At 43.0% G+C, this 72,089-nt stretch overlaps 2 protein-coding genes and 1 pseudogene across 5 annotated transcripts; 1 reads left to right on the forward strand and 2 right to left on the reverse strand.

Annotated features, from left to right (window-relative positions):
* Positions 1 to 19,666: 19,666 nt before the first annotated feature.
* Positions 19,667 to 37,303, reverse strand: LOC139389581 (indoleamine 2,3-dioxygenase 2-like). 4 transcript variants are annotated; one of them, XM_071136408.1, is made up of 10 exons: positions 37,147 to 37,303; positions 36,084 to 36,179; positions 35,549 to 35,668; positions 22,978 to 23,096; positions 22,587 to 22,601; positions 22,278 to 22,377; positions 22,077 to 22,194; positions 21,941 to 21,992; positions 21,650 to 21,798; positions 19,667 to 21,344 (listed from the first exon to the last, which is right to left on the reverse strand). In XM_071136408.1, the coding sequence occupies exons 1-10, from the start codon at positions 37,237 to 37,239 to the stop codon at positions 20,881 to 20,883; spliced, it is 1,326 nt and encodes a 441-aa protein (XP_070992509.1). In that variant the 5' UTR covers positions 37,240 to 37,303; the 3' UTR covers positions 19,667 to 20,880. The 4 variants fall into 4 exon arrangements, with proteins under 4 accessions (XP_070992509.1, XP_070992510.1, XP_070992508.1 ...); XM_071136409.1 differs by having other exon boundaries at positions 36,084 to 36,175; positions 37,147 to 37,261; XM_071136407.1 differs by lacking the exon at positions 37,147 to 37,303 and adding an exon at positions 26,849 to 27,167 and having other exon boundaries at positions 36,084 to 36,174.
* Positions 37,304 to 51,903: 14,600 nt separating this feature from the next.
* Positions 51,904 to 53,834, reverse strand: LOC139389496 (general transcription factor II-I repeat domain-containing protein 2A-like; annotated as a pseudogene).
* A 2,447-nt stretch (positions 53,835 to 56,281) lies between these two features.
* LOC139389838 (Rho related BTB domain containing 2a) lies at positions 56,282 to 62,968 on the forward strand. Its single transcript, XM_071136812.1, has 10 exons — positions 56,282 to 56,393; positions 59,179 to 59,380; positions 59,735 to 59,838; positions 59,951 to 60,136; positions 60,372 to 61,315; positions 61,504 to 61,622; positions 61,824 to 61,974; positions 62,238 to 62,326; positions 62,498 to 62,603; positions 62,763 to 62,968. The coding sequence occupies exons 1-10, from the start codon at positions 56,329 to 56,331 to the stop codon at positions 62,966 to 62,968; spliced, it is 2,172 nt and encodes a 723-aa protein (XP_070992913.1). The 5' UTR covers positions 56,282 to 56,328.
* Positions 62,969 to 72,089: the final 9,121 nt, after the last annotated feature.

Genomic DNA, 72,089 nt, shown 5'->3' on the forward strand with positions numbered 1-72,089 from the left:
GTTAGTGGGATTGTGAGGTCTTGGATGTTGCTTCTTTAATCTTGGAGAATGCTTACTACTGAACGCTACTAACCTTTCTCTGTCTCATCATTCCACCCTGTTAATTCAGGTATCTATTGTGCAAAACTGCAATATGACTCACAAAATATTGGGATAACACAGTTAACTATATAATCCATGAGTTTGGTGATGTTTAAAGACAACTGAAGGGAGTTTTAACAGAGTGAAAAAACTGGTTGGAAAGTAATGGAGGTTCACTAGTGTCATGACTGTCCTGATCAGGTCAGGTTACAGGAGACCACAACCCTACAGATGATCTCTCAACCCCAACAGAGGAGGAGAGATCTAGGGGTCTGAAGATGTGGGGATTTTTTGACCCCTCATGCCCATGGTAAATTTTAGGCCGCAGACAAATTCCTTTTGTCCTGTTACTATGGAGAACCAGCCTCAGAACATTAAACATGAAATATAGGGACTTTGGAACAATGGTTTCTGTCAGCCACAATGGTGGTCATGGCGATAGATGGAATATGAAAATGTATGTCATTTATGTTTTGTATTTAAAGGTTAATAGATGACGTTATTACGAAAACATTGTAATGTCAACAGTTTACCTAGTATATGTTTGATGTTTATACATTGTACGTTGTATGGAAAATGTCCAAATCAAAGAGAATGTTTTGGTAAAGATGAAATGTGAAGTTAGTTGTCTAAAATTGGATTTGAGTCAAATCTAGACCTTGCCCATAACTTGGTACGCCCAGAGAATTGCCCTAAAGGCAGTTATGCCCACTTCTGACCCAAGGGTATGAAACCTGTGAGTGAAGAATTTACAGATAAGACTCTGTGACCCAAGCTGCAGCCGAGGTGTAAAAAAGTCAACGAACACAAAACGCAACACAAGTTTGAAGACAAAGAAATCTTTTTCTACCCAAGCTACGGATGAGTAGCTGTGTCTAAGCGGGTGAATTCAAGTTGAACCACCTAGCCTCCACTCCTCATTGAATCGGGGTATCTACACTGTTTCATTCTTACGCTGTGAGCTCTGAGCTACAGAGCTGTCTGTCCTCAGAAGAGCCCTTCCAGAACAAGTGAACAGACTACTAAGCCAAAAGGACACTGACATTGTGAGGACAACCAAAGAGTTGCGCCGGAGAAGTGCGTCATTGAGCAGCCTGAACGATCCACGCGGAGAACCCACGGAGACCCATTACATCATTATATTCTGACCCATAAGAGTGGCAGTTTGGGGCAAGGCTAGGGTTAAAATAAGCATAGTTGACAAATTCACCCAAATGTATATTTCTCTCATGTACTTTCTCTTTTTCTCTCTTTTAAATCCCCATTTTGGGTAACACGCACCATAGTGTGTTGGCCCGTTATACTAAGTTCTAATCAATAGCCTAGAATGTGTTTTTGTGTATGTATATCTTTTATCATCATTTTAGCTTTCTAGGAAAGAAATACTCAACTAAGATTGGTGAGACCCGGGTCCGTGCAGATTCCCGGATTATGCGACATTCAGAACGAGACTGTAGAGGTAACTGGTTAATTAGCGGCTGTTGTAAAATCGATATTCTGATATTCTTTGAGTTAATTTGGGAAATAGAAACTCAATAAAACAAATTTTCCCATGGTGCCCCAGGTTAATGAGTTAATAATTGCTTGATTCAGTTAATCACGCCATTAGAAACCTTTAATCATTCGATGAGCAACAGTCGTCACATTAACTAATACAACATCACGACACTAGGTTGCTAATGGTTTACATGTAACGGCCCATGTACACTAGACTAGCACAAGGTGCACAAGACTAGCACAAGGTGAAACACTGCTTCCCATTCATTTCAATGGAAGGAAAGAGGTGAGAAGGGGAGAGGGCGGGGGACCTTTGAGCGGTGCGAAGGTGGCATGGGAGGCGGTGAAAAATAAACTTTTCCCAAAGTTATGCAAATCACCAGCGGCGACCGCTGGGTGTTGACCAATCATATTGAATGGTTCCCATGACGACTTTGATGGCAAAGATGGCTGACAAAAATACTAGGATGGAAGCAAATGTAAGTGATTATAACATCGTAACGAATCATGCAAAAATTACAGTTGACAGGAATATGTTTCTTAACGTAGAGACAAATAATTATGTATATTTCTTTTATCAAAGTTAATTTACGAATTGTGATTTAGCAAGCTAGCTGCCTAGCTAACATTAGCCAGCTAGGTGGCTAGCTTTATGGGTGTTGTGACAGGAGTATGAAATTGTAATTCTAATTCTGGTTGTTTAATGTTTTAGGAACTCCTGAAACAACCAGCAAATCAGGCTGTCGTCTTGTGAAACAGTGGATGTAAATAATCTAGCTAGCTAAAGCATTTACTGCAAATTGAATAAACAATTTTGTAAGCTTGCCTTGCTGATATTTGCCATGTAAAGGCAGATAGATGAAATAACGTAGCTAGCTAGCTATGTTCTTGCTTATTGTGCAGTGGAGGATAAAAAATACCTATATGCCTATGGATGTGTAGCTAGCTATCTAGCCAATCTGTGTATGGACCCAAACGTTACTATACATACTAGATCAGAACCTAGCTATGAACCTCAGCTTTCATAGCCAGTTGTATCAACTTCAAAACAGTCTGAACGACATTAATGAAGCCTATGGATTGAGTAGAATATAATAACTAAGTGCCAAGGACGCAAGTTATTACCATGCATGAGAACCCCACATTGTAGCCTAGTGGTTAGAGCATTGGTAAGGTAAAACATCTGACGTTCTGCACCTGAACAAGGCAGTTAAACAACGGTAGGCCGTCAGTGTAAATAATAATTTGTTCTTAACTGACTTGCATAGTTAAATAGAGGTTAAATTAAAACAAATATATATACTGCATATACAGTTGAAGTCACACGTTTACATACACCTTAGCAAATACATTTAAACTCAGTTTTTCACAATTCCTGACATTTAATCCTAGTAAAAATTCCCTGTCTTAGGTCAGTTAGGATCACCACTTTTATTTTAAGAATGTGAAATGTCAGAATAATAGTAAAGAGAATGATTTATTTCAGCTTTTATTTCTTTCATCACATTCCCTGTGGGTCAGAGGTTTACATACACTCAATTAGTATTTGGTTGCATTGCTTTTAAATTGTTTAACTTGGGTCAAACATTTTGGGTAGCCTTCCACAAGCTTCCCACAATAAATTGGACAAATTCTAGCCCATTCCTCTTGACAGAGCTGGTGTAACTGGATCAGGTTTGTAGGCCTTCTTGCTCGCACATGCTTTTTCAGTTCTGCCAACACATTTTCTACAGGGTTGAGGTCAGGGCTTTGTGATGGCCACTCCAATACCTTGACTTTGTTGTCCTTAAGCCATTTTGCCACAACTTTGGAAGTATGCTTGGGGTCATTGTCCATTTGGAAGACCTATTTGCAACCAAGCTTTAACTTCCTGACTGATGTCTTGAGATGTTGCTTCAATATATCCACATAATTTCTCTTCCTCATCGTGCCATCTATTTTGTGAAGTGCAATCAGTCCCTCCTGCAGCAAGCACCCCCACAACATGATGCTGCCACACCGTGCTCCTCGGTTGGGATAGTGTTCTTCGGCTTGCAAGCCTCCCCCTTTTTCCTCCAAACATAACAATGGTCATTTCGGCCAAACGGTTCTATTTTTGTTTCATCAGACCAGAGGACACTTCTCCAAAAAGTACGATCTTTGTCCGCATGTGCAGTTGCAAACCGTTGTCTGTCTTTTTTTATGGCGGTTCTGTAGCAGTAGCTTCTTCCTTGCTGAGCGGCCTTTCAGGTTATGTCAATATAGGACTCGTTTTACTGTGGATATAGATACTTTTCTACCTGTTTCCTCCAGCATATTCACAAGGTTGATTTGCACTTTTCGCATCAAAGTACGTTCATTTCTAGGAGACAGAACGCGTAACCTTCCTGAGCGGTATGACAGCTGCGTGGTCCCATGGTGTTTATACTTGTACTATTGTTTGTATAGATTAACGTGGTACCTTCAGGCATTTGAACATTTCTTGGCTGATTTCTTTTGATTTTCCCATGATATCAAGGAAAGAGGCAATGAGTTTGTAGGCCTTGAAATACATCCACAGGTACACCTCCAATTGACTCAAATGATGTTAATCAGAATCTTTTAAAGCCATGATATAATTTTCTGTAATTTTCCAAGCTAATTTTCCAAGCTGTTACACAGTCAACTTAGTGTATGTAAACTTCTGACCCACTGGAATTGTGATACAGTTAATTCTAAGTGAAATAAACAATTGTAAACAATTGTTGGGAAACTTACTTGTGTCGTGCACAAAGTAGATGTCCTAACCGACTTGCCAAACTATAGTTTGTTAACAAGTAATTTGTGGAGTGGTTGAAAAACGAGTTTTAATGACTCCAACCTAAGTGTATGTAAACTTCCAACTTCAACTGTATGTGTGGGGTACAGAGATGAAGTAGTTAAAAAAATTGTTACTATTATTGCACACAAAGTGAGTCCATGCAATTTATTAGGTGAGTTGTTGAGCAGATATTTACTCCTGAATTTAACACAACAAAGGGGTTGAATACTTATTGACTGAAGACATTTCAGCTTTTCATTGATTTGTAAAAATGTCTAAACATAATTCTAGTTTCAAATTATGGGGTATTGTGTGTAGGCCAGTGACACATACACACACTACCCCATAATGAAGAAGCAACAACAGGTTTGAACTGTTTTCTGAAAATGTATTAAAATAAAAAACTGAAATACCACATTTACATAAGTAATCAGAACCTTTTCTCAGTACTTTGTTGAAGCACCTTTGGCAGTGATTACAGCCTTGAGTCTTCTTGGGTATTGCGCTACAAGCTTAGTCCAACTGTATTTGGGGAGTTTCTCCCATTCTTCTCTGCAGATCCTCTCAAGCTCTGTCAGGTTGGATGGGGAGCGTCGCTGGACAGCTATTTTCAGGTCTCTCCAGAGATGTTCGATCGGGTTCAAGTCCAGGCTCTGGCTGGGCCACTCAAGGACATTCATATACTTGTCCTAAAGCCACTCCTGTGTTGTCTTGGCTGTGTGCTTAGAGTCGTTGTCCTGTTGGAAGGTGAACCTTTACCCCAATCTGAGGTCCTGAGCGCTCTGGAGCAGGTTTTCATCAAGGATCTCTCTGTTCTTTGCTTCGTTCGTCTTTCCCTCAAAGCGTACCAAAAATGTCTGCAACATTGAAGGTCCCCAAGAAGCTTCCATAATTCTTAAATGGAAGAAGTTTGGAACCACCAAGTCTCCTCCTAGAGCTGGCCGCCAGGCCAAACTGAGCAATCGGAGGGGAAGGGCTTTGGTCAGGGAGGTACCCAAGAACCTGATGTTCACTCTGACAGAACATCAGAGTACCTCTGTAGAGATGGTAGAACCTTGCAGAAGGACAAACATCTCTGCAGTACTCCACCAATCAGGCATTTATTGTAGCGAGCGGCCAGACAAGAAGCCCCTCAGTAAAAGGCAAATAACAGCCCGTTTCGAGTTTGCCAAAAGGCACCTAAAGAACTCTCAGACCATGAGAAACAAGATTCTCTGGTCTGATGAAACCATGATTGAACTCTTTGGCCTGAAACAATGTAATCTATTTTAGAATAAAGCTGTAATGTAAAAAATGAGGAAAAAGTCAAGGGGCCTGAATACTTTACGAATGCACTGTGTATAGATATATATAATGCATATCAGGTCTGGGTGGCAAAGCCCCAGGTCAATTTCATAACGGGTCCAACTTTTTGGACCCTGAAGACCTTTAGTCATGATAACAGATAAAAACTCCCTTGGAGGTAGAAGGGTCGGCAAGACAGGGGAACAATGGGTCTAGATTTCCTAGAGTCTGCATACCATCTGTTGTATATGAATAGACATTCCCCTCCACTTTTGGATTTCCCTGAATCCGATGTCCTGTCCACTGAATGGAGAATCCATCGAGTTGGATAGCCATGGGAGGTATCTTGTCCAAAAGCCATGTTTCAGAAGAACAAAGAAGATTGCAATTACAAAAGGCCAATTGATAGCAATTCCGAGATTAGAGCTCATCCATATTATTGTCAAGTGACTGTAAATTGGCCAATAGAATGGAGGGAAGTGGTGGTTGGTTTTCCCTTCACCGTAGTCTCAACAGGATACTCTTTTGCTTCTTTTTCACAAGTGTTTTGTCTTGGGTAGCCCGAAGATTGGATCGGAGGTACATAAAGAGCCCAGGGCGAATAAGCTAGAATTTGTCATTTTCCTAGGTGGCTCCCATTTTGGCTGTGGTATTGTGGCTCGCATGGATGAGGGCGCGCACTTCGTTATTTATCTCCGGTAATGAACATACTATTCTCCGTCTTAAATTGTTTATTTACATAATAGGGTACCTGAGGATTGATTATAAACATTGTTTTACTTGTTTGGATGAATTTTCGTAGTAACTTTTGGAATTCCTTTATATGCATTTTGAACATTTTTGTGGATTACTGAGTCAAGCGTGCCTACTAATCAAACTTTTTTGAACAAAACTACCATTTGTTATGTAGCTGGGACCCTTGGGATTGCAAACAGCGGAGGATATTCAAAGGTAAGTGATTTATTTTATCGCTATTTCTGACTTTCTGCTTGTTTGGAAAATGTTTGTAATGCTTTTGTATGCGGGGCGCTGTCCTCGGATAATTGCATGGTATGGTTTCGCCGTAAAGCCTTTTTGAAATCTGATAAAGCGGCTGGATTAACAAGAAGTTAAGCTTTTAAACGATGTAAGACACTTGTATTTTCATGAATGTTTAATATTACGAATTTTGTATTTTGAAGTTTGCGTTCTGCAATTTCACTGGATGTTGTCGAGGTGAGGCACTAGCGGTACGCCTAGCCCAAAGAGGGTAATTACCTAGGTGGGTTTACAAAGCATGGCTTAGTCTAACCAACGTACCAAGCTGTTGTCACACTGTACCCATTAATATGTTCTTTGAATGTGTGTCCTTTAAGAGTTGGAGAAAAGTGCATCAACATACAGTGTTGTAACTTTAATGTGTTACAGAGTTAATGTTTAAGTTAATTCATTGAGCTGTATCTAAAGATATTTCTTTACAGTTATTTACATATGTCATTGTATTGGTTTGTATTGAATTACGCTTTTTGACTGCAAGTTCCAGAATGCCTTGCGACAGGAATGAGAGAGAACGCGCAAGTTATGTGCAGGTGCAAGTTGATTAAGCTGACTTTCCGATGGCATCTTACCTGCATTGCTCTGTAGAATCTAAAGTTGTTAAATGTAACGTGAACAAGTATTATTACTAAAAGAAGCTTTCATATCAAACCCGACGTCCCGAGTCATTACTTTGAAGTTAGTTAATCTAAAATACAGTGGGGAGAACAAGTGTTTGATACACTGCCGATTTTGCAGGTTTTCCTACTTACAAAGCATGTAGAGGTCTGTAATTTTTTAACATAGGTACACTTCAACTGTGAGAGACGGGATCCAAAACAAAAATCCAGAAAATCACATTGTATGATTTTTAAGTAATTAATTTGCATTTTATTGCATGACATAAGTATTTGATCACCTACTAGACAGTAAGAATTCCGGCTCTCACAGACCTGTTAGTTTTTCTTTACGAAGACCTCCTGTTCTCCACTCATTAGCTGTATTGACTGCACCTGTTTGAACTTGTTACCTGTATAAAAGACATCTGTCCACACACTCAATCAAACAGACTCCAACCTCTACACAATGGCCAAGACCAGAGAGCTGTGTAAGGACATCAGGGTTAAATTGTAGACCTGCACAAGGCTGGGATGGGCTACAGGACAATAGGCAAGCAGCTTGACGAGAAGGCAACAACTGTTGGCGCAATTATTAGAAAATGGAAGAAGTTCAAGATGACGGTCAATCACCCTCGGTCTGGGGCTCCATGCAAGATCTCACCTCGTGGGGAATCAATGTTCATGAGGAAGGTGAGGGATCAGCCCAGAACTACACGGCAGGACCTGATCAATGACCTGAAGAGAGCTGGGACCACAGTCTCAAAGAAAACCACTAGTAACACACTACGCCGTCATGGATTAAAATCCTGCAGCGCACGCAAGGTCCCCCTGCTCAAGCCAGTGCATGTCCAGGCCCGTCTGAAGTTTGCCAATGACCATCTGGATGATCCAGAGGAGAAATGGGAGAAGGTCATGTGGTCTGATGAGACAAAAATAGAGCTTTTTGGTCTAAACTCCACTCGCCGTGTTTGGAGGAAGAAGAAAGATGAGTACAACCCCAATAACACCATCCCAACCGTGAAGCATAGAGGTGGAAACATAATTCTTTGGGGATGCTTTTCTGCAAAGGGGACAGGACGACTGCACCATATTGAAGGGAGGATGGATGGAGCCATGTATCGCGAGATCTTGGCCAACAACCTCCTTCCCTCAGTAAGAGCATTGAAGATGGGTCATGGCTGGGTCTTCCAGCATGACAACGACACAAAACACACAGCCAGGGCAACTAAGGAGTGGCTCCGTAAGAAGCATCTCAAGGTCCTGGAGTCGCCTAGCCAGTCTCCAGACCTGAACCCAATAGAAAATCTTTGGAGGGAGCTGAAAGTCCATATTGCCCAGCGACAGCCCCGAAACCTGAAGGATCTGGAGAAGTTCTGTATGTAGGAGTTGGCCAAAATCCCTGCTGCAGTGTGTGCAAACCTGGTCAAGAACTACAGGAAACGTATGATCTCTGTAATTGCAAACAAAGGTTTCTGTACCAAATATTAAGTTCTGCTTTTCTGATGTATCAAATACTTATGTCATGCAATAAAATGCTAATTAATTACTTAAAAATCATACAATGTGATTTTCTGGATTTTTGTTTTAGATGCCGTCTCTCACAGTTGAAGTGTACCTATGATAAAAATTACAGACTTTGTAAGTAGGAAAACTTGCAAAATTGGCAGTGTATCAAAAACTTGTTCTCCCCACTGTATGTGCTCCCCTCCTCAGGGTCTTCAGGGCTACAGTGTATCTGCAGTGCACTTCTCTAACATCCCCTTTTCCTGGTGTGTGTGTGACAGGTTAAAGGAAATATTCGTAGCCTTTTATACATTAAAAAGTATTAGTAAGTTTATAGTATGTGAGGATCGTAAAACATCTAAGGTTAAAAAGATGCATTCAGTATTAGTTGATAGAGATTGATAACATTCATATAATTGTGTTAACGTTAAAATCTGTCAAAGGGTACGAGTAATGTGTAAACGTTATATTGATTACTTTATTTTGTGGTGCCTAAAAGTGTTAATCTGTGATCTACGAAATGCTCTTAATCCATGAGCCCGGAGATCGATTGCTCTGGTCTCCACCCATATTCCTGGGGAAATCGAGGTCTTTTCTCATTGAACTAAAAGTTGCATTGAGAAAACAATACCATATCACTCTCGTGATTATTTCTCCCCTGTTTTCAGGTACATTATTGATGATAAAAAATAGTCATTTAAATGTAATAACTCGCTAACGTTAAGAGTGTTTAAGGTGTGTCTTAGTAACATCTTGAGGAAGTTAGAGTTAAGTTTGAAGAGAGTAATATTAGCCCTGCTCGGTTGTAGCAAAGAATAGCATCGTACTGAGAGTAGCTGACATGTTATGTAGATTGTGAATGAACATGTGCGTTGTTAATAAGATATTTTGCTGTGTTATTTGTATAATGGTTTTTCTGTTGTTTTGTAATGTGTTACTTTTGTGAAATGGATTGAACTAAAAGTTGCATTGAGAAAACAACACCATATCACTCTCGTGATTATTTCTCCCCTGTTTTCAGGGGCGTAACATGTGCAGCCCATCCTCATCCTGCCGTGTCACGGCAGATGTCCTGATACCCTGTGAGGAAGAGGAACGTTTTCCCAGGGAAGTTTGGGATGACCCCTGCGGCATGTTCATACAATACCATCTCACTGTAGTTACACTCTAAAGAACCCAGCCCTGACATAAATAAGACATCACTATGGATTCATGAGTTTCATCATTACCATGCAGAAAAGCTAACTGTACAGTGTGTCCTTACAGTGCACAATGTTCTTGACTGTGTGTGCACCACCATAGATGCCTTTCTCTGTCTGGAGTTAGAATCACTACATCCTCTCTCTCTCTCCTGTCCTAGGGTTTATTATCAAACTTTTCGTCATGTATCGTCAATGCAATATATTACACTAAGCTATTATTTCAGTGATTTCTATATTAATATACACTCAACAAAAATATAAACGCAACACATAACAATTTCAAACATTTTACTTACTTAGAGTTCATATAAGAAAATCAGTCAATGTAAATAAATGCATTATGTCCTAATCTATGGATTTCACATGACTGGAATACAGATATGCATCTGTTGGTCACAGATACCTTCAAAAAAAAAGCTAGGGGCGTGGATCAGAAAACCAGTCAGTATCCAGTGTGATCACCATTTGCCTCATGCAGCGCAACACATCTCCTTTGCATAAGACTTCGCATCAGGCTGTTGATTGTGGCCTGTGGAATGTTGTCCCACTCCTCTTCAATGGCTGTGCGAAGTTGGTAGGAACTGGAACACGCAGTTGTGCACGGCAATCCAGAGCATCCCAAACATGCTCAAAGTATGCAGGCCATGGAAGAATGGATATGTTCAGCTTTCAGGAATTTTGTACAGATCCTAGTGACATGGGACGGTGCATTATCATGCTGAAACAGGAGGTGATGGCGGCGGATGAATGGCTCGACAATGGTCCTCGGAATCTCATCACGATGTCTCTGTGCATTCAAATTGCCATCGATAAAATGCAATTGTGTTCATTGTCCAAAGCTTATGTCTGCCCCTACCATAACCCCACTGCCACCACGGAGCACTCTCTTCACAACGTTGACATCAGCAAACCACTCGCCCTCACAACGCCATACACGCTGTCTACCATCTTCCCGGTAGCGTGCCAGTGGCCATCGAAGGTGAGCATTTGCCCACTGAAGTCGGTTAGGACGACGAGCGCGCAAAGGAGCTTACCGTAGAAGGTTTCTGACAGTTTTTGCACAAATTCTTCAGTTTGCAAACCCACAGCTTCATCAGCTTTCCTCGTGGCTGGTCTCAGACGATCCCACAGGTGAAGAAGCCGGATGTGGAGGTCCTGGCCTTGCGTGGTTACATGGTTGTGCGGTTGTGAGGCTGGTTGAGAGTACTGCCAAATCCTCTAAAACGACATTGGAGACAGCTTATGGTAGAGAAATGTACATTCAAATCCTTGGCACAGCTTTGGTGGACAATCCTGTAGTCAGCATGCCAATTGCACACTCCCTCAACATGAGACATCTGTGGCATTGTGTTGTGTGACAAAACAAAATATTTTAGAGTGGCTTTTTATTGTCCCCATGTGATCATATGCTGTTTAATCAGCTTCTTGACTTGCTACACCTGTCAGGTGGATGGATTATCTTGGCAAAGGAGAAATGCTCACTAACAGGGATGTAAATACATTTGTGCACAGAATTTTTAGAGAAATAAAGTTTTTGTGGATAAGAAACATTCCTGGGGTCATTTATTTCAGCTCATGAAAAATTGGACCAACACTTTAAATGTTGCGTTTATGTTTTTGTCCAGTACTTTCTGATCAGTGACCTAAGCATATGCTCTATATGCATAGGGATGTATTTTTTAATTTGTTATAGTTAAGTCTTGTATAAATGGGCCACAGCTCTAAACAGATGTCACTCAACCTGAAGCGCAGCCGCAACATGACTTGGTTTGGAACAGGCAGGTGTTTAAACACAGCCTAATCTTGATAGATATCTCTGGTTCTTGAGTGTTTGCAAATTCATTACCCCCACAGATGATTGGTATTTATCTTCGATTACGTACTGTGTAATCTACCCGATCTCACAGTCATGCTCTTCATATCAAGCTATGCATATTTTAGTGTCTCTGTGTGTACAATACTAGTAGGCGTGTGGGGGCGTATGAGAGAGAGAGAGAGAACGAGAGAGACAGAGAGATATCTGAGAGATGAACATTCCCTCTCAATGCTGGAGAGCCCCCGGGAGCTTCCTGTAAGTTTGTTAAAAACCCGGATGAGAAGCTTTTGATAACATAATTGTGTGGGCGCCAGCAGGGAAGGTGACATTAGGTGCAACCTTTAGTGGAAGAGGAAGTCAATCAGTGGAGCAGGAGGGAGGTGGACAGGCAGCAGTAAAACGAGTGATGGGACAGAGGAGGAAGTTCAGTGGGGTTGCACATGGGAATCTCTGACTATAGGTCAGACAGAGCACCATGCAGGTAGTCACAGGTGTTATGACTAGAGCGTCATGTGACTGTGTGTGTGTGGGGGGAGGGGGGAGCAGTGTTTGTGTGTGCTTAACTGTGTGTGTTGCTGGCGGGTTTTTTTTTTATGACAGGAAATTAGCTTTAAAACTGCACAATTTTCTCCCAACCTCATGGTAAAATGTGTGGAATAGCAGGAAATTAGCTCAGGGATTCTTGAAAGTCGTTATAATCCTTGTCCCGCAGAGAAATTTCATTTTTATAGTATAACATTTTTATTTTGTTGCATTATTTGACTTTAAGGAACAGATTGATACAAAAAAATGGCAATATTTGATATTAACTGAACAATTCTCATATGTACTTTCTTGCAATAGCCCTCTGTGATTTTAAATAATATTTATCTCAAAACTTTGATTCCTAAAAGATGTTTCCGGAGATTTGATCAACACCATCATATTTCTCTAAAATCCTAAATTAATATTAAGACAAATATTTGTGGGAAAAAATAGGTGAGATTGTCCTGTCTTTCAAGATTACCTGAACTATAAAACAGCAAAAACAAATTCCATCCTCATGGCAAAATTTGTAAAATAGCATGAGATTAGCTATAAATCTGATTTCGCAAAAAAAAAAAAACGATATGTGAAACTGTGCTAGGCTACTGGTGTGTGTGTGTGTGTGTGTTCATGACTGTACATGTGTGTGTGAGAATATTGGCACGGTCTTTGTTCCACACCTGGCAAGTGAGTCACTAGTGGTGTCAGTGTGAGCCACTATGCTCGTCACTCTGGTGACGAGCATATTCAGACAAAAGGCCCTGACGTGCTCAGGCTCCTACTTACCCTGTGTGGGGAGTCGCCTTGAATGTCATGTATTCAACTCCCTTCCCAGGGTGGCTCATTTTATAACGACTGGAAAAAAACCTATTGGGAAACGTTTCATCAACTCCGAAGGTGAATTGTGAAAACATTTTTGATGTCTTATATGTAATTAACAGATTACGTAACAGATTACGAAAGTTTTCTGGTTTGTTAAACTTCTTAGGGCTGAAATCCCGTTAACGGGATCAATATGACAACAGCCAGTGAAAGTGCAGGGCGCCAAATTCAAAACAACAGAAATCTCCTAATTAAAATTCCTCAAACATACATGTATTTTATGCCATTTTAAAGGTAATCTTGTTTTTAAACCCACCACAGTGTCCGATTTCAAATAGGCTTTACACCAAAAGCACCACAAACAATTATGTTAGGTTAGAGCCAAGTCACAAAAACACACACAGCCATTTTTCCAGCCAAAGAGTGGAGTCACAAAAAGCAGAAATAGAATTAATCACTAACCTTTGATGATCTTCATCTGATGACGGTCATAGGACTTCATGTTACACAATACATGAATGTTTTGTTCGGTAAAGTTCATATTTATATAAAAAAAACTCTCAGTATACATTGGGCGCGTTATGTTCAGTAGTTCCAAAAACATCCGGTCATCAATTTACAGAAATACTCATCATAAATGTTGATGAAAATACAAGTGTTATACATGGAATTAAAGATATACTTCTCCTTAATGCATCCTTAATGCTCCTTAAACCTGTCAGATTTCAAAAAAAGCTTTATGGAAAAAGCAAACCATGCTATAATCTGAGAACGGTGCTCAGAGAACAAATACATATATCCACCATGTTGGAGTCAACAGAAGTCAGAAATAACATTATAAATATTCACTTACCTTTGATGATCTTCATCAGAATGCACTCCCAGGAATCCCAGTTCCACAATAAATGTTTATTTTGTTCGATAAAGTCCATCATTAATGTTCAAATAGTTACTTTTGTGAGCGCGTTTGGTAAACAAATCAAAACTCACGAAGCGCGTTCACTAGTTCCAGACAAAATGTAAAAAGTTCCATTACAGACCGTAGAAACTTGTCAAACGATGTATGGAATCAATCTTTAGGATGTTTTTAACATAAATCTTTAATGATATTCCAACCGGAGAATTCCTTTGTCTTAAGAAAAGCAAAGGAACGGGAGATACCTCTCATGTGAAATGCGCATGACCAGCGCGTGACTGCTGCCAGACCTCTGACTCAATCCACTCTCATTCGGCCCCACTTCACAGTAGAAGCAACAAACAAGTTTCTAAAGACGGTTGGCATCTAGTGGAAGCATTAGGAAGTGCAAGATGACCAATATCCCACTGTAACTTCAATAGAGGCTGAGTTGAAAATCGACCAACCTCAGATTTCCCACTTCCTGGTAGGATTTTTTCTCAGGTTTTTGCCTGCCATATGAGTTCTGTTATACTCACAGACATCATTCAAACATACTAGCATACAAATATACTAAGAATATGCATATATTAGCAATTGGGACTGAGGAGCCGGCAGTTTACTCTGGGCACCTTATTCATCCAAGCTACTCAATACTGCCCCCCAGCCATAAGAAGTTTTAAGGGAAGTGCAATACAGTTTTCACTGTCTTTAATAGCAGTTTTTACTAATTGTATATTATCTTATGGAGGAAAGACTACTGCTAAAGGGATTTGTAGCAACAATACAGCATGAGGAAAGACACAAGTGAAGCTCCCAGCCCTAGGTTGACTTCCACGGCCACAGGTAAAAAGTTTAAAATGTTGTTTCACCATTTACGTTTTTTATCATCGTGATCACAAATGTTTTATAGCATGTATAACATCACAGTCAATACAATGGACTCACCTTCAATGAACAACGTATGAAAGAATAAAGGGTGTGTGTATGTTTTTGTGTCTCACGTCCCCCGAAACCAGACACTGTTGTAAGATCCTCTGAACCCTCTCCCACATGGCAGACAGGCCCAACAGGCCCAATCACACAATGAACACATCCTTAGTGATTGCCAGTGTTTACTGGCGGGTTGTCAGGGACTCCTCTGCTCTGAGGTAATAAGGAAGGGGATTATTTGCTTTGGCTGCAGAGGAGGGCTCTATAATCAAATCACAGTGACATATGAGTGCAGTGTTTGTACTTTTTGCCACCCAGTGCTCTCCCTCTCTTCTTATTCTCTACTCTCCTATCCCTCCCTCCTTAGTCTGCCTCCCTGTCATGTTTAACACTCAGTTTCTCAGATTGTAAAAGAGGTATGCATGAGTAAGAACAGGAACTCTTTCCTTCTGTTTTGCTTGTTTAGTGAATAGAACTGGTTCGAATACAGCCTCTAAAACCATGGCTTTTTGAAACAGATAGCTGAGATCAATTTCCTCACAATGACAATCTCTTGTTTTTGTATGTCCTCCCTATTCAGTATATGGGAGAAGAGAGTGGGTAAGATAGATCGGTCAGGTTTGTGGAATTGGATTTCCATGGCAGATTGCCACACATCACCAGTCTTATCTGATGGTGCAAGTCTGTTATTGTAATGAAACACCAATGGAGGCGAGCCAGGAAAGGTGAAGATGATACAGCACACAGGCCATTCATGGCACAATCAAGCTCTTTATTTCTCTGTGTTTTCCATGCTCTATCACTCCAGGAAGTGATAGCTAGGGCATGTAGGGGGTGTATGTGGGCAGAAGGAACGATGGTCTGTAGGAGTGAAGAAATCTCTGATAACTGATGGAGCTTCAATCCACTGCATTGTGCATTGTGCTCTGAAATAACTCTGATGGAGATAGAACACCTTTATATAGAGGACTGAAAATGGCAGTTTATATCCACTGTGCTAAAAAGGTCAGTGCCCTACTTGGACCTACATTGTATACATGATGACTACATACATTTTAAGAATAAGCCTGTTCCTGAACACTTGTCTCCATTCCTTGCTAAATTGAACTTTGCTAGGCATGTCTCTAATAGAATTTGATGTTATCTTTTTTTCATCCCATTATTATAATACCTCTCTAAAATAAGATGAAAATAAAAAACTGTGAATGTCTTAGGAGCACACATGCCTCACCGGGACAAAGTGGCAGATAAGGGAAGGTGTGGACTGTCCATTTCCTCAGTTGCCTATTATGTAAAATGTAAATTGCCAGTTCTCTCTCTCTCTCTCTCTCTCTCTCTCTCTCTCTCTCTCTCTCTCTCTCTCTCTCTCTCTCTCTCTCTCTCTCTCTCTCTCTCTCTCTCTCTCTCTCTGTCACCAGAGGGCGACAGAGACTGTTGTCATAACTATCCTGTGACGATCTGAAGGATCAGGTTACAGTGGGTTCGCTCTACAGCATGCTCTCTCTCTGCTGTTTTATGGCGGTCATAACATACGCTGCCTCTATGATCTGTAGTGTTTGAGATTGGAATGTAAACTGTGGAACACAGAGAGACCCTTGGACATCAAAAGTTTGAATGATTAAACAATATTTATATTTTTGAGAATGTGGGAGTGGTCCGTGGACACTTAAGGGACAGTCTTGAATGAGTTGTTTCATTTGGTGACCTCATGAAAGACAGGAGACCCACATTACTGTATCTCTGTTTGTGTACACGTTTCAATTATCAGATTTACATCTAGATGTTGGATAAAATGAATGAGTAAATATTAAATTATTTGTGAAAAGATGTAATGTGATGTTAGCCTTCTAAATAAAATTATGGATTTTCATATAAAGTTTACCTAGTCAGTGGCCACACCCCCGTGAGCCAGACAGTACTCCAGGCATCATGGAACTGCCCTTTTCTACTCCAGAGTATAAAACCACCCGTGATAAAATGTACATTTCATGCCAAAGAGACCCGTGGTAAGCCGGATTTCTCAAATGGTTAAGAATACCAGAAAATATGGAGCTGACGCTACATGTTGAAATGGTTAAGAACTACAACTGGGGAAGTTAACCAGAGACTCTCTGATGAACTGACTCTTCAGCAGACGGGCCGGCGATTCCAACAGAGAAGACAACAACGACATACGAGCATAAAGATATACATTGCAATTATTTTCATGTGCAAAGGATTAGCATTTCAATTAATAGAATTATAAACTGTGTGTAGTGAATCCTTTTTGTCTCTCCCGCTCTTTATCTGTCCCCACCCCTTTCCATTGTCTATCAAGCCGTCATACCGGTTTATCCTCTGTAGGGTAGGGGGCAGCATTTGGAATTTTGGATGAAAAGCATGCCCAAATTAAACGGCCTACTCGGGCCCAGAAGATATGATATGCATATAATTGGTAGATTTGGATAGAAAACACTCTATAGTTTCCAAAACTGTTAAAATAGTGTCTGTGAGTATAACAGAACTGATTTGGCAGGCTAAAACCTGAGAAAAATCCATTCAGGAAGTGTTTTTTTGGGGGGGGTTGTAGTTTTCTATTCAATGCCATTACAGTATCCATTGATTTAGGACTCAATTTACAGTTCTTATGCCTTCCACTACATGTCAACAGTCTTTAGAAATTGTTTCTCTTGGCTCTCTGCCATCTCACTGGAAGTCCGTGTTGCCCAGCAACAGCCCCAAAACATCACTGCTCTAGAGGAGATCTGCATGGAGGAATGGGCCAAAATACCAGCAACAGTGTGTGAAAACCTTGTGAAGATTTACAGAAAACATTTGACCTCTGTCATTGCCAACAAAGGGTATATAACAAAGTATTGAGATAAACTTTTGTTATTGACCAAATACTTATTTTCCACCATAATTTGCAAATAAATTCATTAAAAATCCTACAATGGGATTTTCTGGATTTTTTTTCTCATTTTGTCTGTCATAGTTGAAGTGTATCTATGATGAAAATTACAGGCCTCTCTCATCTTTTTAAGTGGGCGAACTTGCACAATTGGTGGCTGACTAAATACTTTTTTGCCCCACTGTATGTTTTGTTTGATAAAGTTCATATTTATATCCAAAAATCTGTTTACATTGGCGCTTTATGGTTAGTAATGTTGTGCCTCGAAAACATCCGCCGAATTTTCAGAGAGCCACATCAATTTACAGATATACACATAATAAACTTTGATTGAAGATACAAGTATTATGCACAGAATTATAGATATATTTCTCCTTGATGCAACCACTGTATCAGATTTCAAAAAAGCTTTACGGAAAAAGCAAACCATGCAATAATCTGAGTACGGCGCTCAGACACAAAAACAAGCCATGCAGATACCCGCCATGTTGTGGAGTCAGTAAAAGTCAGAAATAGCATTATAAATATTCACTTACCTTTGATGATCTTCTTCAGAATGCACTCCCAGGAATCCCAGTTTGTTTTGTTCGATAAAGTCCATAATTTATGTCCAAATACCTCCTTTTTTTAGCGTGTTTGGTAAACAAATCCAAATTCATGAGGTGCGGGAAAGTCCAGGCGAAAGTTCAGACGAAAAGTTTAAAAAGCTATATTACAGTTCGTAGAAACATGTCAAACGATGTATAGAATCAATCTTTAGGATGTTTTTAACATAAATCTTCAATAATGGTCCAACCGGAGAATTCCTTTGTCTTTAGAATTGCAATGGAACACAGGTCGCTCTCACGTGTGCACGCGTGATCAGCTCATGCCACTCTGGCAGACCTCTGGTTGAATCAGCTCTCATTCGCCCCCACTTTACAGCAGAAGCCTGAAACAACATTCTACAGACTGTTGACATCTAGTGGAAGCCTTAGGATGTGCAATATGACCCCATAGACACTGTATATTCGATAGACAATGAGTTGAAAAACTACAAATCTCAGATTTCCCACTTCCTGGTTGTATTTTTCTCAGGTTTTTGCCTGCGATATGTTATACTCACAGACATCATTCAAACAGTTTTAGAAACTTCAGAGTGTTTTCTATCCAATACTACTGATAATATGCATATATTAGCTTCTGGGCCTGAGTAGCAGGACGTTTACTCTGGGCACGCTTTTCATCCGAACGTGAAAATGCTGCCCCCTATCCCAAACAGGTTTTTAATAATTTTTACATATCCTACATTACTCATCTCATATGTATATACTGTATTCTATACCGTCTACTGCATCTTGCCTATGCCAAACGGTGTCGCTCATTCATTGATATGTACATATTCTAGTCATCCCTTTACATTTGTGTGTATTTGTGTGTATAAGGTAGTTGTTGTGAATTTGTTAGATTACTTGCTAGATATTACTGCATAGTCGGAACTAGAAGTATTTTGCTACACTCGCATTAACATCTGCTAACCATGTGTATGTGACAAATACAATTTTATTCGATTTGAATTACACAGAGAATTGATTTGATAAAATAACAGTCAGTGATAGTTACTTAGTGATAGTCATTTAGTGATAGTCACAGACACGACACTGTCCTAGAGACATCAACGACACTCAGGTGTGTCCAATTTACTCATTATGATTTCCCTGTTAAAAGAGGTGTGTTTCGGGCCCGACTGGTGCAGTGGTCTAAGGCACTGCATCACAGTGCTAGCTGTTCCACTAGAGATCCTGGTTAGAGTGTAGGCTCTGTCGCTGACAGCTGCGACCAGGAGACCCAAGGGGCCGCACACAATTGGCCCAGCCTCGTCCGGGTTAGGGATGCCCTTGTCCCATCGTACTCTAGTGATTCCTGTTGCGGGCCGGGCACATGCACGCTGACATGGTTGCCAGGTGTACGTTGTCTCCTCCGACACATTCGTGTGGCTGGCTTCTGGTTTAAGCAGGCATTGTGTCAAGAAGCAGTGCGGCTTGGCTGGGTTGTTTTTGATAAGACACACGGCTCTCGACCTTCGCCTCTCCCGAGTCCGTACGGAAGTTGCAGCAATGGGATAAGACTGTAACTACTATTTGGGGAGAAAAAGGAGTAAAACAAATAAGCTTGAATTGTTTACCGTGTGCGGTCGTTTCCTGAGTGAGTTTGCGAGACTTAGTGTTTGTTGTGTACTGTTATCCTGCAGCTAATGTTTCTCAGTAAAGTATTAAGTTTATCCTTAATCACGGATTCTTCGTCTGGTCTTTTTTCTGCAGCTTAGTCCAACCTTACCACGTCACAGCTCTCTCTATCTCTCTCCCTCTCTCTGTCTGTGAGCCATGCTGTTTGAGTCAGTGCCCTACTCTGGTGTCTCTGGGCTCTGCAGCTTTTTGTGGGACACCTGCTCTTTGCTGACAGTGGAGGTTGTATTGCAATGTGTTTATATTAGTCATCATGATGATGAACTGCAGGGACCTTCAATTACTTCTTTAGCAAAAACTCCCAAACAGGACATGTAGGATAGGTTGCATAAAATACAGAAAAACCCTGACTATACTGTCCGTGATGACATATGAAATCAGTACTCAGATTACAGTTAAGTATCACCCTGGTTGTATGTAGGTCAGGATAAGCTAACTTTCAAAACTTTCCTCAGCCTGCCCAGGGGATCAGTGCGAGTTTTCTGACTATGACCAAATTCCATACAGGATTTGGGGTTGTGGTATGATCACAGTCAGTCTGGACTAGTCATCCAATATATATTTTACATTCCATTTTAGATTGAATAAAGTGGTTTAGTGGTTGCATTTAACGGAAACGAACACTGATGGTTTAAATTAAGGTTTGAACTGAAAGAGTGGCATCATTTATACAGAGCATGTCAATAACACCGGGACTCATTTAGTCAGACATCAAACCTTGTCATGCACAAACCTCTCATAATTACAAGTCATTTCATTCATTTATTAAACACACTGTAGGTATAAAAGTGTCTCTAAAATGTGTTAGATTGCAGATGTGTTTGATGAGTTGTGTATTGTGTGTTTTGAGGTTGTGCTCCATTTGTGCTCTTCTGCATGGCCCTGTTGTCCAGCGGCAGGGAGACGTCCCGTGTGCGGTCCCTCACAGTCTTTAGGAAGCTCATGATGCCCGAGCCGCCAGTACCCGTCTCCTCCAGAGCCGTGGGCGCCCTGCTGACAGTCTCCTCCTGAGAACTGTTGCCCTGTCTTCGCAGCTGGCGGGCACGGGCAGCGGGAACGGTGATAAAGCAGCTGACCACGTTGATGTGATAGCTGCGGAGGGCCATTAGCTTGGTCACACATAGCTGAAAAGCTGCGGTCAGAAGCTCACTGGCCTCCTGCTGGACAAAGCCTCGCAGGGAGGGCTGCAGAGATATGTCCTGGATCAGATGCTTGTGGGAAGAGGGCATGTAGTTTCTCATACGGGTCAGAAAGGCTCCTGTACAAGTAAAAAACATATTCACCCTCAGTGGAAATAACATCTTCAGGAGACCGTTGTGTTAAAAAGCATGCCTATGTAAAATATAATGCCATGCCAAAATGTTGTAGGCCTTCAGCCACATACAGTATGTATAACACAACTCAATAACTCTATGTTTTTAAGTGAACACTTCCTTATTGCCAAAGGAAACATCTGTTAAGATTGTACTTGTTAACACAGCCATTTGTATCTCTGCAAAACATTTATTAATTATTGTGTGGTATTATTGACTCCTCTGGACCTGTCTAATTTTGCTTTCTTACCACAATTTTCCTCATGTTTGACTCCTAGCAGCTCATCAAAGCAGTGCAGCAGACTGCTCTGGGCAGCACTCCCACCAGAATACTCCATAGGCTCTGCCTGGATGCCTTCATACACCAAACCAGCTGGCATGGATGAGTTATCTTTCCACCTGATCCACACACATACAGCCATACATTTTGAATACAGTCATATTTTATGTGTCATTAACTTCTGTCAGACAACTTAGACAATTAACTTCTGTCAGACTCATTTTGTATCGTTTAGGCCTACTAGGGGTGTTCAGTACTTACCCAGACAGATAGATCCTTATAATGCCATAGAAGACATCGGGCTTGACATATGCTGGAACAACATAAGATATGCTGAGAATGCAGGTGAACTGGACTGAATATCAACACAGTAAAACATCTGTTTCAGTTGTAGTACCATGCATCAGTTTGAGTGCATCTGTCATGCCCTCCATCGCCTGGCTGATTTCCTCTAGTGCCCTTGTAACAGTCTCAGCATCACCACACTGGACCCCATTAATAACCAGGGGAATACTCTGAAACACACCCACATTAACAATGTCACTCAGAATTGGGCATCTCATTTTACAGCTCTGTGGGTTTCAGAAGAGACCTTCACCTTGATGGCTGGCACTGCAGCCAGCTCCACTAGTAGAGTGACCATGAAGAACCCCCTCACACTGTCCCCACCAGGCAGAGTGACAAGCAGCTCCAAGTTCCTGGGAGAGCGATGAAAACAACAACTATCACCATGGCCACAATGACAGCTGGTAGAAGAAGTTAAAGTTCCTGCAAACATTTCAGGAGATTGTTAGATTGCAATAGTATGATTTCAAATGTCAGCGAGAGCCAACGAGCAAAGACTATTGGAATGTGTGGAATCTACAAATACAGCTGGTTGGAATCAATTATTCAAGGCAATACTTACTCCATGTCAAATGGTCTGGTACGGGAGATGATGTGACATGAAAAAGAAACACATTTCCTTTAAATATCACTGAGACAAAAAGAGAACAGTAGAGGCAGATAATAATAATTTGGGGGGTGCTTATCTTTGTCCTATTTCACACAGGTAATGTGTTTTTTGCATATCCCACTCTCACTGAGAAACACACAGAGAGTGGGGTCATGGCTAGGGTCTAATATTCAACAGCGAACCTGTAGCAGTTAGGATTAAGTGCCTTGCTCAAGGGCACATCGACAGATTTTTCACCTTCTCAGCTTGGGGATTCAAACCAGCACCTTTTCGGTTACTTGCCCAACTCTCTAACCGCTAGGCTACCTGCTGCCCCGGAGAATCTTGATTATTCCAAACATACCCATGTGGATCCCTCTTCTTCCAGTTAGCCAGTACTGCGTCTGCATGGGTAAGGATGGGAGGAAGGCCTAGACGCTGAGACACCTTCCAGTATGGAACGGCCAGGTTGCGGGGGAGTATCTTATGGGAGATAAGAGTTCATATCAGAGGGACATGCAATTATTTTCATGATGATACTCTCGGTGCATTGCATGATGCCTGGGGTTATGTTTACAGATATTCAAGTCCTGGATGTGTTTGCATCCAGGAACTATTTGTTGGTGTTCCATGTCTCAAACCTGAAGGTGCCAAAGTTGCTGGATAATTTCACCTTTGATTTACAGTAGGACGATATTACAGTTTTTATCAATCACGTTCAAGCATTCTTTGGAACAATGTTTTCGATTTTCAAAATAGAGTTGACAAGTCACAGAACTGTGGCCTTTTATAAAACAGTGAATGCATTTTCAAAATGTAGTTGCATTCTAAAAACATAAATACATTCCTCAAAACTATACACGGTCAAAATTGCAAAATTATACTTCTCTTGAATCCATGCAGACAAAACAGAAAGTTAGTCTTTAAAAAATCCCAGTAGATCAATACATTTTCTTTGCAGTCATTAAATCAATGCAATCGTTTTTCCAACAATTGTTTACAGACAGATTATTTCACTGTATCACAATTCCAGTTGGTCAGAAGTTTACATACAGTAAATTGACTGTGCCTTTAAACAGCTTGGAAAACTCCAGAAAATTAAGTTGTGGCTGTAGTAGCTTCTGATAGGCTAATTGACATCATTTGAGTCAATTGGAGGTGTACCTGTGGATGTATATCAAGGCCTACCTTCAAACTCAGTGCCTCTATGCTTGACATCATGGAAAAATCAAAAGAAATCAACCAAGACCTCAGAAAATAATAAATAATAATAATAAAATTGTAGACCTCCACAAGTCTGGTTCATCCTTGGGAGCAACTTCCAAATGCCTGAAGGTGCCACGTTCATCTGTACAAACAATATATTGCAAGTATAAACACCATGGGACTACGCAGACGTCATACCACTCAGGAACGAGACGTGTTCTGCACTTTGGTTCGAAAAGTGCAAATCAATCCTAGAACAACAGCAAAGGACCTTGTGAAGATGCTGTAGGAAACAGGTAAAGGTATAGATATCCACAGTTAAACGAGTCCTATATCGACATAACCTGAAAGGCCGCTCAACAAGGAAGAAGCCACTGCTCCAAAACCACCATGAAAAATAGCCAGACTACGGTTTGCAACTGCACATGTGGACAAAGAAGGTACTTTTTGGACAAATGTCCTCTGGTCTGATGAAACAAAAATAGAACTGTTTGGCCATAATGTCCATCGTTATGCTTGGAGGATAAAGGGGAGGCTTGCAAACCGTGACAGTACCCCCCCATCCCCTTACCGTGGCGGCTCCGGTGCGGGACGTAGACCACCCTCCCCCCGCAGATCCCTCCGCTTTGGTGGCGGCCCTGGTGCATGGAACTTCACTTGGAGGAACCGGGCCACAGATCATCGCCGGAGGAACCAGACCACCGATCATGGCCGGAGGCCCCGGACTAGGGACCGTCGCTGGAAGCCCCGGACCGGGGACCATTGCTGGAGACTCCGGACTCACCAGGCTGGGGAGACACACTGCAGGCCTGGTCCGTGGAGCAGGCACAGGACTCACCGGGCTGGAGAGACACACTGGAGGCCTGGTTCGTGGAATAGGCACAACCCGTCCTGGCTGGATACCCACTTCAATCCACCAGCACAGGACGCACTGGGCTGTGAAAGCACACTGGAGGTCTGGAGCTTAGAGGTAGCACAACCCCTCCTGGCTGAATCACCACTTTAGCCCGGCACGTTCAAGGCGCTGACACAGGACGCACTGGGCTGTGCAGGCGCACTGGGGACACCTTGGGCAGAGCCAGCGCTGGATATCCCGGTCCGAGGAGGCGCACTGGAGACAAGGAGTGCTGAGCCGGCACCACCCTTCCTGGCTGGATACCCCTCTTTACGCGGCAGGTATGGACAGCAGGTACTGCATGCACTGGGCTGTGACTTTGCACTGAAGGTGCATAAAACCGGAAAACATGGCACTGGAACCTTGACCAACTCCGCTTTCCCCGCTCGCCAACCCGTGTGCCCCCCTCCAAAAAATGGGGTTGCCTCTCGTGCTCCTGTCTCTGCAGTAACTCCTGATCTCTCCCCTCCTCTCTATCTGCCTCCGCATGTTTCCATGGCAGGCTTTTGGCTTTTTTCTGCCATGATCTCCTCCCATGTCCACGATGTCCTAAACTCCATTTACTCCCGTGCCCAGGATCCCTTCTCCTCCTGGCCACGCTGCTTGGTCCTTTTGTGGTGGGTTCTTCTGTCATGATAGTCATGGGAAGAATTGGACCAAAGCGCAGCGTGGTACGTGTTCATTCTATTTATTTATTAACTGAACACCGACAACATGTCACGAATACCACAGAAGGTGGCTCCCCGTCCTGCTCGGGTGGCACTTGGCGGTCGTCGTCGCCGGTCTATTAGCTGCCACCGATCCCTTTTTCCTTTTCGTTTGTTTTTGTCTAATTGTTTTCACCTGTTCCTTGTTGGGATTTTGGGATGGGTGTTATTTAAGTTTGTTTTGCCCACTGGTGTTTGTGCGGGCTTGTCGTGTTTTGGTTTTGGGTTTTCGCTGTCCAGTGTGTGTCTAGGTTTTGGGTTGGTTTAGCGCCAGTGTTTTGGGCATTCACCCATGTTTTGGACCTGTTAAGATTTGAAGGACAATAAAGCGTTTTCCCGTTCATTTTGCTCTCTGCATCTGACTCCTCACTCATTTCACTCACCAGACGTTACACAACAACATAACAAAATACGAACAGGACGTTCTGCAGGGCAAAATAACAACCAGTGCAAAAATAAGAACCCACAAATGAAAGAGGGAAAAAGGACTGCCTAAGTATGATTCCCAATCAGAGACAACGATAGACAGCTGCCTCTGATTGGGAACCACCCTCGGCCAAAAACAAAGAAATAGAAAACATAGAAATAAAGAAACTAGAATGCCCACCCTAGTCACACCCTGGCCTAACCAAAATAGAAAATAAAAACCTCTCTATGGCCAGAGCGTGACAAGAACACCATCCCAATCTTGAAGCACGGGGGGTGGCAGCATCATGTTGTGGGGGTGCTTTTCTGCAGGAGAGACTGGTGCACTTCACAAAATAGATGGCACGATGAGGAAGGGAAATTATGTGGATATATTGAAGCAGCATCTCAAGACATCAGTTGAAGCTTGGTTGCAAATGGGTCTTCCAAATGAACAATGACCCCAAGCATACTTCCAAAGTTGTGACAAAATGGCTTAAGGACAACAAAGTCAAGGTATTGGAGAGTCCATCACAAAGCCCTGACCTCAATCCCATAGAACATTTGTGGGCAGAACTGAAAAAGCGTGTGCGAGCAAGGAGGCTTACAAACCTGACTCAGTTGCACCAGCTCTGTCAGGTGGAACGGGCCAAAATTCACCCAATTTATTGTGGGAAGCTTGTGGAAGGCTACCCGAAATGTTTGATCCAAGTTAAACAATTTAAAGGCAATGCTACCAAATACTAATTGAGTGTATGTAAACTTCTGACCCACTGGGATTGTGATGAAAGAAATAAAAGCTGAAAGAAATAATTCTCTCTACTATTATTCTGACATTTCACATTCTTAAAATAAAGTGGCGATTCCTAACTGACCTAAAACAGGGAATTTTTACTAGGATTAAATGTCAGGAATTGTGAAAAACTGAGTTTAAATGTATTTGGCTAATGTGTATGTAAACTTCTGACTTCAAATGTAACTATCAAAAGGTGCAGAATTATGGGTAATGACTCTCCTCTTACGCATATTTCACCAAACACTTTCATACACATTGTCACGCGGAGCGGAACAGGTGAACCCAAGAGCAGACTCAGATGGGGAGACTGGGATGAGTTATCCAAGGTATTTATTGAAACAAGGGGGGAAGATTGAATGCAGGCCAGGGGAAGCTTGGGCGGGTTGCTGGAAACCAGGTGCGAAGGCTGAGGCAGAGGTGTGGGAACAGGGTAAGCAGGTCCGGAGGGGAATCCAAAGGAGCGTAGAGTGGGGAATCGAGGACCGAGTAGCAGGACAGATGAGAAGTCGGACTGGAGACAGGGACCAGAGTCAGAGCGGGCAGAACTGTAGCGGAGAGGAAAACAGCGTCAGGCAAGGGAAAACAGGGACAACAGGAACAAACAGCTAGAGACATGGACTGACTGGGCAGAGATTACGTTCTGGTAGTTTTGAAGTGGCAGGACTGAGTATTTGTAGAGGTCTTGGTTATGGAACAGGTTGCAGCTGGTGGGGATCTGCTCTGACTCCAGCACACCTGTCTCTGCCCACACAATCACATACACACAGAGAGAGGGAGAGAGCACTGGGGGAGTGGCGGCAGGTCAAGGAGACACCGGATGAGCATTGGAGGGCGTGGCAGGAGCAGATGTGACACACGTTAAATCAAATAGGATTCCTGATCAAGAAGAAAATTGAAAACAAGCACATTGTGTGCAGGATTTATTCAAATACAATTGTATTTGTCACATGCGCCAAATACTACAGGTGTAGATCATGCAATATTTACTAACGAGCCCTTTTCCAACAATGAGTTATAATACAAATTTAATTATGAGAATATATACACGGAGTACCGGTACAGAGTCTATGTGCAAGGGTAGAAGGTAGTCGAGGTAATATGTACATGACAAGGGTAGGTGAAAACACATCCGCCATGCTGATCTTCAACATGGGGGCCCCTCAGGGGTGCGTGCCCAGTTGCCTCCTGTACTCCCTGTTCCCTCATGAATAAGCACGACTCCAACACCATCATTAAGTTTGCCGATGATACAACAGGCCTGATCACCGACAATGACGAGACAGCCTTTAGCGAGGAGGTCAGAGACCTGGCTGTGTGGTGCCAGGACAACAACCTCTCCCTCAAAGTGATCAAGACAAAGGAGATGATTGTGGACTACAGGAAAAGAAGTACCGAGCACACCCCCATTCTCATCAACGGGGCTGTAGTGAAGCAGGTTGAGAGTCCACATCACCAACAAACTAACATGGTCCAAGCACACCAAGACAGTCATGAAGAGGGCACAACAAAAGCTGTTCCCCCTCAAAAGGTTCTACAGCTGCATCGTCGAGAGCATCCTGATGGGTTGCATCACTGCCTGGTATAGCAACTTCTCGGCCTCCGACCGCAAGGCACTACAGAGGGTAGTGCGTACGGCCCAGTACATCACTGGGGTCAATCTTCCTGCCAACCAGGACCTCTATACCAGGCAGTGTCAGAGGAAGGCCCTAAAAATTGTCACAGACTCCAGCCACCCTAGTCATAGACTGTTCTCTCTGCTACCGCATGGCACCGGAGCGCCAAGTCTAAGTCCAAGAGGCTTCTAAACAGCATCTACCCCCCCAAGCCATAAGACTCCTGAACATCTGATCAAATGGCTACCCATACTATTTGCACTGCCCCTCCCCCCCTGTGCTGCTGCTACTCCCTGTTATTATCTATGCATAGTCATGTTAATAACTCTACCTACATGTACATATTCCTCAATTACCTCGACTAACGGTGTCCCGCACATTGACCTTGTACCGGTACCCCCTGTATATAGCCTCACTATTGTTATTTTACTGCTGCTCTTTACTTATTTGTTACTTTTATTTCTTATTTTTTAGGCATTTTTCTTAAAACAGCATTGTTGGTTAAGAGCTTGTAAGTAAGCATTTCACTGTAAGTTCTACACCTGTTGTATTCAGCGCATGTGACAAATACAATTAGATTTTATATACAGTGCCTTCAGAAAGTATTCATACCCCTTGACTTATTCTACATTGTGTTGTGTTACAGCTTGAATAAAAAATAAAAATGTCTCACCTATCTACACACAATACCCTATACTGAGTGTTTTTAGACATTTTTGCAGATGTATTGAAAAATTAATACAGATATGCAATTTGCATAAGTATGTAAATGCATGGCAGGGAGCTCGGTCCCAGTGATGTACTGGGCCGTACGCATTACCCTCTGTAGCACCTTATAGTCAGATGCCAAGCAGTTGCCAAACCAAGCAGGGAAGCAGCCAGTAAAGATTCTCTCAATGCTGCAGTTGTAGAACTTTTTGAGGATCTGAGGGCCCATGCCAAATCTTTTCAGCCTCCTGAGAGGGAAGAGACATTGTAGTGTCCTCTTCACAACTGCGTTGGTGTGTTTGGACCATGATAGTTCCTTAGTGTTGTGGACACCAAGGAACTTGACGCTCTCGACCTGCTGTACTACAGCCCCGTCGATATGAATGGGGGTGCGCTCGGCTTGGTCCTTTTGTCCATGATCATCTGCTATGTCTTGCTGACTTTGAGGCAGAGATTGTTGTCCTGGCAGCACATTTACAGGTCACAGACCTCCTCCCTATAGGCTGTCTCATCATCGTATGATCAGGCCTACCACCGTCGTGTAGTCGGCATACTTAATGATGGTGTTGGAGTCGTGCGTGGCCACACGGTTGTGGGGGAATAGGGAGTAGAGGAGAAGTCTAAGCACGCACCCCTGAGGGGCCCCCATGTTGAAGGTCAGCATGGCAGATATGTTCTTGCCAGGAAGTCCATTTGTGGATTTGATTACAGGCTCAAAATGGTCACAAACCAAATGGCCAGAAACAAAGATCTACGGTAGTGTACATACCATAGAATGATAAATCATGCAATTATTATTCTCAAGCAAACCAAAAGCATTTAGCTACGAACGCCTGTTCTCGCCATTTTCAGTTGAATTCATCTAACTTTCTTTCATGGCAACTCATAAGCACGGGGGCGAAGACCAAACAATCACGTCAAAAAAACACAGGGTTGAAACCCAAACAAAGAGCGAGGAGTACCTCGAATAAATAACACAAGCACACAATGATACCACACGGGACAAGACCCGTAATCATCTGCGCAATTCACTTGGCATGAAAGCCAAAACAACACAGCACAGGTACTCACACGACCAACGGCCATTGGAACAATAACTGACAGCCCAATGGAAACCAAAGAGTACACTTCTACAAGTACTAATCTGTGAGAATAGGGGACAGGTGTGCGTAATGAAAGTTCCGGAGGGATCCGTGACAGTACCTCCACCCCCCCGCCTTGACGCGCTGCACCAGCAGCACAATAACACCGGCCTCGAGCACGATCACAGGAACGCAGTGCGGGTTGATCAGGACCCGATGCAGCTGCCGAAGTTGCGTCGTCGGATGGGCCACTTGCCGCTGCCAAAGTTGCGGCGGTGTCGGACGGACCAGTAGCAGTGATGTCGGACGGACCGGAAGTGGCGTCGCCGGACGGACCATTGTGGCGACGTCGGACGGCCTAGTTGCAGCTGCCAAAGTTGCGTCGGACGGGCCATTCCCACTGTCTCCCTTAATGGTCGATTATTCTGTCACGTTGGTATGAAGTGATCGGGAGACAGACGCTGAAATGCGTAATAGTTCTTTTTATTTCTTTACCCAAATTACAGCGTGCTGTGTAAAGGCACGGGGACGAAGAACAAACAAACATGTAAAAAAAAACACAGGATTGAAACCCAAACAAAAGAGCGAGGAGTACCTCAAATAAATAACACAAGCGCACAATGATACCACAAGGGACGAGACAAGGGTAATCATCTGCGCAATATACGTGGCACGAAAGCCAAAACACAGCACAGGTACTCACACGACCAACGGCCATTGGAACAATAATCAATAATCAACAGCCCAAAGTACACTTGTACAAGTACTAATAGGTGGTAATAGGGGACAGGTGTGTGTAATGAAAGTTCCAGAGGGATCCGTGACAAATTCTCTGTTCCTGCTCCCTTGTCTCTCGTCCACATTGATACAAATCATAAATTGATAAGGTACTAAGATGTATAATGTCTCCATCAAATCTAAGAAGTTATTTTAACCTTTTATTCTTACTTATTCGTAGACAAATGTTCAATGATATATGAAATTGGAGCTGTTCTTCATCAACTGGTAATACATAAATAATGAAGCAGGTTAATAGTTTAAACATTTCCCTTTTAATTCCAATGCATGTTTTCAAGATACAACATTGTTATCTTTGGCGGTATAGATGGATTTTCAGGGAAGGTAAGTATATTATTTTGTATGCATATTGCATATTTCCCACCACCTAATGAACAACCAGCCATTTTCACTTGACTATCAAGCCCCTGTTGCTGCCAAGTCATGATTTCCCTGGGGGTTAGCCTTGCAATAACCAGGTGGTGAGACACATAGCCCTCTATGTTTAAGTTTAAGTGTTTCAGGTTCACTCAGATAGGTGCCTGCATCACATACAGTCAGTAACCACTCACAGAGGCACATACACAACTTGTATTTCTATAACCTCGGACCCACCTCAGTGTTCCCTATTCATAGAGGAAGAACACAGGAACACGGAGATTAGGTTCCTTCCCCCCACAAAACCTTTTCTTTCTCTCTGTTAGAGTGGAACGCTTATAGAGAGATGTTTGGAGTGCTGTGACATGTCAGTACTACAACTTGCTGCACAATTTGGAGGAAGAAGGCTACCTTGACCTGTAAAATTCTATCCACTGTGTTGGATATGTGTTCCTACCTCATCTGCAGGCAGGTCTGCAGCATTTCACAGAGAGTTGGAATATTTAAGTACAGAGGCGAACCTGACACCTCACCAGCTGTTGCCTTAACTCAACTGATTCAAATGATCAAGTCATCATCAAGCTTCAAGTGGTATTTATGTATTCAGTTGTGATCTGGTAATGTAAAAGTCTAATAATGACATTATCTTCTATTGTTTGTCATCGTGTCTGTTTTTCAGCATAAAGTACTCTGTAGCCACTTAGTGTGGACACCAGGTGAGACTTCACACACAGATTCCTGTTGAACACAGTCTCTTTAACTACCTTATTTTCTCAATAACAGTCTCTCTCCTTCACTTCATCCCTCTCCCCCTTCTCCCTAAATCCTCTAGGTTATATCAGCTGTGTTGGTGAATCCCTCTCGCATCTGAACTGGCTGACACAGTGGGCACAGCATGATCATAGGTGAGAGGTCACTTGGTCGAGTCAACAAGAAGTATTATTAAAGAGATGCTTTACATTGAAATACAGATAGAGATGTAGTAGTCCCAGAGTTAATGATCCAAGGTCAGTTTTGCATTTCACCTCCAGATGATTATGATGACTGACAGTGTTAGAATAAAATAAAATAAAACGTAACATGCTCTCTCTCTATCCATCTGTCTCTCATCTGCATCTATGTTTTGATGTGAGAGAGGAAGCCAGTCCCGTCATCGCCACCTCACCCGCTCTTAAGATAACTTTCGGGCCGACTGGGAGCCCAAGGCTGGTTAGGAGACATCGCTAGAGACACTATGTAATTGTGATGGACTGAGAGAATATTAGGGTAGCACTGTAATTCATTAATCATATGCTGTCTTCCCTGTTCCTCTGTTTTACCTCGGCCTTTTACACCTCTCTCCCCACCTCCTTTTTCTTCCTCTGTTTTATAATGCACACCATATGTGCATTGAAGTACAGATTGAACTTGTATTTATAATATAATATTACAATTATAATATTTATAATGCATATATTATGTATTTCTAACACCTGGATAATGAACTTTCAATAAAGAGTTTCACATTCTCCACTGGTTGAAATTAAGTATCTCATTGAAAACTACACCTATCCTGTGTCCTCAGATTAATGCAAATGAAGGGAATTAGATGCATAGGAAGTATAGTTTACTGTTTTTTTCTGTATATATGAATTACAACTCAGCCTTTACTTAAATCATGGTTCTAGTCTATTTCATAGTTACAATGTGTAATCATTGATGTCCCAGGAGCAGGAGCGGTAAACGCTGTTGAAGTGTATAATTGTAATACATACATGCAGACACAGCATCATTCAAAGAAGGGAGTTTGATACACCTGGTATTGGATATGACTGAAAAATAATGTCTCACATAGATTCATACCTGAACTGCACCTTTATTTGCCAAAGAAGAGTACATAATCAGTGAACATATTCAATGTACAGGCTACAATGTGGGGATCCCATGATGGGAACAACTAGAGTACAAGTGAAACCCAGCAAAAAAAGAAACATCCTCTCACTGTCAACTGTGTTTTTTTTTCAGGAAACTTAACGTGTAAATATTTGTATGAACATGACAAGATTCAACAACTGAGACATGAACTGAACAAGTTCCACAGACATGTGACTAACAGAAATGGAATAATGTGTCGCTGAACAAAGGGGGGTCAAAAGTAACAAGCAGTATCTGGTGTGGCCACTAGCTGCATTAGGTACTGCAGTGCATCTCCTCCTCATGGACTGCACCAGATTTGCCAGTTCTTGCTGTGAGATGTTACCCCACTCTTCCACCAAGTTCTCTGACATTTCTGGGGGGAATGGCCCTAGTCCTCAGCCTCCGATCCAACAGGTCCCAGACATGCTCAATGGGATTAAGATCTGGGCTCTTCACTGGCCATGGCAGAACACTGATATTCCTGTCTTGCAGGAAATCACACACAGAATGAGCAGTACGGCTGGTGGCATTGTCATGCTTGAGGGTCATGTCAGGATGAGCCTGCAGGAAGGGTACCACATGAGGGAGGAGGATGTCTTCCCTGTAACACACAGCATTGAGATTGCCTGCAATGACAACAAGCTCAGTCCGATGATGCTGTGACACACCGTCCAAGACCATAAAGGACCCTCCACCTCCAAATTGATCCCGCTCCAGAGTACAGGTCTCAGTGTAACACTCATTCCTTCAACGATAAACGTAAATAAGACCATCACCCATGGTGAGACAAAACCGCAACACATCAGTGAAGAGCATTTTTTGCCAGTCCTGTCTGGTCCAGTGACGGTGGGTTTGTGCCCATAGGCGACGTTGTTGCCAGTGATATCTGGTGAGGACATGCCTTACTACAACAGGCCTCCAAGCCCTCAGTCCAGCCTCTCTCAGCCTTATGCAGACAGTTTGAGCACTGATGGAGGGATTGTGCTTTCCTGGTGTAACTCGGACAGTTGCTGTTGCCATTCTGTACCTGTCCTGCAGGTGTGATGTTCGGATGTACTGATCCTGTGCAGGTGTTACATGTGGTCTGCCACTGCGAGAACGATCAGCTGTCTGTCCTGTCTCCCTGTAGTGCTGTCTTAGGCGTCTCACAGTACGGACATTGCAATTTATTTCCCTGGCCACATCTGCAGTACTTATGCCTCCTTGCAGCATGTCTAAGGCACGTTCACGCAGATGAGCAGGGACCCTGGGCATCTTTCTTTTGGTGTTTTTCAGAGTCAGTAGAAAGGCCTCTTTACTGTCCTAAGTTTTCATAACTGTGACCTTAATTGCCTACAGTCTGTAAGTTGTTGGTGTCTTAACGACCGTTCCACGGGTGCATGTTCATTAATTGTTTATTGTTCATTGAACAAGCATGGGAAACAGTGTTTAAACCCCTTACAATGAAGATCTGTGAAGTAATTTGGATTTTTACAAATTATCTTTGAAAGACAGGGTCCTGAAAAAGGGACGTTTCTTTTTTGGCTGAGTTTATATACAGTTGAAGTCGGAAGTTTACATACACTTAGGTTGGAGTCATTAAAACAAGTTTTTCAACCACTCCACAAGTTTCTTGTTAACTAACTATAGTTTTGGCAAGTCGGTTAGGACATCTACTTCGTGCATGACACAAGTAACTTTTCCAACAATAGTTTACAGACAGATTATCATGGTGGTTATCATGGTGGTTTTGGAGCAGTGGCTTCTGAGCGGCCTTTCAGGTTATGTCAATATAGGACTCGTTTAACTGTGGATATAGATACTCTTGTACCCATTTCCTCCAGCATCTTCACAAGGTCCTTTGCCGTTGTTCTGGGAATGATTTGCAATTTTCGCACCAAAGTACGTTAATTTCTAGGAGACAGAACGCGTCTCCTTCCTGAGCGGTATGACAGCTGCGTGGTCCCATGGTGTTTATACTTGCTTACTATTGTTTGTACAGATTAACGTGGTACCTTCAGGCATTTGGAAATTGCTCCCAAGGGTGAACCAGACTTGTGGAGGTCTACAAATATTTTTCTGAGGTCTTTTGATTTTCCTATGTCAAGTAAAGAGGCATTGAGTTTGAAGTTAAGCCTCTAAATACATCCACAGGAACACCTCCAATTGTCTCAAATGATGTCAATTAGCCTATCAGAAGCTTCTAAAAACATGACATAATTTTCTGGAATTTTGTTTAAAGGCACAGTCAACTTAGTGTATGTAAACTTCTGACCCACTGGAATTGTGATACAGTGAAATAATCTGTCTGTAAACAATTGTTGGAAAAATGACTTGTATCATGCACAAATTAGATGTCCTAACAGACTTGCAAAAACTATAGTTTTAACAAGAAATATGTGGAGTGGTTGAAAACCAAGTTTTAATGACTCCAACCTAAGTATGTTAACTTCCAACTTCAACTGCACATAATAAGAAGGGTTGTTGAAAAACCTTGACTGTGTCATTCTCCCCCTCCTGCCACACGTAGCCCATGGTCATCACACTCAGGGCCAAATGGGCCAGACGCAGCTCTCTGTGGCTCTCCAGGAATCGGGTGTTCAGCAAGGGCATCTGAGTGAGTAAATGGAAGAATGGAGCTGACACTATATCACGTACAATTGTGAGTAATTATGAGTACACTCTGCTTGACACATTGCAAATTACCCATTTAAAAAAAAAAATGTATATAAATGCTTCAGGTTATGTAATTAATCGATTAAATTAAATATCTTTTATCAAATTGGATTTATATTTTGTCATCTCTGCACAGGTGAAGTCACGCATTGTTATTCAACATTTTTTAATATTTTTTAGGCGGAACTGTCACCAAAAACGGTTGAATATATAAACCTATTTAATTTCCACTGTATAATGTGTTCCAAACCAAGTTTGTGGAATTCAACCAGGTGGTAGAATTGAAATTCCAATCCATTCCCCCCTATTTGAACCGTTTACTGATCCGCTGAGTTTGACAGCATAGACTTACCTTGAGAATGTGGGAGCGCAGCGTGTGAGAGTAGATGAGCTCTGTAACATGCTGGGCAATGTCCATCCAGGGCTGGTAGTATGGCGGCAACTCTGTCTTTAGGGTATTGAGTCATATTGAAAGTGTCAATGTACTGTCCCTCAATTAATACTATTGTTGGATGCTCTGTCTCGTATCAGGACAGGTTATGCAGAGTAGACCACAAGCAACTGTGGAAAGTGTCAAACAAGCTTATGAAATTACAGTTCTAAAATCTATTCCACTTATTTTATGTATTCCAAATGATGCACTGGACATATCAGTAGTTAGAAAAGCAATCTTGCTGTTTCCTCATTACATCAATGCTTTGCTTTACCAAGGATAAAGGATAAAGTTCACAAACAGGACAAACACAAAGGACGCCAATTGCCAGTTGTTGTGGAAACTAGATCCAAAGATTAAGCAGAGACTAATTTTGTGGTATAATAGTGCATCTTTTAATGCATACGAGCAGCGGCAAGGTAGATCTGTCTGTGATCGCAGTCAGGGAAGGCGCTCCAAAAGTAAATGATTACATGTCCCTTATATAGTGGGAGGTGATAGTACAATCATATTGTTACACAACAGTTATTTTACAGAAACAACAGTTCCAGAACACAATGGCCTTAACAGGAGTCTATGAAATGCACAACATCAAAGTCCAGCACAGAACAATAACATAACCCTTGAGAAGTGGCAACAGCTCATCCCAATTCTGTCTCAACAAGGTATAGCATGTATCAACCTTGCCTGGATTGGAATGCTCTCATTTGTACTCTGCACTCCAAATTCAAAAACACTAAGTCTTAACCACAGCTTGATTTGGGGGGTCTCAGGGAAACTAATGTCACTGTCTGAGGCTGAGAAAGTTACAACCTGCTTACAACATTTACAAATATATCAATACTACTTACTTTCCACTTACTTTGATTTAACAAACAACTAATAAGCAACAGTTGTAATGGGAAACAACAAATGTCCACTAATGACTGACAATGATTACAAATGCAATGGGTATCCCATAAGATAAGGAGGCTGTACCTACCAGGGGTGCAGGGAGAATGAAGCCAAACACATCAGAGACATGGTAGGGGTCCAGAGAGAAAGGCTTCTGTGAGTCTGTGAGAGTAGTGGCCATGGGGGCTGAAAGAGGATCCCTATGATTGTCAGGCAGTTTGAATGATCTGGTAAGTATGCAAAGTGAGTCCAGCCAGACCTCAAACTGTCTGGACCCCAGCACAGAGTTCACTTGTAAATCCTGTCAACAAAGATCTGCTTACACAACTTTTCTTTTTACCTTTAACCACACTATTGCACAATGGTCTCATCACATCATGAGTTAGTAGTTATAGGGTCGACTTTGACTTGACCTAGTTTGACTTGTACTGTTATCAGTCTATTAACATGTTTATGCAAGAAACGTGTTACAGTAAATTACACATTGTTATTTTGATAACAAAATAGCAGCTCATATAGCAGTGGAGAAAATAGTAACACAGCAGCCTCATCTAGTGGAATAGATAACACATTACAATGGTTAGAATCACATGATTTCAGGTGATTTAGATTACCATCATCTCTGTACTTATTCACTTAAGCATTGTCAATTAACATATGCAATACCATTGTTTTAAGCAATGCTATGCTTAGGGTTACAGTAGCCAAAAACACACAGTAACAACAATGTGCTCATGAAAGTCAATAACTAATTAGTCCTTCCCAAGGGGGTTCACTGTTAACAATAGCTAAGCTTATTTATAGATTATTTATAGAGTGTGCACAGATGTGTGTGATGCAGCCTCTGGCACACTATTGTTGTTTACAAACCTTGTGTCAATGCAACTAAGGAATGTATAGAAAAGACATTACTAACTGCCTTTACAGAATTACACAATTTTGGCTAATCAAGTAGGCCTACTCTGACTTGTCTTTCCACACAAGGGCATGATAAAATACTGCACTGGGCAAGTTCATAGAAACTTTGAAATCTAAAGGTCAAATGATCCTCCTGTCCTCTGAACAAAGTTCAAATATACCAAAACGTGTGTGTGTGTGCGTGTGCGTGTGCGTGTGTGTGTGTGTGTGTGTGTGTGTGTGTGTGTGTGTGTGTGTGTACAATCCAGCACAAAGTGTAGCGAAGATGGCAGTCTCAGGACCAGCCTAACAGAAAACAAAGTTTTCAATACACTTTACAACAAGGAGGCCAGTGAGTGACTGTCTGCATTCATGCCGGTATATCAACTGACCAACAGCTGTCTACAGGTATGCTTAGGCTATGTATTATATCTACATTTCTTACTTCATTTAGAATATACCGATGAGAAAACTTTCGGATCCCAATAAGTGCATTTACACATAATACTTACATGTGAGCTGGATGTGACTCTTCTGTCTACATTGGGTCCACTGTATTTTATTGCTATTCATATTAACTTAAGTTAATGTATGTGCTTTCAGTGCATCCACACTGTGCAGGTTTTTCTTTTTTCAAATTTTATTCCACACTGGGCAGAAATGTGTTTACAATGTGGCCCTGGCCACCTCTAGATTACACATCACCTCACTGATGTGGCTCAAACTCTCAGGTATTTTCAAAAAATCTTTTACTGTCTCTCTTGCAGTCTGTCTGCCTTTTAGAGGGGTTTCCTAACCCCAGCGTACTGCTTTATACCAAAAGTGATGATAGGGCATTTGGTTGAAAAACTCATTAGAAGTGTATTGTAAATATTGTTTCTGCTATCCTTTATCATTTCAGCTGATGATCCTTGGAACACACACACCAGGCAGAGCCACAGCCAGTATGAGGGATGGAAGTCCTGCCAGCTGCTGCCTGTATTTTTTACGAGTCACTAGAATGTGAAGCTTTACCGGAAGAATAGGCAAGCCCAGGTTGTAGAATCTTGTGTGCATGACTTTCTACAGTGACAGTGTGTTTAGCCAACCTTCATGCAACATTCTATCTCCATAGCAGAGGTCCACTTTCAATCTGTTGCATTCATTTAATATCATTGATGTAGGCAAACTTGCCTTTCAAGCCCTCAACTTGTCATTTGTTGACAAGACTAAGTCTTGTTCAATGTATGAGTTTTAGTACCTCTTACTCTGAATTGCGTGGTCATATGAGTGAAAAGTGTATTTTGTTGTATGCTTAAAGTCTGCCCTGTCACACTCCTTTCTGCTTGTTTTGAGCTGGACTCTTTTGATTGCAGAAGTGGGAACACCTGTGGGTATTGGGTATATATAAAGACACAACATATTTTATATTATTTGTATTGCCTGGCAGGTTGGCATTCCTTTTATAAGAGGACAGCCAACATGAGCCTCTCCCTGACACCTCTTGCATCCTAGAATGAGTAGCCAGATCCTAGAATGAGTAGCCAGATCCTAGAATGAGTAGCTAGATCCTAGAATGAGTAGCTAGATCCTAGAATGAGTAGCCAGATCCTAGAATGAGTAGCCAGATCCTAGAATGAGTAGCCAGATCCTAGAATGAGTAGTCAGATACTAGAATGAGTAGCCAGATCCTAGAATGAGTAGTCAGATCCTAGAATGAGTAGTCAGATCCTAGAATGAGTAGCCAGATCCTAGAATGAGTAGCCAGATCCTAGAATGAGTAGTCTGTCACAAACCGGCTCAAAGCCCGTAACAAAAGGGAGACAACGTGGAGATAAGGAGTAACAAAATATATATTTATTAAATAAGTAACTAAGTATAATATACAATGGTGTGTGTAATCAGTAATCAGTAGTGTAAGTGAGTGTTTTGCATGCATGAATGTGATAATGCAGGGTGTTGAAAGATGCTAAAGCAAACAACAACAAAAAAACACCAAGAAACACAACAAAGTCTATAAAGGTGTCTGCATGGAGAGAGTCTCCTCCATGAATGGGGAAGTGGTGTATTTATCCTGGGAGACACCGGGCCCAGGTGTTTCCCATGTAGCTGACGACCCTCCCAACTCCGCCCACCAGCATCCTAATAAGGAAACAACAAAGAGAGAATACGGCAGACAGAGTGGGAGGGTCGTCACAAGTCAGATCCTAGAATGAGTAGCCAGATCCTAGAATGAGTAGTCAGATCCTAGAATGAGTAGCCAGATCCTAGAATGAGTAGCCAGATCCTAGAATGAGTAGCCAGATCCTAGAATGAGTAGCCCGTCTTCACCCCAACCATCTAGCCACTGACTCAGCAAGCCAGCATTGTCAGACGCAGATGAGAAGCAGATGTGATTGACGACCACATACCCTTCACCAGGCGCAACACCAGATGAACTGGGAGCTCGACTGGACCCGTTAAGTCCTCGGCATTGGTGAGTCTGTGCAAACTGTGTGTGTGTGGTGGAAATGTGGAGGGCTGAGATACCAGCTGTGAGAGAAGTACCAGCTATGAGAGACTTGGGTGGTGGTGGAGTTATTGACCTGTATTTGTGTGTGTGTTAATCCTGTGACTAGGGCTGTTGCTGTGACATTATTACTGCCAGACTGGCAGTCATGAGTCATGACTGCAGTAAAATTCTACGTGACCAATGAACCACAGTAATCTCATTTTATGCACTCTGGACATATTTTAGGTGTACCCAACTCTCTAACTCATCAGGCCACTAATGACCTGGTACTCAGGGCTCTATTGTCCCTCTATCAGATCCCAATGGCTTGGTTATCATGGCTTTATTGTCCCTCCATCAGGTCCTAATGGCCTGGTGCTCAGGGCTCTATAGTCCCTCTAACAACTCTGATATCAATGCAAATGCAATCAAAAATCACATCAAACTCATCAAAACAGTATGTGCTTTTAACATTCATTTGAGCAATATGAGATCGACAGGAGTTCCATGCAATAATGGCTCTATATATACTGTACACTTTCTTGAATTTGTCCTGGATTTGAGGACTGTGAAAAGACCTCTGGTGTCCAGTCAGATGAGGTAAGTGTGTGTCAAAGCTGTGTGTAAATTGACTATGCAAAAAACATTGCATTTTCTGCACATGCATTTTTCTTATAAAAACTAGTGATGCAGTTAATCTCTCCTAAACTCTTAGCGAAGACAGACTGGCATGCATAGTATTTATATTAGAACTCTAATAGGGCACGTGAGTTGAGTTTAGACCGTCATGAGAGAGGTTAGTTTTAACTAGGTTTTTCTTTGCAGCACTAACATGACTGGACAATAATCAAGACAAGACATAACTGGAGCCTGCAGGACTTGCTTTTTGGAGTGTGGTGTCAAAAAAGCAGAGCACCTCTCTTATTATTATCTACCCATCTTTACAACCATAGCATCTATATGTTTGGACCATGACAGTTTACAGTCTAAGGTAACACCAATTAATTTAGTCTCCTCAACCTGTTCAACAGTCACGCCATTCATTACCAGATTCAGCTGAGGTCTAGAGTTTAGGGAAGTATTTGTTCAAAATAGTTTATTACTGGCCACCCATTCCAAAACGAACTGCAACACCTTGTTAAGGGTTTCAGTGACTTAATTTGCTGTGGTTGCGGAATCATCATGTCACGCCCTGACCATAGAGATCCTTTTATTCTCTATTTTGGTTAGGTCGGGGTGTGACTAGGGTGGGTAATCTAGGTTGTTTGATTTCTATGTTGGCTGGGTATGGTTCCCAATCAGAGGCAGCTGTTTATCGTTGTCTCTGATTGGGGATCATATTTAGGCAGCCATTTCCCCACTGTGTTTTGTGGAATCTTGTTTTTGTGTTGTTGCCTGTGAGCACTCCAGAACGTCACGTTTCGTTTGTTCTTTATTGTTTTTTTGTGCGTTTCATTGAATAAACATGTGGAACCCATATCGCGCTGCGCTTTGGTCCGAGTATGCTTACGACGATCGTGACACATCAGCATAAATTACCTGCCAGTGGCAGAAGGCCTAGAGAGCTGGCCTGTGGTACACCACACCCTACATGTTTGACTTTAGAGAGGCTTCCATTAAAGAAAACCCTCTGAGATCTATTACACTGAACACAAATATATGCAACAATTTCAAAGATTTGAATGGGTTACAGTTCAAGGAAATCTGTCAACTGAAATAAATTCATTAGGCCATAATCTATGGATTTCACATGACTGTGAATACAAATATGCATTTGTTGGTCACATAAACTTTAAAAAAAGGTAGGGGCGTGGATCAGAAAATCAGTCAGTCTCTGGTGTTGTGGGGTGACCGGTCTAAATATCTCCAGATGCTCATTGGCCAATGGGAGCTTTATGGACGGGAGCTTTAAGGACGCGACCTTGGTGTCAGAGCTGTGCATCTCCACACAACCCCTCTCCATTCCCATGGATGCCAGAGCATTGAATGGACTCTCTATTGGCAGGGTCACTCCCAGTACGGTTCCCATCAACCTGCGAGTGTCAGATAACCACAGTGAGTCCATGCAGTTTCTGCTCATTGAGTCTCCAGATGCTCATTGGCCAATGGGAGCTTTATGGACGGGAGCTTTAAGGACGCGACCTTGGTGTCAGAGCTGTGCATCTCCACACAACCCCTCTCCATTCCCATGGATGCCAGAGCATTGAATGGACTCTCTATTGGCAGGGTCACTCCCAGTACGGTTCCCATCAACCTGCGAGTGTCAGATAACCACAGTGAGTCCATGCAGTTTCTGCTCATTGAGTCTCCTCATGTGCACGTGGTTTTGGGATTGTAATGGCTCCAGAGGCACAACCCCATGATCAACTGGGCTATGGGTTCTATTCTGGGTTGGAGCCCGTTCTGTCATGCACATTGTCTCAAGGCAGCGCAGCCTGCCCTTGCACGTCCTCCTGCGGGCTTGGGAAAAGCCTCAGATCTCTCAGCCATTCCCACGGAGTACCAGGACCTCCGAGAGGTTTTCAACTAGGTCAGCGCCACATCTCTTCCTCCGCATCAACCCTACGACTGCGCCATTGACCTCCTCCCGGGGACTACAACGCCTTGGGGGCGGCTTTATTCCCTGTCTGGTCTGGAGACCAAGACCATGGAAGGGTACATTGAGGACTCTCTGGCTGCAGGGTTAATTTGTCCTTCTGCCTCCCCTCCTCATGGAGTTAATCTATACCAGCTGATACAAATACAGTAGGTATCCTATATTAGGTAGGCCAACTACTACTTGGATAGATAGGTGGAGGTTGCAAGCATAGAGGCAGATGTCTACAGTATCTAACTCTATGGTTGCAAGTCATTACAAGTCATTACTTTGCACTGATTCTCCTCATGGGCAGTACCAATATGAGTTTGACCTAAAGTCATGTTACTGCGTGAATTGCATTCTGATTCTTCACCCTTTTCCAAAAGTGTGCACACTTTCTTTCATGGATTTAGCAATGCTGGAAACTCCCTCCTGCCAATGCTTACACACCTATTCTATGCTTTTAAATCCATGATGAAGAGTGTGCAAGTGCACACTTCAGGAGAAGGGTGGAGAAGTGGGACATAGCTATTGTGTGCTCTCTCAACCATTTCTAAGTCTACAGCATTATTCCAATTGAAGTAATACTTTCTACAGCATGGTAGGGTTCACGGTAGAGTTAAAATTATTGAATTAGATTCTTATTGTAATCCTATCCCCCACCACTGAGTTCTTGTGAGTTATTGTAAGTGACATTTTGTTTGTTTCTGTAAGGGCGTTCGTCTGTAGGAGGAAGAGAAGCGGACCAAAGCGCAGCGTGGTGGTTATTCATGTTTTAATAAATCACTATACATGAACAAACTAACAAAAACAAGAAATGTGAAAACGCAAAACAGTCCTATCCTGTGACAACAAACACAGTGACAGGAACAATCACCCACAAACACACAGTGAAACCCAGGCTACCTAAGTATGATTCTCAATCAGAGACAACTAATGACACCTGCCTCTGATTGAGAACCATACTAGGCCGAAAACATAGAAATGCCCCAAAACATAGAAAAACAAACATAGACTGCCCACCCAACTCACGCCCTGACCATACTAAATAAATACAAAACAACAGAAATAGAGGTCAGAACGTGACAGTACCCCCCCCCAAAGGTGCGGACTCCGGCCGCAAAACCTTGACCTATAGGGGAGGGTCTGGGTGGGCGTCTGTCCGCGGTGGCGGCTCTGGCGCGGGACGCGGACCCCACTTCACCATTGTCTTAGTCCGCCTTATTGTCCGCCTCCCTGGCTTACTCACCATGACCACCCCTCTCAATGACCCCACTGGACAGAGGGGCTGCTCGGGACAGAGGGGCAGCTCGGGACAGAGGTGAAGCAGCTGCTCGGGACAGAGGGACAACTGCTCGGGACAGAGGGACAACTGCTCGGGACAGAGGGGCGATAGCAGCTCGGGACAGAGGGGCGATAGCAGCTCGGGACAGAGGGGCGGCAGCAGCTCGGGACAGAGGGGCGGCAGCAGCTTGGGACAGAGGGGCGACAGCTGCTCTGGACAGAGGGGCAGCTGCTCGGGCGGCCCCTGGCTGACTGACGGCACTGGCGGCCCCTGGCTTACTTGCGGCCCCTGGCTGACTGGCGGCCCCTGGCTTACTGGCGGCACTGGCGGCCCCTGGCTGACTGGCGGCACTGGCGGCCCCTGGCTGACTGGCGGCACTGGCGGCCCCTGGCTGACTGGCGGCACTGGCGGCCCCTGGCTGACTGGCGGCACTGGCGGCCCCTGGCTGACTGGCGGCACTGGCGGCCCCTGGCTGACTGGCGGCACTGGCGGCCCCTGGCTGACTGGCGGCACTGGCGGCCCCTGGCTGACTGGCGGCACTGGCGGCCCCTGGCTGACTGGCGGCACTGGCGGCCCCTGGCTGACGGGCGGCACTGGCGGCCCCTGGCTGACGGGCGGCACTGGCGGCCCCTGGCTGACGGGCGGCACTGGCGGCGCTGGGCAGACGGGCGGCACTGGCGGCGCTGGGCAGACGGGCGGCACTGGCGGCGCTGGGCAGACGGGCGGCGCTGGCGGCGCTGGGCAGACGGACGGCGTTGGCGGCGCTGGGCAGACGGACGGCGTTGGCGGCGCTGGGCAGACGGGAAGCTCAGCTGGCGCTGGGCAGGCGAGGCGCACTGTAGGCCTGATGCGTGGTGCTGGCACTGGTGGTACTGGGCCGAGGACACGCACAGGAAGCCTTGTGCGGGGAGCTGCTACCGGAGGGCTGGGGTGTGGAGGTGGTGACGGATAGACCGGGCCGTGAAGGCGTACTGGAGATCTTGAAAGCAGGGCTGGCACCAACCGCCCTGGCTGGATCTTCACCCTAGCCCGGCAGATGTGGGGAGCTGGGATGTAGCGCACCGGGCTAAGCACGCGTACTGGGGACACCGTGCGCACAACTGCATAACACGGTGCCTGACCAGCACCACGCCCGCCACAGTTAGCACTGCTAGGAGCACTGTAGTGCTGAGATGGCACAGGACGTGCAAGGCTAGGGAGATGCACAGGAGGCCTGGTGCGTGAGGCTGGCACAGTCTTCACCAGACCCCTCGCACGCACCTCAGGATGAGTATGGAGAGCTGACCCCGGTGCCATTAAATCCCTGACACGCTCCGTCGGGCGAATGTCGTGCCTCATGCACCAAACCAGCAAGTCCCTCATATCACTCTCCTCCAATTCCCCCATTAACTCCTTCACAGTCTCTGCTTCGCTCACCTCCAACACCAGCTCTGGTTCTGAGCTCCTCCTTGGCTCCTCACGATAAACGGGGAGAGTTGGCTCAGGTCTGACTCCTGACTCTGCCACACTCCCCCTGTGCCCCCCCCCCCCAAGACATTTTTGGGGGTGACTCTCGGGCTTCCGTCCGCGCCGCCGTGCTTGCTTCTCAGAATGCCGCCTCTCTGCTTTTGCTGCCTCCAGCTCGGCCTTGGGGCGGCAATATTCTCCTGGCTTAGCCCAGGGTCCTTTCCCGTCGAGGATTTCCTCCCATGTCCAGAATTCCTTACTACGTATCTCCTGCAGCCGCTGTTGCTTCTCCTGCTGCTCCTGCCTGTTGACACGCTGCTTGGTCCTGTTGTGGTGGGTGATTCTGTAAGGGCGTTCGTCTGTAGGAGGAAGAGAAGCGGACCAAAGCGCAGCGTGGTGGTTATTCATGTTTTAATAAATCACTATACATGAACAAACTAACAAAAACAAGAAATGTGAAAACGCAAAACAGTCCTATCCTGTGACAACAAACACAGTGACAGGAACAATCACCCACAAACACACAGTGAAACCCAGGCTACCTAAGTATGATTCTCAATCAGAGACAACTAATGACACCTGCCTCTGATTGAGAACCATACTAGGCCGAAAACATAGAAATGCCCCAAAACATAGAAAAACAAACATAGACTGCCCACCCAACTCACGCCCTGACCATACTAAATAAATACAAAACAACAGAAATAGAGGTCAGAACGTGACAGTTTCGGTTTGCATACAGTAGTAAATATTGTCAACGCTATAGTAGTTTTATTAGAACCGCATGGGACAGTACCAGAGACTCTGTAAGTGGGCTGATTATCTATGATATGGACTGGAATCATTCTGATTCTTCTGAGTTCCTGTTGTCTGACTCTGAAAGGTACAACAATATTTTTTGGAGGTCAAGCCTTTCCTATATTAGCGTATTTGCTCCAGTCCAGACCTGTCATTGTGCCTTTCAACTAATCTATTTTGTGTTCCAACCCTTAGGAAACTATGATAAGAGAGTGGTTCAGCTGACTAATGTCATTGATGTCTGCAGGCAACCCCAGCAGCTGCTCCAGCAGACGGCCCCCTCCTGCCTTCCAGATGCTACTGACCAAGCAACCCTCCATCAGCCAGGTGAGGATGCTCTCCCATGGGAAGCTAGGGCTGAAAAATTACTTGGTGCCCTTAACCATCTTCTTCCAATGATCTGCACTTGTTAAACCCCCTTTGTGGATTTAAGGCAATGGATTGCTACCACCATGGTTGGGGGGATTTCTGCCATATTCCTTACACTACCAGTTCATTCCTTTTCAAGCCCATGAGGAGGATTATATGAATGCATACTTCGGTTTAGGGGTAGTGGGTCGGCTTGGTCCTGATTCTTTACCCTTCCTCCCAAAGTGTGCACTAGTTCAGTGGTCCTCATTCTTGGCGCTGAAAGGCAGCAGTGTGTAAATTGTCATCCCTACCTGTGCTATAACAAACACCTAATTGAACTACAATAAGACCATACTTGGGTAAATTTTGTGAATTAATGGTTGGTTGTGACAACATGTATTAAACCCAAGCATACAGTTATTGTGAACAATAAAAAAAACAGTAATCGAATTGTGACTTGTGCACTTATTGTTTGTTGTACATTGTTCATCTGTGTCATGTTTCCACTCATGTTAACCTTTTTGCATAATTTGTGCTCTTTTTTCACAGGTGGTTCTGGCTGATGACCTGTCTCCATAGCTGAGAAGAGCCGATGAGGAATATCACTTCGTCCCCAATAATACTACTAACATTTAGAACTGTACCGATGTGAAAGAGGAGGGCAGACTTATCCATTGTCACTGAACTGTGTTCAGTCAAGTTTACAGTGCCAATTTGTTACCAGGCACTAGTCGCATGTTTAACAAGGTATTCTGCGAATAGAATTACAATACAGAAATGTTCTTGCTCTTTAGTGAAATTCTACCAATGTTATGTTGGAAACCGTTATCAAGGAAGACGAGTTATCAAGGAAATTGTAACCTGTTTCTTGAACACCATTGATTCTAAGGACAATAAGTGGTACCTGTAGAACAATTTCTGTATCACAGGTCTCCATATTTACAGTAGGTGTATATCCTTAATAAAATAATTTGTGATGGCTAATTGTGCAGACTGATTGCCATGGCATGGACATGACAAATCAGTTAATTCAACACTTATCTGCTTTATGCTTCTGATTTTCAAGTCGACATAAGCAACAAAAAAACTCTATACCATGCCTGGAAAATTATTTTCCATAGAGGGCCACATTAGAATATATTTTTGCCATCGTAAGCCGGAATCATATTACAGGATTATACATCATGTGTATGACTGTTTTGGCAGATGTATATACTGTTGAAGTCGGAAGTTTACATACACTTAAGTCGAAGTTATTAAAACTTGTTTTTCAACCAATCCACAATTTTTTTGTTAACTGTAGTTTGGCAAGTCGGTTAGGACATCTACTTTGTGCATGACACAAGTATTTTTTCCAACAATTGTATACAGACAGATTATTTCACATAATTCACTGTATCACAAATCCAGTGGGACAGAAGTTTACATACACTACTGTGCCTTTAAACAGCTTGGAAAATTCCAGAAAATTATGTCATGGCTTTAGAAGCTTCTGATAGCCTAATTGACATCATTTGAGTCAATTGAAGGTGTACCTATGGATGTATTTCAAGGCCTACCTTCAAACTCAGTGTCACTTTGCTTGACATCATCTGAAAATTAAAAGAAATCAGCCAAGACCTCAGAAAAACAATTGTAGACCTCCACAAGTCTAGGTCATCCTTGGGAGCAATTTCCAAACGCTTGAAGGTACCACGTTCATCTGTACAAACATAGTACGAAAGTATAAACACCACGCAGCTGTCATACCGCTCAGGAAGGTGATGCGTTCTGTCTCCTAGAAATGAACGTACTTCGGTGCGAAAAGTGCAAATTAACCTTGTGAAGATGCTGGAGGAAACAGGTACAAAAGTATCTTTATCCACAGTAAAACGAGTCCTATATCGACATAACCTGAAAGGCCGCTCAGCAAGGAAGAAGCCACTGCTCCAAAACCACCATGAAAAAACAGACTACGGTTTGCAACTGCACATGAGGACAAAGATCATACTTTTTGGAGAAATGTCCTCTGGGCTGATGAAACAAAAATAGAACTGTTTGGTTATAATGACCATCGTTATGTTTGGAGGAAAGGGGAGGATGCTTGCAAGCCGAAGAACACCATCCCAACCGTGAAGCACAGGGGTGGCAGCATCATGTGGTGGGGCGCTTTGCTGCAGGAGGGACTGGTACACTTCACAAAATAGATGGCACGATGAGGAAGAAAAATTATGTGGATATATTGAAGCAACATCTCTAGACATCAGTCAGGAAGTTAAAGCTTGGTCGCAAATGGGTCTTCCAAATGGACAACGACCCCAAGCATACTTCCAAAGTTGTGGCAAAATGGCTTAAGGACAACACAGTCATGGTATTGGAGTGGCCATCACAAAGCCCTAACCTCAATCCTATAGAAGATTTGTGGGCAGAACTGAAAAAGTGTGTGCGAGCAAGGAGGCCTACAAATCTGACTCAGTTACACCAGCTCTGTCAGGAGGAATGGGCCAAAATTCACACAACTTATTGTGGGAAGCTTGTGGAAGGCTACCTGAAATGTTTGACCAAAGTTAAACAATTTATAGGCAATGCTACCAAATACTAATTGAGTGTATGTACATTTCTGACCCACTGGGAATGTGATGAAATAAATAAAAGCTGGAATAAATCATTCTCTACTATTATTCTGACATTTCACATTCTTAAAATAAAGTGGTGATCCTAACTGACCTACGACAGGGTTTTTTACTAGAATTAAATGTCAGGAATTGTGAAAAACTGAGTTTAAATGTACTTCGCTAAGGTGTATGCAAACTTCCGACTTCAACTGTATATACAAGTGGGGAGAACAAGTATTTGATACACTGACGATTTTGCAGGTTTTGCAGGTTTTCTTACATACAAAGCATGTAGAGGTATGTAATTGTTATCATAGGTACACTTCAACTGTGAGAGACGGAATCTAAAATAAAAATGCAGAAAATCACATTGTATGATTTTTAAGTAATTCATTTGCATTTTATTGCATGACATAAGTATTTGATCACCTACCAACCGTAAGAGTTCTGGCTCTCACAGACCGGTTAGTTTTTCTTTAAGAAGCCCTCCTGTTCTCCACTCATTACCTGTATTAACTGCGCCTGCTTGAACTCGTTACCTCTATAAAAGACACCTGTCCACACACTCAATCAAACAGACTCCAACCTCTCCACAATGGCCAAGACCAGAGAGCTGTGTAAGGACATCAGGGATAAAACTGTAGAACTGCACAAGGCTGGGATGGGCTACAGGACAATAGGCAAGCAGCTTGGTGAGAAGGCAACAACAGTTGGCGCAATTATTAGAAAATGGAAGAAGTTCAAGATGACGGTCAATCACCCTCGGTCTGGGGCTCCCATGCAAGATCTCCCCTCGTGGGGCATCAATGATCATGAGGAAGGTGAGGGCTCAGCCCAGAACTACACGGCAGGACCTGGTCAATGACCTGAAGAGAGCTGGGACCACAGTCTCAAAGAAAACCATTAGTAACACATTACGCCGTCATGGATTAAAATCCTGCAGCGCACACAAGGTCCCCGTGCTCAAGCCAGCGCATGTCCAGGCACGTCTGAAGTTTGCCAATGACCATCTGGATGATCCAGAGGAGGAATGGGAGAAGGTCATGTGGTCTGATGAGACAGAAATAGAGCTTTTTGGTCTAAACTCCACTTGCCATGTTTGGAGGAAGAAGAAGGATGAGTACAACCCCAAGAACACCATCCCAACCGTGAAGCATGGAGGTGGAAACATCATTCTTTGGGGATGCTTTTCTGCAAAGGGGACAGGACGACTGCACTGTATTGAGGGGAGGATGGATGGGGCCATGTATCGCGAGACCTTGGCCAACAACCTCCTTCCCTCAGTAAGAGCATTGAAGATGGGTCGTGGCTGTGTCTTCCAGCATGACAACGACCCGAAACACACAGCCAGGGCAACTAAGGAGTGGCTCTGTAAGAAGCATCTCAAGGTCCTGGAGTGGCCTAGCCAGTCTCCAGACCTGAACCCAATAGAGAATCTTTGGAGGGAGCTGAAAGTCCGTATTGCCCAGCTACAGCCCCGAAACCTGAAGGATCTGGAGGAGGTCTGTATGGAGGAGTGGGCCAAAATCCCTGCTGCAGTGTGTGCAAACCTGGTCAAGAACTACAGGAAACGTATGATCTCTGTAACTACAAACAAAGATTTCTGTACCAAATATTAAGTTCTGCTTTTCTGATGTATCAAATACTTATGTCATGCAATAAAATGCAAAGAAATTACTTAACAATGTGATGTTCTGTATTTTTGTCTCTCACAGTTGAAGTGTACCTATGATAACAATTACAGACCTCTACATGCTTTGTAAGTAGGAAAACCTGCAAAATCGGCAGTGTATCAAATACTTGTTCTCCCCACTGTATATGCTGTAAATCACGTCCAGACACCCTACTTATTTTACTGTTTTAACATGCACAAAAATAAACCACATCCATGTTCTCCTTTTGGTAGGTATTTTCATTATTAAACATGCAATGAACTACACGGAAGGAAAAGTACACTGTGCATTCAACACCACGGACAGAACTCTTGTTAAAGGGTATGCACAAAAACACAAGAAAAATAGAGAGCTCAACATGACATTTAAACTACTCAATCAATGTGAGGACTGAAGTCTCTGATGGGCATTGACTACAGCAGTGAAGTCAAGTATAGTTTCTGATGTCGCTATGCGCAGGATTGCTGAGAGGTGAGAGTCAGGAAGAGATGATCTGTGCCTTGACTTGTTATATTTCATCACTGAAAATGTCTGTTCCCCAAACAGTACAAACATCTTCTGAGCATGACTCCTAATCTTTGGAAAGTTTTGTTCATCGAGAGATGCATAGAACCTCATCAGTGACATTGTTTTGAATAGTTCTCCAATCACTGCAGACTGAAGATCGATACGCTCAAGTTGCAGGTCAGTGAGAGCGTTATCCACATTGAAGGTGAAAGAAGAGGAAACCAACAACATGTCATTTTCCAACACTTAGAAATCCTCAAAACGATGAGAAAACTCACCGTTCAAAGCACGCACCAGCGATGTCTACTTCTCCCACTGGTCGTCTGATAGGGAACAGATTAGTAGTGTCGGAAGGTGGGGGAGATGGTTGGCTTCTACTTGGCGGGTCAGGAGGAGTAATTTACCCTTGAAGGCTTTGACAAGGCTGTACATCTGACGTGCAAAAAGGCCCTTCCCTTGTAGGGGAATATAATCCAGTTCAATCATAAGGACCATGATGTCCACGTTGAAGGCAAAATCAGCCAACTATTCTTTATCTTGCAGTTGAGGGAAATCCACATATTTTACATTCATTTGCAAAAACTCAGCAATCACCAACTTCAGGTCCCACACTCTAGTGACTCCCCATCCCGCATGCGGGAGCGTAATCATCGCATGACACTAATTAGCATAACGCAACGGATATAAATATCCCTAGAAAATATTCCTATTCATGAAAGTCACAAATGAAATATATTGAGACAGCTTAGCCTTTTGTTAATCACCCTGTCATCTCAGATTTTCTAAATATGCTTTACAGCCAAAGCTAGACAAGCATTTGTGTAAGTTTATCGATAGCCTAGCATAGCATGTAGTCCAGCTAGCAGCAGGTAACTTGGTCACGGAAATCAGAAAAGCAATCAAATTAAATTGTTTACCTTTGATGAGCTTCGGATGTTTTCACTCACGAGACTCCCAGTTAGATAGCAAATGTTCCTTTTTTCCAAAAGATAATTTTTGTAGGTGAAATAGCTCCTTTTGTTCTTCACGTTTGGCTGAGAAATCGCCTGGAAATTGCAGTCACGAAAACTGCGAAAAATATTCCAAACTAGCTCCATAATATGGACAGAAACATGGCAAACGTTGTTTATAATCAATCCTCAAGGTGTTTTTCAAATATCTATTCGATAATATATCCATCAGGACAATTTGTTTTTCAGTAGGACCGATTGGAGTAATGGCTACCTCTGTATTTTACGCAAGAATCTCTCTGGCAGCATCAGGTGACCACTTGCGCAATGTAGCCGCTTACAGGTATTCTTCAACATAAATGCGTAAAATTCGGGAATATGGAGAAAGAGTAATCTGGTTGATAGCCCATTCACTGCTCAATAGGGACTCATTGGAACGCAGCGCTTTCAAAACATGGGGCACTTCCGAATTGGATTTTTCTCAGGCTTTCGCTTGCAATATCAGTTCTGTTATACTCACAGACAATATTTTTACAGTTTTGGAAACGTTAGAGTGTTTTCTATCCTAAGCTGTCAATTATATGCATATTCTAGCATCTTGTCCTGACAAAATATCCTGTTTATTACGGGAACGTTTTTTTTCCAAAAATGAAAATACTGCCCCCTAGTCACAATTTAAGCACCTTCCCCAAATTCAGCCATCTCACATTTGTGTGGTAGGAGAGATCTGCATGACCCGTCTCTGTCTCTTCCAACAGTGAGACAAACTGCCTGTGGTTTAAAGATTTTGCTCTTATGAAGTGTACCATTTTAGTGACTGTATCCACAACATGGCTCATTTTCAGAACACATTTACAGAGCACCTCCTGATGAATAATGCAATGCAGGAAAATAATTTTCTGATCTGGATTCAGCTCAGCTACCTGATCTTGTATCTTTTTCAAAAGGCCAATGTTTTGGGCACCCATCAGTGGTCACACTGGATAACTTTTAAAAACCCAGTCCCAGCTTTGCCACACATTTATTAACCTCTTCCAATAAATATTTCCCTGTGGTTGTGCTCTTCATTGACTGCACTGAAGCAAGCTCCTCTGTCATTTCAAAGTCTGGGGTTATACCTCATAAGAATATCAACAACTGCGATGTGTCACGTGCATCACTGCTCTCATCCAGGGCCAAGGAGTAATAGGTGAAATCCTTTACCTTGTCTTTCAACTGTTGATCCATATTCTCTGCAATGTCCTCAACACGCCGTGTCACTGTTCGTCTTGACAGGGAAACATTTTCAAACAGCTCTTCCTTGTCAACTAAACATTCTTTAATGAATTTGCCCTCAGCGAATGGCTTGCTGTGTTTAGCAATTCTGTTGGACAGTACATAGCTAGCTCTCACAATTCCGTTGTTTGCTGATCTCCAGGAGCTAGGGGTTCTGCTCAACACCCAGACGTGGATCCACATGATGTCCTTCACTACCAACCACCCTCCAACTTTTCATTACACCATCTACAGCTACTGTTGTTGTCATTACCCGCTAAGAAAGTTTTGAAATGAATGAATGAATGGATGAAAAGAACGTCTTTTTGGCTGTTATGATCTCCAAATTTCTAATCCTTAGGTCATCACACTGTTGATATAGCAAAGGACGCTAATAGTTCATCGAATTCCATTGTGACGTGGAGGGGGACACTGTTTGGCCGAGGGACACTATTTGTCATGACAAGCCCTCAGATCCTCAAAACGTTCTACAGCTGCACCATTGAGAGCATCTTGACTGGCTGCATCACCACTTGGTATGGCAAATGCTTGGCACCCAACTACAAGGCGCTACATAAGGTAGTGCGTACGGCCTAGTACATCCCTGGGGCTAAGCTCCCTGCCATCCAGGACCTCTATACCAGGCAGTGTCAGAAGGAAGGCCCTAAAAATTGTCAAAGACTCCAGCCACCCAAGTCATAGACTGTTCTCTCTGCTACCGCATGGCAAGCATTACCGATGCTCCAAGTCGGGACAACAAGACCCTAAACAGCTTCTAAACCCAAGCCATAAGACTGCTAAATAGTTAGTTAAATAGTTAACCAAATAGCTATCCGGACTATCTGCATTTACCCTTTGTGCACTAACTTATTTGACTCATCACATACAATACGCAGTTGCTACTGTTTATTATCTATCCTGTTGCCTAGTCACTAGTTATATGTACATATTTACCTCAATTACCTTGTACCCCTGCACAATGACTCGGTACTGGTACCCCGTGTATAAAGCCAAGTTATCTTTACTCATTGTGTATTTATTATTACGTGTTATTACTTTTCTAATATTTATATTTTCTTTCTCTCTGAAGGCAGCGAAAGCAAAGGTCAGAGTAACATAACCAAAGATAGAAAAAAATAATTGATTAAGAGGGAAGCACTTTTGAAAAGGTTTCATTAAAAAAATAGTGCATTCATTTATGTTTCATACCGAGGTCAATTTTGTTTTAGATTCTGTATATATTCTTTCGCCAGTAGCTATTGAACCAAGAATGCCATAACTATGAATATGGTATGTTCTGAATCAGGGGTGGATGGAGAAAAATAAATGTTTATTTAACCTTTGTTTAACTAGGCAAGTCAGTTAAAAACAAATTCGTATTTACAATGACGGTCTACCCCGGCCAAACCTGGACGATGCTGGGCCAATTGTGCGCCGCCCTATGGGACTGCAGTGACGCCTCTTGCACGAGATGCAGTGCCTTAGACCGATTTGTCTCTATCTGATTCAGAATATACCATCTTCATAGTCATGGTACGCTTGGTTCAATAGCTATTGACGAGAGAAAACTGAATATATTTTTTTTTTTGACTCGGTATAATACTTTTGTTTTTTCCTTTCAAAATGATTTCCTTGCGATATTATTTATTTAGCTCTCAAAGGTTTGAGGTTATTCATGTTTTGCTTTCAACATCATTATTTTTGTTTGCAATACTAAGAATGTTGTTCTCAATTTCAAAATGTTTGTATTAAAGGCACAAAAGTAATTCCATACAGTGAGCTCTGTGTTTGGTCGATCCCTGAGTCCAGGTTGCAGCGAGTGATCATAAAATCGAATTCAAATTCCAGGACCAGAACCATATGGACTCACAGTGCCACACCATGGCAGTCATAGCAACGTGTAACTGGTAAGTCCAGTCGTCACATTATGTTTGAAATAGTCTACAGTTTTATGAGGTAGTTATACTAGTTGATTGCTTATTTTAGACATGATCTTTGAAGTTTGGGCATAACCTTAATCATTATATGTCACATAGGCCTACAGTAGCCTAGCTGAGTCTGTCTTTACAGTAGAATGTGAGCCAAAAGATACAGCAGCTAAATCGACTAGCCTAGGTTTGGAATGGGATTTTCTGGAGATTTGGGGTGGACCACGGTTTTGTAATGAATGGGTTTTTTGTTTGTGCGCGTGCCTCTATAAAAAGCTACGTAGGTGACTGGAGGTAGTTATTTGACGCTGCGTGGCGGAGGCTGGAGCTGCTGTTGACGGTACAGACAGACTCAAAGCCCACCAGTGTCTTCCGACACACAGTGATGATACGTTTATTATTTTTACCAAGTGGATTTTTCTGGTGTCTTGAGCGGCTGGTCGCCTATATTTAATCCACTACATTTAACATTGCTGCGAAGATGAAGTTCAAACCAGGCTACGGTCAGGGAGGCTACGGTCAGGTTCAAGCTTCATCCCATGGAGCCCTCTTCTTCTCGGTCTCAAACATCGGTCAATCCGATGCACCACTTCCTTATGTTGCGGTAAGGATAGGCCAATGGGTTAGTAACCTATAATTATAGGCTGTAATTATCGAATACTTTGGCATGCACCTCAATAACACAAAATGGCACAATAAGGAATCTCTGGGTGTTACATAACGTAATGCAGTGGATCTGAATGACCAGTGACTCGGCTTGGTGGAAAACGCTTTCGTAGCAACCTGGGTGAATGTTATTAGCTAAATCCTTCTTAAATTGAACGTATGGTGAGTTCTTGGAGCGGCTATATCCTATTGTAAAGACGCTATCATATGATCTATATGGCTATGTTATCCATTGAACGACATCCTCTGAAATCATGTGGATTTGGGGCTATGATCTATCAAACTTAGGCTACTAGTTATGACAGTCTGGTTTGCATCTAAAGCTACTTAACTAAATGGTCATAGGCTCAAATATACTAAATGCATAGTATAACTAAATAAATACGGCATTCTTCCCTGCAGATAAGATAGGCTAGTGCTAGACTTGCATATTTTATGCCATAGCCTGCCTGACGGACAGTTGGTGGCCCCGGCATTAGACAACGTCAGGTCAGGTCTTGCTGATTGATGACGGGACTATCGGTATTTGCTAAACGCAGTCTGCTTCAGACCGTGGCCAACATGCCAAACGAGAGAGAATGACATTGGACTAAGGAATATATTCTGCCAAAACAGTAGCATGATCTTCAGTGATCCGGTAAACTGGCAATCCACCCCTGACTTCAGTGTTCGCCGACGTCCAAGATCCCCGCCTTCTCCCATTCTGTAACTTAATGTTGGAGCTATTTCATATGAATTGGCGTGCATTTTGAGATAGCCACTATGAGACGATCCAATTATAGCCCTATATTGGAACTCAACCCACAGAGACCAAAAATACCTACACAGCAGTATACACTCGAATTTGGTCGAAACTCAAATGTCATCAGTTTCGCGTGCTCATTGTGAAAAAGAGTAACATTGTTGCAACTCATCGTTCCGGAGGTTGACTGGGTGTGCCTTTTTATAAATGAATATCAAGAGGCAGATAGGAAGGACAACTGGTATGTTTTAATAATTGGCTTTCATTCACATGTGAAATTCTAATTTCCCACGGTATAGGGGCTGGCTTGGTATGCTATGCTATTTTGTTGCCTGATGGTGCAGTCTGGCTGAGTCTTGACACATTGTTTACATTTTTGCGCGTGGCTGTCAGTCTACTAGGGTTCCCCAATCGATAGCCTGCGGACCAAATTCGGTTTTCTGACCATAACAAATAATGTATAGCCTACTAAATATATATATTAAAAAATTATTCCCACACATTAATAGATAGGCATATGTGATCGTATCCCAATGTAAATCAAAGTTAGAAAGTATTCTGTTTTTGTCAAATACTATAGGCTACCTATTTGGGATTCTTGCAGTCTAGTAGCCTACAAATTATAACGATGTTCCGGCCCCCGAACATCCGCTCAATGAAAAATCGGCCCACGGCTGAATGTAATTGGGGACCCCTGGTAAAGCTTATTCAGTTGCCATTACGATAGGTCTATGTTCTGTCAATCTATTGCCCATTGCATGGGTGGTAGCAGGGTATGACATAGAAGCAAATCTGGTTCCCTTGGAAACTGAATAACGAGATCAGCAACCACCATTTTCGAGACGTGAGGTGAGGAAAAATAACAATTTCCTATGTTTACCAATTCTCTCAATTTTATTTAGTCAGTGCAGCCTTATTTGTAGATGGAAGATGTCTGTCTGTCAACTTACGTTCTACACCACCATTTTATTGGATCCTACACTGACCTATGGTTAGATCGTTTTCTAGGCTTGCTAAGAAGCTCTTAGACACTGCAAGGGAGGAATGCTTATATATGACTGATGGTGTACATTAATCAGAAGACAGATGTTGGTGTGAGTATTTTTGTTTAAAAAAAAACACAATTATTGTGCATTGCCAAGCCTATTGGTAAGTCCATGGTTGAATTTACTGAATGACATGCTTTGGTTTCAAGCATTTTATACAGGACTGTGATTTCAGCTGGATCCTTGCATAATGGCACTCCTTGCGGTCTGTTTTATTTGATCAAAGATGTATCTTATGGGGTAACAATATGAATCATATACAATTTTGTTATGTTGAAAATGGCTTATGTTGGAGAGAGATTGTGATGCTATTACACCTTGTCCAGGTAAATGTAATGTCCTTTCCTGTCAGTAAAACTTGATATTTTAATCTGTATAAAATGACAAGACTCAGATCCTGCCTGAGTGTAACCAAAATGAAGGACAAATTGGGTTAGCAGTCTGTGCTTAATTTCAGGAACACACCCTACTTGACTTCCAGAACTCTGAAATCTCCAGGACGTCTGTTAAAATAGAAGAGTAAGGAATGTCAGGGACCTTCTGAATTGGCACAGGCACTCAGCCAGGCAGCAACATTTTGAATGCAGTCACTTGACAGACCATCGATAGCACTGTATACAGTGTGAGCAATGCAGATGAAGCAGAGTCCGGGCTTATTGCAATATTGATCCTTCATGCTGTAGTGATCAGAAGGAAGAATTCATTGACGGGGTCAGAGGGGTCGTGAGGAAGTGTAGTGTTTTGAACAAGCTCCTCAGTACATTTGATATTTGATCTCCAGTTTGATTGTTTTTGCATTGTCGAGAGGTTAACCTGTAAATAAGCATTTCAATGCACCGTGTACTACACATATATCATCTGTATATAATTAATAAACAAACTTGAACTTCATCCTTTGGATTTTGATCAAACTCTGCTTTTCTCTGCCCTGACAGGCCCCAGTTGATGGATTCTGACATGGACTATGAGAGGCCAAACGTTGAGACTATCAAGTGTGTGGTGGTAGGGGACAACGCTGTTGGGAAGACCCGCCTTATCTGTGCCCGGGCCTGTAATGCAACACTGACTCAGTACCAACTGCTTGCTACGCATGTACCCACTGTCTGGGCCATAGACCAGTACAGAGTTTGCCAGGAAGTGAGTAGTGGAGTAATCTTTTTTGATTGTTATTTAATGAAAATCTTTATCTATTTGTCTGTTTTTTATAACATGTCTATGTTTTAGATAATGAACTTGCTGAGGAAAGGTGCAGCTGCATAGAGTCTGAAATTAAGTGTTTAATCCACCAGCCAACTTGACAGTGAAGGAAAATATTACTGAAATCCTCTATTTTAAGTGCTACAGTTGTGTAAAACCTTGTTGCACTTTGATTAACCCGCAACACACAATGTTTACCTTGGACTTAGCGCATTAGACTGGTGATCAGGTGTTAGTTTCACACCCTGCTGGTGGTAATGTACATGGATGTCATGGGTGTGTCTCTCTGGTCAGGTTCTGGAGCGATCTAGGGATGTGGTGGATGAGGTCAGCGTGTCGTTGCGACTCTGGGACACGTTCGGGGACCATCACAAGGACCGACGCTTTGCATATGGAAGGTGAGATCAGCTGACCTCGTTGTTCACTCATACAAATCATGGAAATGGTGCAGTGTAAACCTAGTGGACATTTCCTCTCTGTCCCTCCCGTAACACCACTCATCACTTGCAGGTCGGATGTGGTGGTTCTATGTTTCTCCATCGCCAACCCCAACTCCCTGTACCATGTGAAGACCATGTGGTACCCTGAGATCAAGCACTTCTGCCCCCGGGCTCCAGTCATCTTGGTGGGCTGCCAGCTGGACCTGCGCTATGCTGACCTGGAGGCAGTCAACAGGGCACGACGGCCACTAGCAAGGTGCCCTACATACAACTACGAAGTCCAGTGCTTTCAATCTCAAACAGTGCTTTTCATCTCAAGCATCTCAATTGAAATTTGCTAGCTTGTGATTTATATATTGATTGTGTCACCATTAGAAATGTAGGGTCCACATTTTACTAAGATTTGTAAACGATATACACTGTTATTTACCCTCAGGTTGATGCTGCTCTGAATCTTGTTAATTTTTGACCTTTTTATGGTCATCTTTCAGACCGATTAAATCCAATGAGATTTTGCCTCCAGAGAAGGGCCATGAGGTGGCCAAAGAGCTGGGAGTGCCATACTACGAGACCAGTGTTGTGGCTCAGTTTGGAGTAAAGGACGTATTTGATAATGCCATCCGAGCTGCCCTAATCTCACGGCGCCACCTGCAGTTCTGGAAGTCTCACCTGCGCAATGTGCAGCGGCCCCTCCTCCAGGCCCCCTTCCTGCCTCCCAAACCCCCCCCTCCCATCATCACTGTACCACCTCCCCCCACCACCACTGAGGAGCATCCTGGCCGTCTTCTAGAGGACCCCCTGTGTTCCGATGTCATCCTGGTCCTACAGGAGAAGCAGAGAATCTTCGCTCACAAGATCTACTTGGCCACGTCCTCCTCCAAGTTCTATGACCTCTTCATCCTGGATGCCCGACCTGAGGAGTCTGAGCGGCCCACGCGCGCCACCGCTCTGTCTGGCCGCGAGATGCTGATGCGTGCTGCAAGCTTCGATGTGTGTGAGAGCACTGACGAGGGCGACAGGGCCAACCTGCGGGCCTGCACCAGTGATGGAACCCTGAGAGACTCTGAGGGAGGCCGGAGGGGCAGACTGCTGTCTACCTTGAGCAGAGCTTTTGTCAGCATCCAGGAGGAGCTGGTGGATGACCCAGTGACCTACAACCCCAGGCCTATGACCGTGGTGTACATGGACCAGTCCATGCAGCTGGGGCCCTTCCGCGCTGTGCTGCGATACCTGTACACAGGCCAGCTGGACGAGCACGAGAAGGAGCTGATGCACATTGCACACATTGCTGAGCTGTTGGAGGTCTTTGACCTGCGCATGATGGTGGCCAATATTCTTAACAACGAGGCCTTCATGAACCAGGAAATCACCAAAGCCTTCCATGTACGACGAACCAACAGAGTCAAAGACTGCCTGGCCAAAGGTACCTTCTCTGGTGAGAGCACATCATGTAATTCTGAGAGATTTTGTACACTCTGTGCTAAGTGTTTCTGCTCTGGGATACAGAGGTCTGGAGATGGGAAAGAACATGCTTTTCAAAAACAAGATCAACCTTTGACAGGACTTAGTGAATAATAGAGAAAGAAGAAGGTAATGGCAGTATGATTTCTCTTTGTGTTCCAGATGTAGCGTTCAAGCTGGACGATGGAACGATCATGGCCCATAAGCCCCTGCTCATCTCCAGCTGTGACTGGATGGCAGCTATGTTTGGGGGGCCCTTTGTGGAGAGCTGCACCAAAGAGGTAAGACAATCCTTTTCACCCTCTCACTGGAGCTACAGTGTGTTCCACTGTTTTCTTTTCTTAAACCTTGGTCTTGATCATGTGCACAATATCAAGACCTACTGCAAGTCCCCTAAATAACCAGATAAACACACATTACAATACAATTCACTAGTGACTAGGGAAGGAAAACCTGATGTTGATCTGTGCCTGTTGTCTCAGGTGCTGTTTCCCAACACAACTCGCAGCTGTATGAGGGCTGTGCTGGAGTACCTCTACACTGGGCGCTTCTGTTCCCGCACTGACCTGGATGCCATGGAGCTCATTGTTCTCGCCAACCGTCTTTGCCTCCCACACCTGGTTGCACTAACAGGTCTCTAGTTGTTTTTGCGCACACCCTCTTAAACAAAGCCACATCTGTTGGCAAGACCTGCACTCACTTTGTAGACACACAGAGTATAACATGCACTTACTCTCTCTTCTCTTCAAAAAGTGTCTATTAGGCTAGTATGTGTGTTCAGAGAGCTGTCTGTTCCTAATATTTCTGTTACTTGGCATAAGTCTGTTGTGAGATAGATTTGGCAATATAATTCTGTTGATCTAGGTGATCTCCTGTGTGTTATGCCTCTGTTACAGAACTCTACACAGTGACAGTATTAATGGAGGCTGCTATGATGGGGGCTGATATTGATGGAGATGTGCTGGTGTACCTGGAGATGGCTCAGGTAAGATTGTTCATTGTTGCAATTATATAGGTGTATATATACTTAATACTGTTTTTCTCCAATCTCACAAGATTTTCTAATGCTCATTTTTTTAACAAGTGTTGCACTTTTAAATGTAAACTTATCATGTGCCGGAATAAGGTATTCTATAATGTCTTGTCTCTCTGGCAGTTCCACTGTGCCCAACAGCTAAGTGGCTGGTGCCTTCACCACATCTGCACCAACTATAATAGTGTGTGTCGCAAGTTTCCTCGAGACATGAAGGCCAAATCTACAAGTAACGCAAATACTAGCTAAAGATATGTGCATGAAACTACAACTTTCATTTAAATCTCCCATTGACATCAATGCAGGATATTTTGAGAAGTTATCATTATCTTAATCATTTGTGTCTGCATTTAATCTTGCTAACGTTGTGGCGCCATGCCTCTTGCAGACAACCAGGACTACTTTGAGAAGCACCGCTGGCCACCAGTGTGGTTCCTGAAGGAGGACGACCACTATCAAAGAGCACGGAAGGAGCGGGACAAGGAGGACTTCCTGTACCAGAGGAGGCAGTGTAAACGCAAGTGGCTCTTCTGGAACCTTCCCTCTTCTCCCTCTGCCAACTCTTCCTCTTCTGGTTCCAATGCTGTCATCTGATTGGCTCTCAGGGTACAGGCAAGGCCCCCTGTGGGGATGATTTGGGAAAGTGGAGCATCAGCACTGTTGGCCAGACACTAGGCCCCCTCATTAAGGCCCTCCCGCCCGCCCTCCTTCATTTCTCTTTTTGCATCTGCAGCCAAGCTATACTCTCCCGGGTTTGCAGGGTCAGCTAAATCAAAAATGAACGAAATTAGCCTCTTTTGCTTTTTGTGTTAGCATATCCTGTCACATTGCAGTGCAGAGACCATGAAGCTAAAACCTTAAAGCTCAGTGACTTCAACCTTATGAACAAGGCAAGGTAAATACAGGTGCAGGTGACTGCTCAATATGGTGTTGATATTCCTGCATACACCACCAGAAGGAGAACTGAGAAAGTTATGAGAGGGATTTGCATCAGGTTACAGAACTGTGATCCTAAGCTCATGATAACCATTGACTGACTTGAATTGACAACCAAGTGCTTATCAGCTGCAACAGACAAATAGCAAAGACCAATGACCAGCAAAGCAACACAGAAATCAAGTCTCAGTGATACAACACTTTGCCCTTAAGTGTTTGTACAATCTACCAAACCAGGATGTGTACAGTACAATTATAACCACTCCTCAAGCAGAAATATCAACAAAATGCATTACGTCTACATTACGATGAATCTATTAATGTCATGTAGGACATTGTCTTAGACCATCTTCCTATTGGAAACCACTTTCTGTGCAGAATTATGTTTTAAATAGCGGCGGTTTGACTCCTTTACAGTTATTGCATATTTGAATGTTTGTATACAACTTGCACAGCTGACGTTGATATGAGTGTATACATGACCACAGTGTTCTTGTGACGCAGGGGTTAAAGTGCTCTGTCACTATGACGGGTTTCCGTCATATGGATGACTCATGAGGTTTGATAAATGTATATGTACAGTACCAGTCAAAAATTTGGACACCTACTCATTCCTGTTTTTTTCTTTATTTTTACTATTTTCTATATTGTAGAATAATAGTGAAGGCATCAAAACTATGAAATAGCACATATGGGAATCATGTAGTAACCAAAAAAGTCTTAAACAAATCCAAATATATTTGTCACGTGCGCACCCTCTCCGGCCTCTAGGTCCCCAGGCTGCTCATTATGGCGCATACCTGTCACCAGCATTACGCGCATAATGACACTCACCTAGACTCCATCACCTTCTTGATTACCTACTCTATATATGTCAATCCCTTTGGTTTCTTCCCCAGTCGTCATTGTTCCTGTTTCATGTCGGTGCACTGTTCGTGTTTAGTGTTTCTTGTTTTGTTCATTTATTTATTAAATGTAGTCACACACTGAACTTGCTTCCCAACTCTCAGTGTACATCGTTACAGAATGACGACTCAACAAAGAGAAGAATGAGGGAGTGTTTATTTAGTTTGTTTTGGTATTGGAGGTGATGTCGGGTCCGGGTGTCCGAACCGGCGCTACATGGGAAGCCTCAACCAGTTTGTCAGGTTCCCCTGACTCAGCTGGCCTGACGGGTTCCCATGCCTCAGCGGGCTCGACAGGCTCCCATGCCTCAGCGGGCTCGACAGGCTCCCATGCCTCAGCGGGTTCAACATGTTCCCATGCCTAGACCGAGGCAATCGGGTAGGTCTCAGCCGGTTCTTCAGGTTTCTGCACCTCAGCGGAGGTGACCGGTCCGCTCCAGATCCCAGGGATCGTCTCTTTGGTTGGCGTCCTGTGGCTGAAACCGAACGCACCGGGGAGGGGTACTGTCACGTATGCTCTCTCTCCAGCACTCTAGGACGTCATGCTCCCGCACCTCAGCCGGATCGTCAGGTTCCCGCGCCTTAGCAACCGCTCCGCTCCTGATCCCCGGGATCATCATCTTGGGCGGCGTCCTGCGGCTGGAGCTGAGGATTGGGGAGGGGCTACTGTCCCGTGTGCTCCCTCTCCGGCCTCTAGGTCACCAGGCTGCTCGTTATGGCGCACACCTGTCACCAGCGTCATGCGCATAATGACCCTCACCTAGACTCCATCACCTCCTTGATTTCCTGCCCTATATATGTCACTCCCTTTGGTTACTTCCCCAGTCGTCATTGTTCCTGTTTCATGTCGGTGCACTGTTCGTGTTTCTTGTTTTGTTCATTTATTAATTAAATGTATTCACTCCCTGACTCTCAGCGTACAACGCTACAATATTTGACATTCTTCAAAGTAGCCACCCTTTGCTTTGATGACAGCTTTGCACACTCTTGGCATTCTCTCAACCAGCTTCACCTGGGATGCTTTTCCAACAGTCTTGAAGGAGTTCCCACATATGCCGAGCACTTGTTTGCTGCTTTTCCTTCAGTCTGCGGTCCAACTCATCCTAAACCATCTCAATTGGGCTGAGGTTGGGTGATTGTGAAGACCAGGTCATCTGATGCAGCATTCCATCACCCTCCTTCTTGGCTAAATAGCCCTTACACAGCCTGGAGGTGTGTTGGGTCATTGTCCTGTTGAAAACAAATGATAGTCCCACTAAGCACAAACCAGATGGGATTGTGTATCGCTGCAGAAAGCTGTGGCAGGCATGCAGGTTAAGTGTGCCTTGAATTCTAAATAAATCACTGACAGTGTCACCAGCAAAGCACCCCCACACCATCACACCTCCTCCTCCATGCTTCATGGTGGGAACAATGCATGCAGATATCATCCATTCACCTACTCTGCCTCTCACAAAGACACGGCAGTTGGAACCAAAAATCTCAAATTTGGACAAATCAGACCAAAGGACAGATTTCCACCGGTCTAATGTCCGTTGCTCGTGTTTTTTGGCCCAAGCAAGTCTCTTCTTCTTGTTGGTGTCGTTTAGTAGTGGGTTCTTTGCAGCAATTCAACCATGAAGGCCTGATTCACAGTCTCCTCTGAACAGTTGATGTTAAGTTGTGTCTGTCACTTGAACTCTGAAGCATTTATTTGGGCTGCATTTTCTGAGGCTGGTAACTGTAGTGAACTTGTCCTCTGCTGCAGAGGTAACTCTGGGTCTTCCTTTCCTGTGGCGGTCCTCATGAGGGCCAGTTTCATCATAGCGCTTAATAGTTTTTGAGACTGCACCAGAAGAAACTTTAAAAGTTATTGAAATTTTCCGCATTTACTGACCTTCATGTCTTTAAGTAAAGATGGACTGTCGTTTCTCATTGCTTATTTGAGCTGTTCTTGCCATAATATGGACTTAGACCTATTTGGTAAAAGACCATCTTCTGTATACCAACCCTACCTTGTCAAAACACAACTGATTGCCTCAAATGCATTAAGAAGGAAAAAAAATCCATAAATGTACTTTTAACAAGAAAAACCTGTTAATTTAAATGCATTCCAGGTGACTACCTCATGAAGCTGGTTGAGAGAATGCCAAGAGTGTGCAAAGCTGTCATCAAGGCAAAGGGTGGCTGCTTTGAAGAATGTCAAATATAAAATATATTTTGATTTGTTTAGCACTTTTGTTTACTACATGATTCCATATGTGTAATTTCATAGTTTGTATTCACTATTATTCTACAATGTAGAAAATAGTAAAAATAAAGAGAAACCTGGAATGTGTAGGTGTTTCCAAACCTTTGACTGGTACAATGTGCATGTATATATCTCAGCATAAAAAGAAACGTCCTCTCACTGTCAACTGCGTTTATATTCGTATGAACATAACAAGACTCAACAACTGAGACACAAACTGAACAAATTCCACAGACTTGTGACTAACAGAAATTGAATAATGTGTCCCTGAACAAAGGGGGGGTCAAAATCAAAAGTAACAGTCAGTATCTGGTGTGGCCACCAGCTGTATTAAGTACTCCTCCTCATGGACTGCACCAGATTTGCCAGCTCTTGCTGTGAGATGTTACCCCACTCTTCCACCAAGACATCTGCAAGTTCCCGGACATTTCTGGGGGGAATGGCCCTAGCCCTCACCCTCCGATCCAACAGGTCCCAGACGTGCTCAATGGGATTGAGATCCGGGCTCTTTGCTGGCAATGACAGAACACTGACATTCCTGTCTTGCAGGAAATCATGCACAGAATGAGCAGTATGGCTGGTGGCACTGTCATGCTGGAGGGTCATGTCAGGATGAGCCTGCAGGAAGGGTACCACGTGAGGGAGGAGGATGTCTTCCCTGTAACGCATAGCGTTGAGATTGCCTGCAATGACAACAAGCTCAGTTTGATGATGCTGTGACACACCGCCCCAGACCATGACGGACGGACCTTCCACCTCAATCGATCCCGCTCCAGAGTACAGGCCTTGGTGTAACGCTCATTCCTTCAACGATAAACGTGAATCCGCGAATGAGACAAAACCGCGACTCATCAGTGAAGAGGACTTTTTGCCAGCCCTGTCTGGTCCAGCGATGGTGGGTTTGTGCCCATAGACGACGTTGTTGCCGGTGATGTACCGGTCCTGTGCAGGTGTTACACGTGGTCTGCCACTGCGAGGATGATCAGCTGTCCGTCCTGTCTCCCTGTAGCGCTGTCTGAAGCGTCTCATAGTACGGACATTGCAAAATGTATTGCCCTGGTCACATCTGAAGTCCTCATGCCTCCTTGCAGCATGCCTAAGGCACGTTCACGCAGATGAGCAGGGACCCTGAGCATCTTTCTTTTGGTGTTTTTCAGAGTCAGTAGAAAGGCCTCTTTAGTGTCCTAAGTTTTCACAACTGTGACCTTAATTGCCTACCGTCTGTAAGCTATTAGTGTCTTAACGACCGTTCCACAGGTGCATGTTCATTAATTGTTTATGGTTCATTGAACAAGCATCGGAAACAGTGTTTAAACCCTGTACAATGAAGATCTGTGAAGGTATTTGGATTTTTACGAATTATCTTTTTAAAGACAGGGTCCTGAAAAAGGCGCGTTTATTTTTTTGCTGAGTTTATGTATGTGTTGAAGTCGTACGTTTACATACACCTTAGCCAAATTCATTTAAACTCAGTTTTTCACAATTCCTGACATTTAATCCTTGTAAAAAATGTCCTGTCTTAGGTCAGTTAGGATCACCACTTTATTTTAAGAATGTTAAATGTCAGAATAATAGTAGAGAGAATGATTTATTTAATATTTTTTTCTTTCATCACATTCCCAGTGGGTCAGAAGTTGACATACACTCAATTAGTATTTTGGCCGATTCCTCCTGACAGAGCTGGTGTAGCACAAAGCCCTGACCTCAATCCCATAGAAAATATGTGGGCAAAACTGAAAAAATGTGTGTGTGAGCAAGGAGGCCTACAAACCTGACTCAGTTACACCAGCTCTGTCAGGGGGAATGGGCCAAAATTCACCCATCTTATTGTGGGAAGCTTGTGGAAGGCTAACAGAAACGTTTGACCCAAGTTTAACCATTTTAAAGCAATGCTACCAAATACTAATTGAGTGTATGTGAACTTCTGACCCACTGGAAATGTGATGAAAGAAATAAAAGCTGAAATAAAGCATTCTCTCTACTATTATTCTGACATTTCACATTCTTAAAAGAAAGTGGTGATTCTAACTGACCTAAAACATGGAATTTTTTTCTGGGATTAAATGTCAGGAATTGTGAATAACTGAGTTTAAATGTATTTGGCTAAGGTGTATGTAAACTTCCGACTTCAACTGTATGTATAGGACAGGGGGGAATTCATATTTTGGCTGGGGAAAAAAACACTCCAGGCCACACTTGAATGTCTAAAACTAGATAGAAAGCATGTAGAAATTATAATGGACATTTAAGAAAATATTTAACTGCCCTTTTTCTGGCCCACAAATAGATTTTGACAAACAAATTGGTAATTAAAAAACGGTGCAGCCCTCTGTTGAATTTCGAAATCCCGATGTAGCCTTCGGGCCAAAATGTTTTCCTGCCCATCTGAGTTCAATTTAAGTTTCAGTCATGTGATTTTTTGTTGTTGTTGCTTTAATCCAAGTGTGATGTCCTCTTGTGATGTGTGGCTAATTGCCAGAAAAGGGCTTTCTTTTACACATTCAACATCTTTTGACAAGACACAAGAGAACCTCAGTCACAGAGTATCGTTTAGCATTTACTTTTGGACACGCCATCAAACACAAACGAAGCTCACCACTAGCTATTTGTTGCAACAATGGAATGGCTTTGCACTACCAAGTTGTCTGCATCCTGATGAGAAGAGCACCGAGGCCACTACAGTACAGTACACAGGTGTCTAACATGTGCTGCAAACAATCTACATGTGATTGGAGAGCTCATTGGATGAGAATAATAGCAGCACTTCAAGACAAGTTTGAGAGGAAGATGAGTTGAAATTCTTAGAGCAGGGGTGTCAAACATACAGCCAGCGAGGGAGTCCAATCCAACCCAGGGCAAAATGAGTTTGACACACCTGCCTTAATGTACACTGAAGAGATATGTGAAGATATCTGAAGTGTAGGTTTATCTCCCTGTTGTCATTTCACCGAAGACAACCCACAGTATTGTTTTGATTTATAAGCATGGTGCTCATTGAATATTGAGTATTTACAGCAGGTATGTGTATATATATTAAAAAAAATACAAAAATACAAAAAAACTTTCCATGAAGTTGTCTCCATTACATAACAGTGCCCTTGAATTACTATAGAATGATGGTGGTAACTGACTGGAAATAATATGTATGTATAACAAAACTTGACTTGTTTCATACACAGTTATGAATGCTGCTAATTTATTATCAAAGACATTTAAAATCCATGTTTGTGCTATTTTGGCAACTTAATGTAGTGTGATAGTCTACTAGATTTCTGTTTGTTTTATGGATAGTTATTTGTAATTTTCAAATTTCTCCAAATGCTTGTGCTGACCTCTGGTTACATGTATGGTATGCAGGCAAACTGCTTTGAGTCAAAAGAAGTGGCACTACAGCTTGGGTATGAACATATAACCTGGAGCACCCTCCCAGCTAATATACAGTAGGCTACTGGGAAGCATTTCGTTGTGAAATAATACAATCAAATAATTATAGATACTAGACAGGGCTTTTTGTAGGATATTGTAGGATAATTGTAGGATATTGTTCTCCTCCATGCATTTAGAAATTATAATCCCTTATGACACCCTCAAAATGAGCTTTCCAGTCATTTAAATGCCATGAATCCACTTACAAAGCTAACATTATATCTCAAAATGTTGCTTAAATGTTCATTTAATGCAATTTGACTGCATGTACATGGCTGATCCGTATAATCTGTCATTTAAGGAGTAGATAATGGAAGTATAGGTATGAGCAAAAGCCAATAGCTTTACATGTTTAGATAAAGTTCATATGTGATGTTTTGCTCTAATCTATAATTGAAAAAGGCAGGTTTGACATATTTACCTAGTGAAAGGATAAGTCACTTGGCATACCATCCCAACTCATAACCATTTGAATCATCCTGTATTGTACTGTACATCAGAGTACGTAGTCTTGATTGTGGTCAATGTTCTGTTTTGTCAAATAGTGAAATTATTCATTGTTGTAATTGTTGGACTGAAAAATGGTTCATCGTGTTAAAATTGTTGAACGTCCTCTATTTTTTTGACTGGTAAATGTTGCATCAATTAACCACTGTCTCACTCTGAAATATTGTATAAATCATATGTTTTATAGAATGTACACTTAGATCATTTGACGTTTTGATTCGGGTAGTAGTTTAATCCATTCCACTTGACAATTGACATTTACATGCTGTGGTTGAAATGCATTTGAGTTGATTTCTCAATGTATCCTCTTCTGCTGATGCACTGCATCCAAGAAGACACCTCATGCCTTAATGTATAGTGTGTGTGTGAGACATTGAATGTAGATAGTGTTACTGTGGTCTCTAGTTTGTGTGTACTAAAGATGTCAACGTACCATGGTACTGAAGGCTTTGTGTATATGTAATTGTACATATCTGAGTATGGAATCAATGTGTGTACACTTGAGAGAATCGTGAGCTGTGCTCTTGTTAGTTTAGTTAGTGTTTACGTTTATTATTGTCATGCTCTGAATGGAATGTTTAGTAGTAAACCATCTTTCACCATTCTAAGATCCCACTAATAGAGTAACACAATGACAAGCCCACTAGAAAACACACTCATCGGTTGGAAAATTCATCACACCCCCATCAAATGAATGCAGAGAATACCAATTCTAATTTGTTTTCTGATCATGAACTCCACTGTGGAGAAATACCAGTATTATCATTTCAATGGATGGTATTGACTTGGTGTGGGCATTAAAAGTTGGATTATAAATCAAAAGCATAGATAATGGCCAATTCTTTTTAGACTGCCTGTTACAATATGGCCGAGAAAATAAAACAAGCTTTTAGCTGTACATATTTCAGCATAGATAATAGCTGATTTTGTGCATTATGCGGGACATAGTGTCGTTAAACCCATAAATGCACACTTCATTATGTAGACTGATAGCCTTCTTCAATTTTCACTGAATTACATTATGGGGCTATGACATGTAGACCTACACAGCTCATATGCGTAGATGAGTAGACGACATCAGGTGTTAAAAAATGCAAATATATTATGACTAGATTAAAAGAAAAGCTATAACTCAGAACTTTTGAAACTCTTTTCCATAGGTGCTATATTACTGCTGCAGAGAAGCATCAACCAAAGGGAGCTTGTAGCAGCACCAGGACAAGAATCTGCTGCACAATCACAATTGCATAGATATAAAGAAGCCTTGTATTGGAATGTTTTTTCAGTGTTAATAGCCTGGTCTGACATTTTCCCTCGTCAACAGGGATTTGTTTTTGTTGTTCTGGAGAGTTACAGGTGTTTGTATTGTTTGTTAAGAGCTGTAAACCTGGAGTTCTGTCGCATGTGTCCTTGAAATGTGTAAATAGTGTTATAATAAATCTAAAGTAGCAGCTTGCACATGGATGTCCCCGTTTATGACGTTGTATATTGAAACTTGTCCATTAACCAAGCAGGACGTGAGTGAACGATCTCAACTGACACGTCTCCAGTCATTTGTTGTTGCTGACAGGCTATGATGCTGCATGTGGTCCAAGGTATTCAAACTCTCTGGCTGCTGGGCTTTCTGAGGTGCATCAGGGATCAGGCCAGACTCTGACAAGAGCCCATTGGATGCTTCTTTGTGCAAGTAACCACTACCTTTTTGGGGTGA

The sequence above is a fragment of the Oncorhynchus clarkii genome, chromosome 30, assembly GCF_045791955.1.
Source record: "Oncorhynchus clarkii lewisi isolate Uvic-CL-2024 chromosome 30, UVic_Ocla_1.0, whole genome shotgun sequence".
Taxonomy (NCBI): Eukaryota; Metazoa; Chordata; class Actinopteri; order Salmoniformes; family Salmonidae; genus Oncorhynchus; species Oncorhynchus clarkii.

Bases quoted from the DNA above. Each gene is read 5' to 3' on its own strand.
- LOC139389581 (XM_071136407.1), bottom strand. The intron at 23,097-26,848 runs GTAAGAGGAGAG...ATCTCCCATAAG, and splicing joins AAGTGTTTGGTGAAATATGC to ATACTCCCCCGCAACCTGGC. The intron at 21,799-21,940 runs GTAAGTACTGAA...TGTGTGGATCAG, and splicing joins ATAAGGATCTATCTGTCTGG to GTGGAAAGATAACTCATCCA.
- LOC139389838 (XM_071136812.1), top strand. From the start codon at position 56,329: ATGGAGCCCTCTTCTTCTCGGTCTCAAACATCGGTCAATCCGATGCAC. The intron at 61,623-61,823 runs GTAAGACAATCC...CTGTTGTCTCAG, and splicing joins TGGAGAGCTGCACCAAAGAG to GTGCTGTTTCCCAACACAAC. The intron at 61,975-62,237 runs GTCTCTAGTTGT...CCTCTGTTACAG, and splicing joins ACACCTGGTTGCACTAACAG to AACTCTACACAGTGACAGTA.